This window comes from Oncorhynchus mykiss, chromosome 12, assembly GCF_013265735.2.
Source record: "Oncorhynchus mykiss isolate Arlee chromosome 12, USDA_OmykA_1.1, whole genome shotgun sequence".
Lineage (NCBI taxonomy): Eukaryota > Metazoa > Chordata > Actinopteri > Salmoniformes > Salmonidae > Oncorhynchus > Oncorhynchus mykiss.
This window is the reverse complement of record NC_048576.1, coordinates 30644044-30716132: the sequence shown is the minus strand read 5'-3', so window position 1 is coordinate 30716132 and position 72089 is coordinate 30644044. Positions and strand designations below refer to the sequence as shown.

Below are 72089 nucleotides of genomic sequence, written 5' to 3'. Positions count from 1 at the left end.
ATGGTAAGGGTTATTGGTACAAGAATCATATCTGCATCATATCATTCTATATCTTGAAAACTTGATTGCTGACGTGCAAAACATTTTGGGACTATCAACAGTGGACTAATGAAACAAATACCCCAACATGTCTATACTTTTACAATAAGGGAGGAATTTCATTGCTATGTGGCCTAAACACTAATGGTATATTGTATATACAGTGGGGTGCGAAATTATTGACACCCTTGATAAAGATTTTGATTTTATTTTATTTTATTTCACCTTTATTTAACCAGGTAGGCAAGTTGAGAACAAGTTCTCATTTACAATTGCGACCTGGCCAAGATAAAGCAAAGCAGTTCGACACATACAACGACACAGAGTTACACATGGAGTAAAACAAACATACAGTCAATAATACAGTATAAACAAGTCTATATACGATGTGAGCAAATGAGGTGAGATAAGGGAGGTAAAGGCAAAAAGGCCATGGTGGCAAAGTAGATACAATATAGCAAGTAAAACACTGGAATGGTAGATTTGCAATGGGAGAATGTGCAAAGTAGAAATAAAAATAATGGGGGTGCAAAGGAGCAAAATAAATAAATAAAATTAACAATATTAACAATATGCAGTACCAGTCAAACATTTGGACACACAATTTAATTGGTTTTTACTATTTTCTACATTCTAGAATATTAGTGAAGACATCAATACTATGAAATAAGGCACATGGAATCCTGTAGTAACCAAAAAAGTGTTAAACAAATCCAAATATATTTTATGAGGTTCTTCAAAGTAGCCACTCTTTGCCTTGATGACAGCTTTGCACTCGCTTGGCATTCTCTCAACCAGCTATACCTGGAATGCTTTTCCAACAGTCTTGAAGGAGTTCCCACATATGCTGAGCACTTGTTGGATGCTTTTCCTTCACTCTGCGGTCCAACTCATCCCAAACCATCTCAATTGGGTTGAGGTTGAGTGATTGTGGAGGCCAAGTCATCTGATGCAGCTCTCCATCACTCTCCTTCTTGGTCAAATAGCCAACCAGATTTCAAAATGCCATGATGTTCATGATGCTGTTTAACCTTAACAAGGGCCCCAGGACCAGTGAATTTTCTTTGCCCCATAACATCAAAGATCCACCACCATTCTTACAGTAGGTATGGGGTTGTTTTCTGCTCATGCATTCTCATTTCAACTCTTAAACCACCACTGTTATGGGTAGCCAAAGAGCTCCATTTTCATGTCATCCAACAGATGTTATTGCAAATGGTGTTGCCACTTGGATTGGAACCGGTGTTTTGGTGAGATGACATGAAAATAGAGCTCTTTGGCCACACACACCAGTGGTGGTTTTGGCGTGGAAATGAGAATGCATAAGAGGGGCGGCAGGTAGCCTAATGGTTTAAGAGCATTGGGCCAGTAACTGAAAGGTCACTGGTTTGGATCCCCAAGCCAACTGGGGGGAAATTCTGCCAATTGCCCTTGGGCAAGTTACTTTACCCTCCTGTTAGTCGATCTGTGCCCGGTTTCCCGATAGCGATGGAACTTAAGCTTATGAGTGTTTTAATGATGCATTCTAAAAAATAACTGCCAAAGATGTCAAACCCGTTTCCCAAAACGATACAAGACACTTATACTGCATGTACCGACATTTGTTGTTTCTCTAAAATCTGCGATTGTGACACACGGCGCTGCATGATTTACAACTGCCCCGTTGACGGGACTCCTATCCCTAAGAAGTAGGCTAATTGGTAGGTTTACTGATTGCACATGAAATTTGCTTGTGTTTTCCTTTTTTTTAAGTATCCTTGCTTCGTTTATTTATAACACAGCAAGCTTTTTAGGCTATTAATATTCATCTATTACATTTTCGGTGGTCACAGAGAGACAGCTATTCATCTTCATTCTATGTCTAGCTGAGATTTTCTGGGTTGAAGTGACGCAGGAGGACAAATGGTGATCTACACACAAGTGGCTCGCTTGTGGCTTTGCTGGCAGCATATGCAACATGTTGTGCGTCAAGAATTCAGCATAGCAAGTTTGTATGACGGTCTGGTTATTAAGTGGGTAAATAGTTGATTACAGCTCAGCTTCGCATTCTTAGGAAACTATGCAGTATTTCGTTTTTTTTAATGTATTATTTCTTGCACTGTTACCCCAGATAATTGTAAGTCTTATTACATACAGCCGGGAAGAGCTATTGGATATAAGAGCAACGTCAACTTACCAACATTACGACCAGGCATACGACTTTCCCGAAGCACATCCTCTGTTTGGACCACCACCCAGGACAGTGGATCGGATCCCAGTAGGCGACCCAAAACAACGGCACCGCAGATGTAGCGGTCTTCTGGTCAGGCTCCGTAGACGGGCACATCGCTCACCACTCCCGAGTATACTACTCGCCAATGACCAGTCTCTTGACAACAAGGTAGACGAAATTCAAGCAAGGGTTGCCTTCCAGAGGGACATCAGAGATTGTAACATTCTCTGTTTCACGGAAACATGGCTCACTCGGGATAACTTATCAGAGTCGGTACAGCCACCCGGTTTCTTCACGCATTGCGCCGACAGAAACAAACATCTCTCTGGTAAGAAGAAGGGAGGGAGTGTATGCCTTATGATTAACGAGTCGGGGTGTGATCATAACAACATACAGGAACTCAAGTCCTTTAGTTCACCAGACCTAGAATTCCTTACAATCAAATGCTGACCGCATTATCTACCAAGAGAATTCTCTTCGATTATAATCACAGCAGTGTATATCCCCCGCCCCCAAGCAGATGGCTCTGAAAGAACTTCATTGGACTCTATGTAAATTGGAAACCACATTTCCTGAGGGTGCAGTTATTGTAGCTGGGGAGTTTAACAAGGCTAATCTGAAAACAAGGCTCCCTAAATTTTATCAGCATATCAAATGCGCAACCCGGGCTGGAAGCATTCTGGATCATTGCTACTCTAACTTCCGTGACGCATACAAAGCCCTCCCTCGCCCTCCTTTCGACAAATCTGACCACGACTGCATTTTGTTGATCCCAGCCTATAGACAGAAACTAAAACAGGAAATGCCCTTGCTGAGGTCTGTTCAACGCTGGTCTGACCAATCTGACTCCACGCTTCAAGAATGCTTCGATCACGTGGACTGGGATATGTTCCAGATAGCCTCAGACAACAACATTGATGTATACGCTGATTCGGTGAGTGAGTTTATTAGAAAGTGCATCGGTGATGTTATACCCACGGTGACTATTAAAACCTTCCCCAACCAGAAACTGTGAATTGATGGCAGCATTCGCGCAAAACTGAAAGCGCAAACCACTGCTTTTAATCATGGCAAGGCGACCGGAAACATGATCGAATACAAACAGTGTAGCTATTCCCTCCGCAAGGCAATCAAATAAGCTAAGCGTCAGTATAGAGACAAAGTTGTCGCAATTCAATGGCTCAGACAAGAGACATATGTGACTGGGTCTACAGTCAATCACGGACACCGACATCTTGCTCCCAGACAAACTAAACAACTTCTTTGCTCGCTTTGAGGACAATACAGTGCCACTGACACAGCCCGCTACCAAAACCTTCGGGCTCTCCTTCACCACAGCCAACTTGAGTAAAACATTTAAACGTGTTAACCCTCGCAAGGCTGCCGGCCCAGACGGCATCCCTAGCCGTGTCCTAAGAGTATGCGCAGACCAGCTGGCTGGTGTGTTTACGGACATATTCAATCAATACTTATCCCAATCTGCTGTTCCCACAAACTTCAAGAGGGCCACCTTTGTTCCTGTTCCCAAGAAAGCTAAGGTAAGTGCTTTGAGAGACTCATCAAGGATCATATCACCTCCACCCTACCTGACACCCTAGACCCACTCCAATTTGCTTACACCCCCAATAGGTCCACAGACGCCCCAATCGCAATCACACTGCACACTGACATAACCAATCTGGACAAGGTATACCTATGTAAGAATGCTGTTCATCGATTACAGCTCAGCATTAAACACCATAGTACCCTCCAAACTCATCATTAAGCTCGAGGGTCTCGACACCGCCCTGTGCATCTGACGGGCCACCCCTAGGTGGTGAGGGTAGAAAACAACATCTCCATCTCGCTGATCCTCAACACTGGGGCCCCACAAGGGTGCGTTCTCAGCCCTCTCCTGTACTCCCTGTTCACCCATGACTGCATGGCCATGCACGCCTCCAACTCAATCATCAAGTTTGCAGACGACACTACTTTGGTAGGCTTGATTACCACGACGAGACGACCTACACATCGGCATACACATCACAGACAAACTGAAGTGGTCCACCCACACAGACAGCGTGGTGAAGAAAGCGCAACAGCGCCTCTTCAACCTCAGGAGGCTGAAGAAATTTGGCTTGTCATCAAAAACACTCACAAACATTTACAGATGCACAATCGAGAGCATCCTGTCGGGCTGTATCACCGCCTGGTAGAGCAACTGCTCCGCCCACAACCGTAAGGCTCTCCGGAGGGTAGTGAGGTCTGCACAACACATCACCGGGGGCAAACTACCTGCCCTCCAGGACACCTACACCACCTGATGTCACAGGAAGGCAACAAATGATATTCAAGGACAACAACCACCCGAGCTACTGCCTGTTCACCCCGCTATCATCCAGAAGGCGAGGTCAGTACAGGTGCATCAAAGCTGGGACCGAAAAACAGCTTCTATCTCAAGGCCATCAAACTGTTAAACAGCCATCATTAACATTGAGTGACTGCTGCCAACATACTGACTCAAATCTCTAGCCAATGTAATCATTTAAAATTGGATGTAGAAAATGTACCACAAGTCACTTTAAACAATGCCACTTTATATAATGTTTACATACCCTACATTACTCATATGTATATACTGTACTCTATACCATCTACTGCATCTTGCCTATCCCGTTCGGCCATCACTCATCCATATATTTATATGTACATATTCTTATTCATTAATTCACACTTGTGTGTATAAGGTAGTTGTGAAATTGTTAGATTACTTGTTCGATATTCCTGCACGGTCGGAACTAGAAGCACAAGCATTTCGCTACACTCGCATTAACATCTGCTAACCATGTGTATGTGACCAATAAAATTTGATTTGATTTAGTTTAATCCATTCTCCATTTAATGGATTTATTCACAGGTAAATAGTAATATGCTCTGCTGACAAACTTTTTGCCCTGTTTCCAATTGTCAACAAGTAAATCAAATTTTTTAAAAACATTTTATTATTAGCAAACTAGCTACAGGGCTGGCCTTCTTTTACATACAATATAGCTAGCTAGATAAGTGAATTAAATATCACCAGCTACTGAACTTCATATTAGCTAGCTATCTTGGTGTATTTATCATTGTAAAAAAACAACTCTAAATGTATTTGTAGGTAGCTAGCTAAAAGCCATGGCGGAGGGTGAAAGAATAGCAGCCCCAACTGTCAAAGTGAGAGAATAGGCTATTCTGCATAGGGCAGGTGCTTTTGTGTAGTTCCTCTCCCAGTAAGCATGCTCATAGATAACAGTAACAACAGTAATATAATGATCAGTGCTGTATAATTTGAGTATAATGAAGTCTGATTCTTCTGATGTTTTCTGTCCTCAGATACAGAGAGCTGTGAAAGCCTGTATGCAGATGAAGATGTCCCAATAAAGAACAGTGGTTCTCAGTCCTGGTCCTGAGGACTCAAAGGGGTGCACATTGTTGTTTTTGTCTTACCACTACACAGCTGGGTCAAAAAAATATATATATTTTTTTAATTTTACCTTTATTTAACTAGGCAAGTCAGTTAAGAACAAATTCTTATTTTCAATGACGGCCTTGGAACAGTGGGTTAACTGCCTGTTCAGGGGCAGAACGACAGATTTGTACCTTGTCAGCTCATCATCATGCTTCAAGTGGTATTTATGTATTCATTTGTGATGCTATACTTGAAATTATCCTGCTGTTGTCATGCTACACATGCACATGTGTGTGCACATGCATCTATCCCAATGTTATCATGATTTGTTATAAGATATATTATACTTTAGTAATCCACAATGACATGGTGATATAAACATCTAATAATTACATTATCTTCCATATTCCTACAGACACCTTGCAATTGGAGATTCCTTCAAAACGATTGCCTATAGTTACAAGTTTGGGTGACCAAGGCCATCTGGGACTGTCTCCTGGGAAATTCAGGTGTGTGATGGCTACCTGTGTCCTGTATAACTTCATGAGAATGGACACGGGGACCAGGAGGGGATCTGCAGCTCGCCACCATATGCCAGAGGAGAAGTCTGCTGCTCTGCAGGATGTTTCAAGGATGGGGTCCAACAATGCAGCAAGAGGTCTGCTGCTCTGCAGGATGTTTCAAGGATGGGGTCCAACAATGCAGCAAGAGAGACAATCCGTGAGCGGGAGCTCCTCATCTCCTACTTCTTCGAAGAGGGTTCTGTTCCCTGGCAACACTATAGACTACACTATGCACAACCAAAGGCTCTTTTAGCCTCTTGGGGTTAGGGGGCACTATTTTCATTTTTGGAAAAATAATGTTCCCAAAGTAAACGGGCTATTTCTCAGGACCAGATGCTACAATATGCATATAATTGACAGCTTAGGATAGAAAACACTAAAGTTTCCAAAACTGTAAAAATATTGTCTGTGAGTATAAGAGCCATTCACATTTTAATAACAGTATTCTTCCATTTACTTAGCTATGTTAACTGCAGTTATTCAATTCCCAATTTCTTTCCTTTTGATTTCTACTTCTCAGGTAGAGGGTGTTGTTTAGGTAAGGGGTGATGTCTGTACAAAAACAAAACACTATTTTAAGTCACTCATATTGAAAAACATTTGAACAAATACACGCCCTATAACCCACACTTACACACTCATGTATCAATCTGATCGATGAATTGTGTTGTGCAGTAAGCAGGTTCAGGTGTATAACTGTGGCTCCTTCCACCTTCAAAGAATAGGCAAGAGGGCCTACGCTATAATGCTTGTCCTCGTGTGTCTGTGCATGTTTTTCAGTATAAAGTACTCTGAAGCCACTTAGTGTGGACGCCAGGTGAGGCTACACACACAGATACCTGTTGAACACAGTCTCTTTAACTACCTTATTTTCTCAATAACAGTCTCTCTCCTTCACTTCATCCCTCCCCCGTCTCCCTACATCCTCTAGGTTATATCAGCTATGTCGGTGAACCCTTCCTGCATCTGAACTGGCTACATAGAGGGCACAGCAGGACCAGAGGTGAGAGGTCACTTGGTCGGGTCAACAGGAAGTATTATCAATGACATGCTTTACATTGAAATACAGATAGAGATGTAGTAGTCCCAGAGTTAATGATCCAAGGTCAGTTTTGCATTTCACCTCCTGATGGTTATGATGACTGACAGTGTTAGCAAGTTTAAGCCTTTTTTGTTCTCTCTCTCCATCTGTGTCTCGTCTGCAGGTATGTTTTGATGTGAGAGAGGATGCTAACCCCCAGTCCCATCATCGCCACCTCGCCCGCTCTTAAGATAAACTTTGGGCCAACTGGGGGCCCAACGCTGGTTAGGAGACACCGCTGGAGACACTATTATGTAATTGGGATGAACTGAGAGAATATTAGAGTAGCACTGTGATTCATTAATCATATGCTGTCTTCCTTGCTCCTCTGTTCTTACCTCTTTCCCTTTCTGTTACACTCTCACACCTCTCTCCCCACCTCTTTCTTCCTCTGTTTTATAATGCACACCAGATGTGCATTGAAGTACAGATTGAACTTGTATTTTTAATATTATAATGTTAATAATCCATGTGTTATGTATCTATAACACTTGGATAATGAACTTCTTTCAATAAAGCATTTCACATTCTCTACTGATTGAAATGAAGTCTATCATTTGGTGAAATACTACACCTATCCTGCATCCTCAGATCAGTGCAGATGAAGGAAATTATATATTGATATGAACCCGTTTTTTTGTATTGACATGATGCATAGGAAGTGTAGTTTAGTGTTTTTTAGATTCTGTTTCTGTATAGAGCACCCGCTAAGTTCGAACACATCTATACATTTTTACAATTTTCTACATTGTAAAATAGTAGTGAAGACCAACTATGAAATAACACATATGGAATCATGTAGTAACTAAAAAAGTGTTAATATTTGAAATTCTTCAAATTAGCCACCCTTTTCCTTGATGACAGCTTTGCACACTCTTGGCATTCTCTCATCCGGCTTCATGAGGAATGTTTTTCCAACAGTCTTGAAGGAGTTCCCACATATGCTGAGCACTTGTTGGCTGCTTTTCCTTCACTCTGCGGTCCAACTCATCCCAATTGAGTTGAGGTCGGGTGATTGTGGAGACCAGGTCATCTGATGCAGCACCATCACTCTCCTTCTTGGTCAAATAGTCCTAACACAGCCTGGAGGTGTTTTGGGTCATTGTCCTGTTGAAAAACAAATGATAATCCCACTAAGTGCAAACCAGATGGGATGGCGTTTTGATGCAGAATGCTGTGGTAGCCAAATTCTCAAATTCGGACTCATCAGACCAAATGACAAATTTCCCACCGGTCTAATGTCCATTGCTCGTGTTTCCCGGCCCAAGCAAGTGTCTTCTTCTTATTGGTGTCCTTTAGTAGTTGTTTCTTTGCAGCAATTCGACAATGAAGGCCTGATTCACGCAGTCTCCCCTGAACAGTTGATCTTGAGATGTGTCTGTTACTTGAACTCTGAAGCATTTATTTGGGCTGCAATTTCTGAGGCTCGTAACTCTAAAGGAACTTATACTGTGCAGCAGAGGTAACTCTGGGTCTTCCTTTCCTGTGGCGGTCCTCATGAGAGCCAGTTTCATAGCGCTTGATGGTTTTTGCGACTGCACTTGGAAGACACTTTCAAAGTTCTTGACATTTTCCGAATTGACCTTCATGTCTTAAAGTAAAGATGGACTGTCATTTCTCTTTGCTTATTTGAGCTCTTCTTGCCATAATATTGACTTTGTCTTTTACCAAATAGGGCTATATTCTGTATAACAGAACCTTATAACCTTGTCACAACACAACTGATTGGCTCACGCATTGAGGAAAGAAATTCCACAAATTAACTTTTAAGAAGGCACACCTATTAATTGAAATGTATTCCAGGTGACTACCTCATGAAACTGGTTGAGAGAATGCCAAGAATGCAATCAAGGCTACTTGAAGAATCTCAAATATAACATATTTTGATTTAACACTTTTTTAGTTACTACATGATTCCATATGTGCTATTTCATAGTTTTGATGTCTTCACTATTATTCTACAATATAGAAAATAGTCTAAATAAAGAAAAACCTTTGAATGAATAGGTGTCCAAATGTTTGACTGGTACTGTGTATGAATTACAAATCTGCCTTTAACTAGTCAAATCATGTTTCTAGTCTATTGCATAGTTACAATGTGCAGACATGCAGACACAGGATCATTCAAAGACTGGAATTTGATACTCCTGGTATTAGATAGGACTGAAAAAGAATGTCTCACAGACATTCATACCTGAACTACACCTTTATTTGCTAAGGTAGAGTACATGATCAGTGGATATATTCAATATACAGGCTACAATGTGGGGATCTCATGCATGGTAATAACTACATGTGTATATAACTTGTATGCAGGGCAAAGTTATATTGTTGTATACTCAATCCATAGGCTTCTTTAATTTCATTCAGACCGTTTTGAAGTTGATACAACCGGCTATGATAGCTGAGGTTCATAGCTAGTTTCTGAACTAATATGTATAGCAAACGTTTTAGGGTCCATACACAAATCAGCTACATAGCTAGCTACACATCCATACAGGTAGTTTTATCCTCCACTGCACAATAAGCAAGAAAATAGTAAGCTAGCTATGTTATTTCGGCTGCATTGCATGGCAAATATCAGCAAGTGAAGATTACAACATTTTACATTCATTTTGCAGTAAATGCTTTAGCTAGCTAGACTCTTTACATCCACTGTTTCAAAATACCACAGCCTGGTTTGCTGGTTGTTTCAGGAGTCCCTAAAACATTAAAACAAGCAGAATTATAATTTCATACTCACCCATAAAGCTAGCTGGCTAATGTTAGCTCGTCAGCTAGCTTGCTAAATAGTGATTTTTGTAAATTTACTCTGACCAAAAAATATGTACAATAATTCTCAACATTAACATATTCAACAACTTTATTGCATGATTCATTATGATGTTATATTTACTTCCATCCTAGTATTTTTGTCAGCCATCTTTGCTGAATAAAGTATCCTTCCTTGGATTGCATAGCGTCAAATTCATCATGGGAACCACTTGATATGATTGGTCAACGCCCAGTGGTCACCACCGGTGATTTGCATGACGTTGGGAAATGAACTTTTTCACTGCCTCCCATGCCACTTTTGCGCCGCACAACGATCCTCCACCCTCTCTGCTTTCCTTCCATTGGAAATTAATGGGAAGCTGTGTTTCACCGCGTGCTAGTGTACACTGGGCATTAGCTGATCTACCAGTGGTCTGAGGCAGGCATTACTATTAAAGGCTGATATGTAATTCATATACACAGAAACAATGTAAAAACAGTACACTACACTTCCAATGCATCAGCAAGTGACTGATGTGGTGTATTCCTCAATGTCATCGGAAGAATCCCGGAACATGTTCCAGTCTGTGATAGCAAAGCAGTCCTGTAGTTTAGCATCTGCTTCATCTGACCACTTTTTTATAGACCGAGTCACTGGTGCTTCCTGCTTAAATTTTTGCTTGTAAGCAGGAATCAGGAGGATAGAGTTGTGGTCGGATTTACCAAATGGAAAGCTTTGTACGCGTCTCTGTGTGTGGAGTACAGGTGATCTAGAATTGTTTTCCCTCTGGTTGCACATTTAAGATGTTGATAGAGATTTGGTAGAACTGAATTCAGTTTCCCTGCATTAAAGTCTCCGGCCACTAGGAGCGCCACCTCTGGGTGAGTGGTTTCCTGTTTGCTTATACAGCTGACCGAGTGCGGTCTTAGTGCCAGCATCTGTCTGTGGTGGTAAATAAAACAGACACAAAAATTATAGCTGAGAATTATAGCTTGTTTACAAATATGCACAGACCGCCCCCCCCCCCCCCCCCCCCCCCCTCATCTTCGTCCTCTGCGTCGCTTCCTTTTGTGAATAATTGGGATGTCTGCCCTGTGGGGTGTTCGGAGAATATCGTGTGAGTCCTGCTTGCTGCTGTTGAAGAAATCTTTGTCTAATCCGAGGTGAGTGATCTCTGTCCTGATATCCAGAAGCTCTTTTCTTCCGTAAGATACGGTTGCAGAAACATTATGTACAAAATAATTTACAAATATCGCAAAACCCCCCACATAATAGCACAATTGGTTAGGAAACCGTAAAACGGCGGCCATCTCATCCGGCACCATTTTGCAATGCTCCATCCCCCACGCCACATGTAAATAGTCTAAAACCGGTCAATCTGCACTGATCTGAGGACACAGGATAGGTGTAGTATTTAAATTAGACTTAATTTCAAACCAGAGAATGTGAAACGCTTTATTGAAAGAAGTTCATTATCAAAGTGTTATAAATACATAACACATTAATTATACATATTATTATTGTAATATTATAAATACAATTTCACTCTGTACTACAATGCAAATCTGGTGTCCATAATAAAGATATAGGAAGAAAGGAGGTGGGGAGAGAGGTGTGAGAGTGTAAAAGACAGAAATGGAAAGAGGTAAGAACAGAGGAGCAAGGAAGACAGCATATTAATGAATCACAGCGCTACTAAACTTAAAATTCTCTCAGTTCATCCCAAATACACAAGTGTCTCTAGCAGTGTCTCCTAACCAGCCTTGGGCCCCCAGTTGGCCCAAAGTTTATCTTAAGAGCAGGTGAGGTGGCGATGATGGGACTGGGAGTTGGCATCCTCTCTCACATCAAAACAGACAAGACAGATGGAGAGAGTGATAGCATGATTTAGTGCTTTTTTTATTCTAACACTGTCAGTCATCATAATAATCAGGAGGTGAAATACAAAACTGACCTTGGATCATTAACTCTGGGACTACTACATCTCTCTGTAAAGCATCTCTTTAATAATACTTCCTGTTGACCCAACTAAGTGACCTCTCACCTCTGATAATGCTGTGCCCTCTATGTAGCCAGTTCAGATGCAGGAGGGCTTCACCGACACAGCTGACATAACCTAGAGGATTTAGGGAGAAGAGGGAGGGGGATGAAGTAAAGGAGAGAGACTATTGAGAAAATAAGGTAGTTAAAGAAAGTGTTCAACAAGAATATGTGTGTGTGGCCTCACCTGGTGCCCACATTAAGTGGCTGCAGAGTACTTTATACTGATAAACATGCACATCCACACAAGTACAAATAATATAGCATAGTCATAGAAATAATGACATACTATTCTCTATGGTTGGTCCTCTTGCCTATTCTTTGAAGGTGGAAGGAGCAACAGTAATACACCTGAACCTGCACAACACAATCCATCAATCAGATTGATACACAAGTGTGTAGGTGTGGGTTATAGGGTGTCTAATTGTTTTTTTTTATCTTAAAAAAGAGCCTGTTTTGTTTTTGTACAGACATCCATCCCCCTTACGTAAACAGTATCCTCACCTGAGAAATAGAAAAGGAGAGAAACTGGGAATTCAATAACTGTGGTTGACATAGCTAAGTAAATGGAAAAATACTCTTATTGCAATGTGGATGGCTCTTAAAGAGCCTTTGGTTGTGTATAGAGTAGTCTATGGTGTTGCCAGGGAGCAGCACCCTCTTCAAAGAAGTAGGTGGTGAAGAGCTCCCACACACGGGAAACATCCTGCAGAGCAGCAGACCTCTCCTCTGGCACACGCCGGCAATCTACAGATCCCCTCCTGGTCCTCGTGTATATCCTTATTAAGTTATGCAGGACACAGGTAGCCTTCACATGCCTGAATTCCCCTATGAGGCAGTCCCAGATGGCCCTCATCACCCAACCTCACCAAACATAGTAACTGTAGGCAATCAATTTGAAGGAATCTTCAGTTGCATGGTATCTGTAGGAATAATGGAAGTCATTAGACTTTTACGTCACCAGGTCATTGTGGATTACTGAAGTATAATAACAAATCATGATAACATTGAATAGATGTGTGTGCACGTGTGGCATGTGACAACAGCAAGATCATATCAAGGATAGCATCACAAATGAAATACCACTTGAAGGATGATGAGTTGATCATTTGACCTAGCTGTGTAGCGCTGAGGAAAAAACAAAAGGACCAGGACTGAGGACCACTGCGCTTCATTGGGACCTCTTCATCTGCAGACAGGCTCTCACAGCTCTGTATCTCAGAACAGAAAAGATCACAAGAAACATACTTTATTATACTATAATTAGACAGCACTGAATATTATGTTACTATTATCTCCATCCTCACTTCTAGGGACTGGAACTACACAAAAGACCTGCCCTATGCAGAATAGCCTCTTCTCTCACTTTGACAGTTGGGGCTGCTATTCTTTCACCCTCCTCAATGGCTGTTAGCTAGCTACCTTCAAATGCATTTAGAGTTGTTTTTTTACAATGATAAATACAACAAGATAGCTAATATGAAATTAGGTAGCTGTTGATGTTGGCTAGATAGCTGGTGATGTTGGCTAGATTGCTAGCTAGCTACATTAGCAGCTCATTTGAGTTAGCATGCACTGTAGCTAGTTAGAGTTGTTTTTTAAACTCTTTATAAAGGGTGTAAATAATTTAGGACTCCACTGTATAAAATAAATGTGACGTTAAGTTAGAGGCCACATTCAATAGACGCAAAGATGGCTAAATGTTCTGTAACCACGGATGTAGTCTACTAAATGTCCAATATGAACACACGTTTGTTCCTACTGAGTGCCAACCACCATCTCTGCAGTGCTATTGAAAGGATCACCTAATTTCTTCCTTACCTTCCTTCTCCTCCTTTTCTGCGCCTTCACCCTCCTCAGTGCCCCTTGTGTAGATCACCTGTGCTCTGTGCTTGGACACCAGCTTGATCATACCTGTGGAAAGCAGATAGGAAGAATATGCTGGATAAGAACACACAGCACATTTATGGGAGCACAGAGGCTATTAACAAATTACTTCCAGTGAGCTTCAATCTGCAGATTCATGGAGAAGAACATGTCCAATAGATGGGTCACATGTATGCAACTAATATACTGACAAAGCTACATACTGATTAACCAAATTCATTCTTAACTTGGCAATTTGCTATGTTCCAACTCTCTACCCTTTCCCTCAGAATGTGCAATCATTCACTCCCCCCCAAGTACTTAAAAAAATGTGCAGGAGGGTTTTTTGACCATATTCCTTACACTGGTCAATTCCTTTAAATATTTGATGTTCAGGAGGAAGAAGGGTAGAGAACAGGACTGAAGCCAGTTTGAGGTATACCTTTAGACAGCAGTTCCTGGATGGCTACCCTGGCGAGACAGCCTCTGACCTTTAGCCTTTCAGATACAATAGTTGGGGTGATGAGTTTGTAGTTGGGCACTTCCTTGAGCAGTTGTAGGTGGCTTTGCCAAAGAGGACCAGGTTATTGAGCGTGTCCCTCACTTATCCTTTGGAACACTTCTACTCAGGACAGAGAAAGAAGATATTAACTACTTATTATACAAGGCCAAACGGTGAGTTATTATAGCAACCTATACCAATAGCTACATTTCCAATGATGTTAAAGTTACATCAAATCCAATCAAATTGTCACGTTCGTCACATTGATGAGACCAAGGCGCAGCGTGATAAGCATACATTCTTATTTTAATGAAGGAAAAACACTAAACAAACTAACAAAGAAACAAACGTGAAGCTATATAACACGAGTGCTGCCAGGCATAGACAATAACCCACCAAACCCAAATTGGAAAATGGCAACCTAAATAGGATCCCCACTCAGAGACGACGATAAACAGCTGTCTCTGATTGGGAACCAATTCAGGCCACCATAGACCTACATACAGTGGGGCAAAAAAGTATTTAGTCAGCCACCAATTGTGCAAGTTCTCCCACTTAAAAAGATGAGATAGGCCTGTAATTTTCATCATAGGTACACTTCAAATATGACAGACAAAATGAGAAAAGAAATCCAGAAAATCACATTGTAAGATTTTTTATTAATTTATTTGCAAATTATGGTGGAAAATAAGTATTTGGTCAATAACAAAAGTTTCTCAATACTTTGTTATATACCCTTTGTTGGCAATGACAGAGGTCAAACGTTTTCTGTAAGTCTTCACAAGGTTTTCACACACTGTTGCTGGTATTTTGGCCCATTCCTCCATGCAGATCTCCTCTAGAGCAGTGATGTTTTGGGGCTGTTGCTGGGCAACACGGACTTTCAACTCCCTCCAAAGATTTTCTATGGGGTTGATATCTGGAGACTGGCTAGTCCACTTCAGGATCTTGAAATGCTTCTTACGAAGCCACTCCTTCATTGCCCGGGCGGTGTGTTTGGGATCATTGTCATGCTGAAAGACCCAGCCACGTTTCATCTTCAATGCCCTTGCTGATGGAAGGAGGTTTTCACTCAAAATCTCAAGATACATAGCCCCATTTATTATTTCCTTTACAAGGATCAGTCGTCCTGGTCCCTTTGCAGAAAAACAGCCCCAAAGCATGATGTTTCCACCCCCATGCTTCACAGTAGGTATGGTGTTCTATGGATGCAACTCAGCATTCTTTGGTCCTCCAAACACAACGAGTCGAGTTTTTACCAAAAAGTTATATTTTGTTTTCATCTGACCATATGACATTCTCCCAATCTTCTTCTGGATCATCCAAATGCTCTTTAGCAAACTTCAGACGGGCCTGGACATGTACTGGCTTAAGCAGGGGGACACGTCTGGCACTGCAGGATTTGAGTCCCTGGCGGCGTAGTGTGTTACTGATGGTAGGCTTTGTTACTTTGTTTCCCAGCTCTCTGCAGGTCATTCACCATTCTTGTGATCATTTTGACCCCACGGGGTGAGATCTGCGTGGAGCCCCAGATCGAGGGAGATTATCAGTGGTCTTGTATGTCTTCCATTTCCTAATAATTGCTCCCACAGTTGATTTCTTCAAACCAAGCTGCTTACCTATGGCAGATTCAGTCTGATTCAGTCTTTAAGAGGAGCCTCTTAAAGAAGAAGTTACAGGTCTGTGAGAGCCAAAAATCTTGCTTGTTTGTAGGTGACCAAATACTTATTTTCCACCATAATTTGCAAATAAATTCATAAAAAATCCTACAACGTGATTTTCTTTATTTTTTTTCTCTCATTTTGTCTGTCATAGTTGAAGTGTACCTATGATGAAAATTACAGGCCTCTTATCTTTTTAAGTGGGAGAACTTGCACAATTGGTGGCTGACTAAATACTTTTTGCCCCACTGTATACCTAGACATACCAAAACCCCATAGAATACAAAAAACCCTAGACAAGACAAAAACACACATACCACCCTTGTCACACCCTGACCTAACCAAAATAATAAAGAAAACAAAGATAACTAAGGTCAGGGCGTGACACAAATTGTATTTGTGTCAGGTGTAGACCTTACCGTGAAATGCTTACTTACAAGTCCTTAAGCCCTTAACCAACAATGCAGTTCAGAAAATACAGTTAAGAAAATATTTCCAAAATAACTAAAGTAACAATAAAACCCTACAAAAACTCATTTAATTTCCCCACAGGCCTTGTCAACCAACCATGGCAGAGTTAGTACCTACCCCAGACACCATTACTATTGCTCTCTATTTGTTGTACTTCCGGGAAACCCTGAGCCGCCACCTCCTTCTTCTTCGTGTGGTGTTCCAGCAGACGCCTCTTTGTTGCGTATTGCTCCCTTTCACAATTCGGAAAATGCATTGCACATTTGTTCTCAAAAAAAGGGAAAAGGGGCCACCAATTGCGCCACCATTTAACCCTATATATACACATCCACAACACACCTCACCACCCCTTCCCACTACTTTGGCCCTAACAGATCCTACTTCAGGCTGTTGGCCTGGAACCCCTTTTCTCAAAACCCTCTACAGTTCTTCTGCACTAAAATCTCTGACACCCAAAAACTTCTCTGCTGCTGCTACTACCAATTACATTTTCTGAGATTATCTTTTAATTTGTCCGGTACAATTAATGACCATAGCAATAAACGGCAAGAAGTCAACCTTAGCAAAGCACAAACAGTTCGGGTCACTCTGTACTGACCTACTACTCACATGGATCCTCTCAGGCGCCGTTAAAATTTGCCCTCCATTCTCTACTTTCCACACTGCCTCAGCATATGACACATTCTGCACTACTATCACCCTGGAAACTTGAACCTGTGTCACTCGCACAGGACATTTCTGATCCCCAGCAACATGGCCACCCCCACAATTGAAACACTCCACTTTTTCCACTGAAACTACACTCCTTAGTCCCATGCCCTCCTGCTCATACCTCAGAATAACACTCAGAGCCATTGGGCTTGTACGACATTGCAGGCAGCTTTCCATACCTTAAGGGAACATTTTGACATTCGCCATATGGTTAGTGAGAAAGTCCACATTGCAAATGTACGGTCACTTACTAGAAGTCCGCCAACGTTTCTAAAATTTGCGGATGGCGGCGGGCGTGCAGCAGGGACGGATCTTCCGAGGAGTCATCAAACGAAGTCTCTCGGAGATTCGGTTTCCGTTTTATAAAATGTTCAAATTTTGGTCATTTTTCCACTGTCCCGGTAAATCCCACAAGAGGGCGAATGGAATCATATTGCAAATGTACAAAACATCACCAATCACGACGTGGCCTTATCTCCTAAACGGAAAAGACTTCGAAGACGAAACTTGGTGAGCAGAGGTTTGGCATAATGGGCAGTTGGCCCCGAACAAGATGGCGTCTAGGCCTCAACGTTTTTTGAGTTATGGCCATTTTTCTGGGATTAAAGGTAAAAAATGAAAATAGAAAAATAATTTTACCACTTCACGTCAAAGTAAATGAACCTATGGTGTCAGGAAAAAAAGAACCAGCATTTATCGATCGTAATTTAAGAGAAATCGTACAATGTATAATTGGTGATAAACATTTTTTACATTTTTTTTAAAGTTACAGATCCAGTTGCAGTGTGTTCAGACAAATCTTTTTGAAGTCTGTTTCCGAGCTCTGCGAAGTTTTGTGATTTTCTGAAAAAACACACACTCATTCAACCCTCTGTAAATAAGTCAGTTCTTAACATAAACACTTAAAACTCAATATTCTATAAGTGCCTACCCCAAGGAGGATATGTGTTCACTTTCAGCTTCCTGTGTGAACCGGAAGTGCCTTAAAATGGTGTCATAGGTGCTGTTTTGAAGGGTTAAAAAGGTCAGATCTTTTCAAAACTTCATATGTGTGATTAGGCAACCCTCATGAACTGGAAGTCAGTCATTTCTCCCAACAGTCAAAGAAAAGCTCTCTCTCACACACACACAGCAAGGATGGAGGATGCCGAGTTCAACGAGATGCCCCGCTTGACCGTAGCTCGCTCGGTCTAAGCGCAGCGACCATGAGAAAAAGTAGGCCCAAAATGAAGCCTGGCCCTAAATTTAATTTGCTTTTGGGTGACTGTGGGAGAACCTTTAGGGTGAGAAGCACAATTTGACCTCAGGAACATTCCTGAGGTCCTCCCAATCTGTGCAAGCCTAACCTTGACCGTGTGGCATTAACCCTTAACAGTTAAAAGAAGGTGTTTACATCAAACAGTTTTCAATGACTTCTCTCCCCATAGGAATACATTGCCTGCACCCCTAAATTCAACCTGAAGCCTATGTGGGTTATGAATGCCGTATGAACCTGTCTTCAATGACAATCCATCAGGCCACTATGAGGTCTACCTGTGTTCATTCTAAGCTTCCTGAAGCAACCAGAAGTGATTAAATTCACCCTAAAAGTGTTTTGCCATACTAAACCTGATGTTTGATAGAAATAGTGCATTCAACCCTGTGTAAATCAGTCAGTTCTTAACGTAAAGACTTAAAACTCAGGATTCTGTAAAACCATACCCCAATGAGGATATGTGTTTACTTTTAGCTTCCTGTGCCAACCGGATGTGCCATAATTGGTGTAACAGGGGCTGTTTCGAAGGGTTAAAAAAGTCAGATCTTTCCAAAACTTCATATGTGCGATTAGGCAACCCTAATGAACTGTAAATCAGTCATGTCTCCCATAAAATTTCCAAGAAAAACTCACACACACAGCTTGGACAGAGGGACATAGTGTGGTGCGTAGAGAGACAGAGGCTGCAATAGTTACCTTTGTTCGAACTATTAAAGAACCGTCAGACCTAGAGTTCTGAAACTTTAGAAACCTGTTCTAGAGCTCAGGTCGATAGTGCGTGGTGAGTTATGTGGCTCTAGAAGGTTCTCAGACCGAGAAACAGCCTCGTACATTTGCAATAACTTCAATTCAATTTGACAAAAATATATTCATACAGTTCTTACACGTGTAATTGACAACAACAAAAAATCCATTTTCAAAATGTAACTCTTGGGTCTTGACTTGTGTTACATTTGCAATATGAAAAATTACGGTGGAGCGCACTCGCCATCTGTTGGATTTTTGCAGTCTAACACTTGACATTTACCATGTGGCATTTGCAATCAACTTTGAATGAAACGACGTCCAATTGAGTGGTATTGGACACCGTGTATTTGTTTCGTACGGTGCCAATATGTTCCCATTCATTTTTTGTACATTTCAGGGGGGTGTTCCCTTACATTAGATAGCACAGCCACAAAGTCAAAATTGTCTGTATCATAAAAAATGTATGTAAACAAAAAGGTTAAAAAAAATCACATTTTAAGAAGATAAATTGTAGAAATAGCTGGGGTTTGACTTTGTGGCTGTGGTAACTAGTTTTGACCTTGCAGGTGACTGCTGACTGACTGATCGACAAAGAACCTTGCATCATAAATAACTACTCATTATTATTTGTAGAGTCGGACTCATAATACATTACGATTTGATCCTCTCGAACATGAGGTAACCTAAATAGCTTGCGTTCCTGGGACATTGAGTTTCTCGTTGGTACCTCACATTTTTTTCTTCATATCCAGCCATATCACATTGTAGAGATTTTTTGTTGTTGTATACACTGACCAACATCTACGAAGGTTTTTGTACTATGGGACTAATATATATACTGAAGAAAAATCTAAACGCAACATGTAAAGTGTTGGTCGTATGCTTCATGAGCTGAAATAAAATATCCCAGAAATGTTCCATACCCACAAAAAGCTTATTTCTATCAAATTTGGTGCACAAATGTTCTTGAGCATTTCTCCTTTGCCAATATAATCTATCCACCTGACAGGTGTGGCATATCAAGAAGCTGATTAAATAGCATCATTACACAGGTGCAACAGACGCCTCACAAGTCCTCAACTGGCAGCCTCATTAAATAGTACCCTCAAAACACTAGTCTCAACGTCAACAGTGAAGATGCGACTCCAGAATGCTTGCCTTGCCTTCTATTAGGGCCAAAATTAATTTATTTAAATTGACTGATTTCCTTGTATGAACTGTAACTCAGGAAAAAAAATGAAATTGTTGCATTTATATTTTTGCCCAGTACATATTTTTTTTCATTTAGTCCCATAGTGCAGAACCAACAAATATGTGCAAAATGTGCCCAATTTGGTTACTTCTATTTCTGTGGTAAATGTAACCTACAAGGCACATTGGATTAGAAAACCAGTACGTTTTATGATTAATGGTCTGTCCATAACAGGCTTTAGGGTGAAATAAGAACAGGGTGACAATACATTCATAGCTCTTTATTAGTTTTCCTTAACATTTCAATAATTCCAGTTAGACAAATATGCCTGAGTGGCACAGAATAGTGAGATAAATATTTTTCAGTTAAAAACTGCTTGTGAAAAGGTCCAATGCAGCCATTTTTATCCCAATATCAAAAAATTTCTGGGTACAAGTACCTTTCTGTGATTATTTGTTTACCATTTTAAAACAAACAAAAATAGCTTCTTAGCAATGAGCAATTTCTCAAGTAAGAATTTAGCTAAGACTGTCTGGGAGGGAAAACTGTCAATTTAGCAGTTATTAGCCAAGATGTCTGTAACTCTTTCTTATTGGTCTATTATCTAATTTACCGCCTGGTGATAACACCAGGAAGGCCAAAACTCCATTCCACCAAAACAGGCTGAAATTTCAGGCTGTCTTTTCAAACAGCTCTTACACAAAAAAATGGCATTATTATAATTTCACAGTATTACTATGATTGGCCGAAATACCAATTATTGGTAAAAGATCAGAATAAGGCTGCCTGTGTAAACGCAACCATTGGGCGCAATGCTCAGCCCAGGCGTTGCTGATGCATGCCAGATCTTACAGAGCCTGAATAGGTATTTTAAGTATCAGCTAACCACATCATATGTTATAGCAATCTGTCAGTCAATGACAGTCGATGACGTGGAACGAAACCATTGCTTGATGCATGCAACGTCTGAGCAGGGGAATGTAACCAGTGGATGTGTTGACACAGACAGCCCAATTCTGATTTTTTATTTCACTAATTGGTATTTTGACCAATCAGATCAGCTATTTTGCCAATAATTGGGCAAAAGATCAGAATTAGGCTACCAGTGTATAAACGCAACATTTCATACTTTTGTGAGAATATCAGGATGATGCGAGCCTGGTGTTCCAGTCTGATTAGCCTCTTTGGCTGCATTTCCACAGGCAGCCCATTTCGGATATTTTTCCCCCCCAACTAATTGGTCTTTTGACCAATCAAATCAGCTATAAAACAATATCTGATCTATTTCAGAGACCAATTAGTGAAGAAATAAACATTAGAATTGAGCTGCCGGTGTAAATGCAAACATAGAAGAGTTGGCCACAGCTCATACAGTATGTGACCAGGCTCAGAAATCTAATTCTGATATTTTTTCACAAATCAGATCAGCTCTTCTACCAATAATTGGGGAAAATATCAGAATTGGTATACCTGTGTAAACCCAGGATCTGTGACCACATTGTCTAATAACAAAACATTTAGTGACAAAATAGTATCCTGTGACAAACACTTGGACTGTGTGCATACCTTAATCCTTTCAAGACTTCACATTATTAAAGGGATAGTTCGGGAATCGGGATTTTGGCAATCCGGAAATGTCCCAGGTTAGCCCTCAGAAAGGAAAAAGCTACTCCGAAGTTAAATTGCAGCTGATATTTCAATAAATCAAACGCTCTGGTACAATCAGATTTGCATGTTCAAACGGTGTTTATCCCCGAACCAAACTCGTTTGCTCCCACAGCTTCACCGCAGACCTTTAATGAGAATGTTGTATGTGATACCTAGCCTCTTCCCTCCCGAAGTGGCTAAGTGATATCTGCATTGTAACCACTGCATGAACAACTATGCCCACAGCTAGAAAGTGTTGCATCCGCAACAGCATAGGCTACAGAACTTGGGTGATTCTGAAATTACTATACAGTGGGGCAAAAAAGTATTTAGTCAGCCACCAATTGTGCAAGTATTTGGTCAATAACAAAAGTTTCTCATTACTTTGTTATATACCCTTTGTTGGCAATGACAGAGGTCAAACGTTTTCTGTAAGTCTTCACAAGGTTTTCACACACTGTTGCTGGTATTTTGGCCCATTCCTCCATGCAGATCTCCTTCTAGAGCAGTGATGTTTTGGGGCTGTTGCTGGGCAACACGGACTTTCAACTCCCTCCAAAGATTTTCTATGGGGTTGAGATCTGGAGACTGGCTAGGCCACTCCAGGACCTTGAAATGCTTCTTACGAAGCCACTCCTTCTTTACCCTGGGCGGTGTGTTTGGGATCATTGTCATGCTGAAAGACCCAGCCACATTTAATCTTCAATGCCCTTGCTGATGGAAGGAGGTTTTCACTCAAAATCTCACAACACATGGCCCCATTCATTCTTTCCTTTATACGGATCAGTCGTCCTGGTCCCTTTGCAGAAAAACAGCCCCAAAGCATGATGTTTCCACCCCCATGCTTCACAGTAGGTATGGTGTTCTTTGGATGCAACTCTGCATTCGTTGGTCCTCCAAACACAGTTTTTACCAAAAAGTTATATTTTGTTTTCATCTGACCATATGACATTCTCCCAATCTTCTTCTGGATCATCCAAATGCTCTTTAGCAAACTTCAGACGGGCCTGGACATGTACTGGCTTAAGCAGGGGGACACGTCTGGCACTGCAGGATTTGAGTCCCTGGCGGCGTAGTGTTACACTGATGGTAGGCTTTGTTACTTTGGTCCCAGCTCTCTGCAGGTCATTCACTAGGTCCCCCCATGTGGTTCTGGGATTTTTGCTCACCGTTCTTGTGATAATTTTGACCCCACGGGGGTCAAAATTGCGTGGAGCCCCAGATTGAGGGAGATTATCAGTGGTCTTGTATGTCTTCCATTTCCTAATAATTGCTCCCACAGTTGATTTCTTCAAACCAAGCTGCTTACCTATTGCAGATTCAGTCTTCCCAGCCTGGTGCAGGTCTACAATTGTGTTTCTGTTGTCCTTTGACAGCTCTTTTGTCTTGGCCATAGTGGAGTTTGGAGTGTGACTATTTCAGGTTGTGGACAGGTGTCTTTTATACTGATAACAAGTTCAAACAGGTGCCATTAATACAGGTAACGAGTGGAGGACAGAGGAGCCTCTTAAAGAAGAAGTTACAGGTCTGTGAGAGCCAGAAATCTTGCTTGTTTGTAGATGACCAAATACTTATTTTCCACCATAATTTGCAAATAAATTCGTAAAAGAATCCTACAATGTGATTTTCTGGATTTTTTTTCTGGATTTTGTCTGTCAAAGTTGAAGTGTTCCTATGATGAAAATTACAGACCTCTCATATTTTTAAGTGGGAGAACTTGCACAATTGGTGGCTGACTAAATACTTTTTTGCCCCACTGTATGTTGAAAAATGTGTAGGGGAAATCAATTTCTGTGTAATAATAACAGTATTTGAAACAACAATAGAGAAAAAAAATTATAGTTAGCCTAAATATATTTCACCCCCATAGATTACACACTTTTTCACACAGCTACATCACCTTAAGTTAGCACTTTCCTTCAAACTGCACATAGATACATTAAAATGTTCATCTGACTCTGGGGATCCTGAACTATCCCTTTTAGGTTGATGCATTTAAATATTTTCATAGACAACTAGCTAAGATCTCTAAACTTTAAAAGTCCATTTAGTAAAGCCAGTATGTCATCAAAAATAGATGTCGTGTTTGTCGTAAAGTATCTATTTTCCTGACTGAACATTATTTTATAAATGAAGAATTAGTGAAAGGGAAATACTACTGTGATCGTCAAACATTACCGTTTTGTGCAAATTTCTATACATATATCTTTTTAATACTGGCTCATCAATGAAGCATTCGGGAACTTCAAGACATTTGGCATCCACTGAAGGCAATCAATGCAATGGACAGCAGATTCACTGTGTATCAACAACATGCTTCAAATAATATTAGTTATTATACCGACTAAATAAGTGGTAAGAGAACAGATTATTTGAAATTTAGGACTTAGGCCTACATGATATACTATACTTTTTGAAGTCATTACTGTGAGTGGATGCCGTAGGTGTAGATGCCATAGGTGCTTAGAACTGTACGGCTGGTGAGGAGTTTGATTCTGACGGTGCATTAAATGGCAAACTAAAGTGTAGCAAAGTATCCTTTTAGAAAACATGGTTGCTAACATCTAAAACGTCTCGAGGTGAGATCACTTTGACACAGTGTTGTGTTTCCAAGGATAGGAGGCTAGTACTTTAGGGGCTATGTAATGTGCAGCCAGTCCAACAACCCTTGCTGTAGAATATTCACCCAGTCACACAGCAGGAACCTGTGCATAGCTCAGGAGATGCAGAGATCAATCAATCCATTTTCTGGGGGATGTGGCCCATTTTGGTGCGAATGTTACGGAACAGAAAGAAGATGACTGTCGTCACGGCAATGGTCACTTCAGCTACCCAGAAGGCCATGTCCCAGCTGTAGTACTTAGCGATGGTGCTGAAGGGGAGTCCCGCAAAGAAAGCCCCAACTGCAACCAATAAAAACACAGCTAGCTTACTGATATGAATGTCTCAGAGAATTGCAGAATTCCAGAACCATGCGTTGTCTTTTTGAGAATACAGATAAAAAGGAACCAATATAGGAGACTTACCATTGGCCATGAGAGCTACGATGGCATGGGAGGACCCACAATAGTTTGCTGGAGCACTTTCATTGGCTATCACACCAAACAATGCGATGGGTCCATAAGAGGAGAATCCGAACATAGCACCCAGGGAAAGTATCCAGATCTAGATGAGAGAATATGAAACAGAATATAAAACGTAATGAATGTTTTTTCATATACATCATTTCAAATTGGTCTACAACTCAGATAAATATATACTGAATAAAAATATAAAAAACGCAACATGCAACAATTTCAAAGATTTTACTGAGTTACAGTTCATATAAGGAAGTCAGTCAATTGAAATCAATTCATTAGGCGCTCATCTATGGATTTCACATGACTGGGCTGGGGTGTAGCCATGGGAGCCAGGCCCACCCACTGGGGAGCCAGGGCTAGCCAATCAGTTTATTCCTACAAAAGGGCTTTATCACAGACAGAAATACTCCTCAGTTTCATCAGCTGTCCGTGTTGCTGGTCTAAGACGATCCCGCAGGTAAAGAAGCTGGATGTGGAGGTCCTGGGCTGGCGTGGTTACACGTGGTCTGAAGTTGTGAGGCCGGTTGGATGTACTGCCAAATTCTCTAAAACAACGTTGTAGGTGGCTTATGGTAGATAAATTAACATTACATTATCTGGCAACAGTTCTGGTGGAACTGTCAGCATGCCAATTGCACACTCCCTCAAAACTGTGGCATTGTGTTGTGTGACAAAACTGCACATTTTAGAGTGGCCTTTTATTGCCCCCAACACAAGGTTCACCTGTGTAATTATCAAACTATTAGCTTCTTGATATGCCACACCTGTCAGGTGGATGGATTATCTTGGCAAAGGATAAATGTTCAGTAACAGGGATGTAAACAAATTTGTGCATTTTAGAAAAATAAGAGTTTTGTGCATATGGAACACTTCTGGGATCTTTTATTTCAGCTCATGAAAAATGGGACCAACACTTTACATTTTTCGTTTATATTTTTGTTCAGTATAAATATTCCTGTTCTTGCAACCAATATACATTTTTCAACAGATAGTGTTGCCGATGACTCAGGACGTTATGTGATAGAGTATAAACAAAGTAAGCTACAAACGCATTTGAGTAAATTCGTTATAATGGCTACCTCTTTCTCTGACAGGCCAATAAGGACAGAGAGAGGATGAAGGGCCACTACCCAGACGGGAGCTTCCTGTGGGAACAGTGATGTGACGAGAAAATATAAATGGCACAGATTATAGTTTTACATACATTATTCTTTAAACGAGGAGTAACAACTGAAAACTTGCAAAAACACCACCATGAAATGACTGGGATTTTAATGGGAATGTTGAATTTAATGTACCTTTAGGGCCTCAGCTGTGATAGTGACACGGAACAGGTATAGGGACAAAAACATGCCAGCCATCATGGAGAGGAGGAGGACATGGCGAGGGTTACCATGGGTACCCAAACCTTGCTGTGGGACAATAAGACAATAAAAACAATGCAGAGTGATGTAAACACTTATTTTGATGTGTGATTGGTGTTGTCACTCACCCTTGCAACAGCCCTGTCAGACAGGAAGCCAGCAGCGAGGCTGCCCACCAGACCTCCAACCTCCAAGGCACTCATGTAGGAACTGCCTTTGGATGACATACAGTACCAATCAAAAGTTTGGACACGCCTACTCATTCAAGGGTTTTTCTTTATTTTTACTATTTTCTACATTGTAGAATAATAGTGAAGACATCAAAACTATGAAATAACACATATGGAATCATGTAGTACCCCAAAAAACTGTTAAACAAATCTGAGATTCTTCAAAGTAGTCACCCTTTGTCTTGATGACAGCTTTGCACACTCTTGGCATTATCTCAACCAGATTCATGAGGTGGAATGGAAGTCACCTGGAATGAATTTCAATTAACAGGTGTGCCTTGTTAATATGTGGAATGTCTTTCCTTTTTAATGTGTCTGAGCCAATCAGTTGTGTTGTGACAATGTAGGAGTGGTATACAGAAGATAGCCCTATTTGGTAAAAGACCAAGTCCATATTATGGCAAGAACAGCTCAAATAAACAAAGAGAAACAATAGTCCATCACTACTTTAAGACATGAAGTTCAGTCTGCTACAGAGGATAACTTCATTAGAGTTACAAGCCTCAGAAATTGCAGCCAAAATAAATGCTTCACAAGGACATCAACAATTCAGAGGAGACTGTCTGAATCAGGCCATTGTTGAATTGCTTCAAAGAAAACACTACTAAAGGACACCAATAATAAGAAGAGACTTGCTTGGGCAAATAAACACAAGCAATGGACATTATACTGGTGGAAATCTGTTCTTTGGTCTGATGAGTCCAAATTTGAGACCACCGTGTCTTTGTGAGACGCAGAGTAGCATAGAGGAGGAGGTGTAATGGTGTGTGGGTGCTTCGCTGGTGAAGCGGTCGGTGATTTATTTTGAATTCAAGGCACACTGCAGCAATACGCCATCCCATCTGGTTTGCGCTTAGTGGGATTGTCATTTGTTTTTCAACCGGACAATGACCTAACACACCTCCAGTCTGTATAAGGGCTATTTGACCAAAGATAGTGATGGAGTGCTGCATCAGATGACCTGGCCTCCACAATCACCAGACCTCAACACAAATGAGTTGGACAGCAGAGTGAAGGAAAAGCATCCAACAAGTGCTCAGCATATGTGGGAACTACTTCAAGACTGTTGGAAAAGCATTCCAGGTGAAGCTGGTTGAGGAAATGCCAAGAGTGTGCAAAGCTGTCATCAAGGCAAAGGGTGGCTACTTTGAAGAGTCTCAAAAATATTTGATATGTTTAACACTTTTTTGGTTACAACATGATTCCATATATATTATTTCATAGTTTTGATGTCTTCACTATTATTCTACAATGTAGAAAATTGTAAAAATAAAGAAAAACCCTTGAATGAGTACGTGTGTCCAAACTTTTGACTGGTACGGTACATGATGTTAGGCAAATACCTAGATATACACTTGTAAATTGTGTGTGTGCGTTACCTATGAGGACAGTCTGGCCCTTATCCTGAATGAGATAGAGCTGGCCCCAGTCAGTGCATGCCGTCTTCACCCCGAACACTACCAGGTAGCCTAGGGACAGCACCCACAGGTATGGAGACAGCAGGAACTCACTCAGAGTACTGTCACAGTTGGCTACTGCAGGATAAAACAAAAAGAAAACATGTTTTTAATGATTATGCTCCAAGTCTGTTGGACAGAGTAACCAGAGCAATACATATGGATATAGCCAATCAAAATGTACACATGGATCTTAAAACACACAAAATCAACAAATGCAAAACAGTCCCTCTGTCCTGCGGTAACAGCTTTTTTTCTCCTCACCTCCTTTCTTGGCTGAGGCCTCAATGCTGGGCAGGCCCACGTCTTTGGGTTCGTTCTTTATGAACACCAGGCAGATGACAGAAAAGGATGCACAGATGATGCCTGACATGGACAGGATAGTCCTCCAGTCGTAGTACTGAAGCAATACCATAGCCAGGAGAGGACCCAATCCACCGGCCAGGTTCATGCTGCAGGACAGCACTGCCCACCATGTCCCAAACTGAGACGGCTCAAACCACTGAGAACAGAGAACAGATATGTTGATGGCATGAATATGTAAACTATAGAATGAGAACACTGAGAACAGTAAAATAGATCTGACATCTAGACATGTAGAAAGGCAAGTCAAAACATTTTCACTTTGATACTAAACTCAGACCACTGTGGATACTTATTTTATGGTTTTATCTGTCAATACTGTAACCAGTGTCATCAGTTAACCTCTGAAGCTGTGCCGAGTTGTCTAAAGTGATGTAATGTAGCTCAAGCCATAACGCCACTGAAATGGTGACCGCAGCAATTAACAGTAACATAACAATCAATTTGCCGGCTGACCACTTAATCCTGCCTGCAGGTTGCTTTAATACCATATTGATCCAGAGTGCTAAGCACAGAACCAGCAGTCCACCACTACCCCCTGCACTGTTCAAACAGTCCGGCTGAGGTGCTATCTGCATTGTTCTTATTCCATTTTTACAAATTCCCCCCACGTCCCTTCTACACTGGAGGGGAGCCTGCCACCTATTGGTCACCACACACCTCATTCAATGTAATTATTCAGATCACCACCACCTAAAAGGGGTGGAACTAGCCCTTTAAATGCCCCACCACGAGCTGTGTGCTCTCGTTCTCTGTGGCCGACGTTAGTAAGTCATTTAAGCGGGTTAACCCTTGCAAGGCTTCCGGCCCAGAAGGCATCCCAATCCACGTCCTCAGTGCATGTGCAGACCAACTGGATGTTTACGAACATATTCAATATCTCCATATCCCAGTCTGTTGTACCCACTCGCTTCAGGATGTTCCTGTACCCAAGAAAGCAAAGGTAACAACTAAATATTGGTTGCCCACGTAGCACTCACTTCTGTCATCATGAAGTGCTTTGAGAGGCTAAGTTAAAGATCATATCACCACCTTACCCGACACCCTAGACCCACTACAATTCGCATACCGCCTCAACAGATCAATGGACGACGCAATCGCCATTGAACTGCACACTGCCCTATCCCACTTGGACAAGATAAATGAGAATGCTGTTCCTGTGAAGGGCTTGTAAGTAAGAGTTTCGCTATAAGGTCTACACTTGTTGTATTCGGCGCATGTGACAAACTTCGATTTGATCTACTACAGCTCAGCTTCCAACACCATAGTGGCCTCCAAGCTCATTACTAAGCTTAGAGCCGTGGGTCTGAGACCCTCCCTGTGCAACTGGGTCCTGGACTTCCTGAAGTGGGCCTACCCCAAGTAGGCAACAACTCCGCCATGCTGACCCTCAATACCGGACCCTACAGGGGTGCGTGCGCAGTCCTCTGCTGTACTCCCTGTTCACCAACGGTCTCCAACTCAATCATCAAGTTTGCTGATGACAACAGTGGTAGGCTTGATTACCAACAATGACGAGGCAGCCTACAGGGAGGAGGGGAGAGCCCTGGTGGAGCGGTGCCAGAAAAATAACCTCTCCCTCAATATCAACAAAACGAAGGAGCCGAGTGTGGATTACAGGCGACAGCAGGGAGAACACGCCCCTATCCACATCGATGGGGCTGCAGTGGAGAGGGTCAATTCAAAAGCATCAAGTTCCTCGGCTTGCACATCACTGACAACCTGACATGGTCCCTTCACACAAACAGTGTTGTGAAGGAGGCTGAAGAAATTTGGCTTGACCCCTAAGACTCTTATTAACTTTTACAGAAACACCATTGAGAGTATCCTGTTGGGCTGTATCACTGCCTGGTACGGCAATTGCGTCGTCCGCAACCGAAGGACTCTCCAGAAGGTGTTGCGGTCAGCCCAACTCATCACTGGGGGTACACTGACAAGTCCAGGACTTCTACAGCACCTGGTGTCACAGGAAGGCCAAGAAGATCATCAAGGACATCAGCCAACCGAGCCACGGCCTGTTCACCATTTACCATTTAGGAGGCGAGGACAGTAAAGGTGCCTCAGAGCTGGGACCGAGAGAATGATAAACAGCTTCAATCTCCAGGGCATCAGAATGTTAAACAGTCACCACTAGCCGGGCTCCGCCCAGTACCCTGCCTTGAACCTTAGTCAATGTTACTAGCAGGCTACCACCTTGTACTCTACCATGCACCTTTGACACTCCTGCCCTATGTACATAGTCATTGATCACTGGTCACCTTATTAATAATGTTTACAAACTGTTTTACCCACTTTATATGTATATACTGTATTCTGGTCATGGCTCATTCTATATAACTACTACTGTAAACATTTCTATTTATACACACACCATTATTTTTTACACACACTACCAGTCAAAAGTTTTAGAGCACCCACTCATTCAAGGGTTTCTCTCTTTTTACAATAATATTGAAGACATCAAAACTATGAAATAACACATATGTAATCATGTAGGAACCCAAAAAGTTAAACAAATAAAAAAATATTTTATATTTGAGATTCTTCAAAGTAGCCACCGTTTGCCTTGATGACAGCTTTGCACACTCTTGGCATTCTTTCAACCAGCTTCATGAGGTAGTCACTTCGAATGCATTTCAATTAACAGGTGTGCCTTGTTAAAAGTTAATTTGTGGAATTTCTTTCCTTCTTAATGCTTTTGAGCCAATCAGTTGTGTTATGACAAGGTAGGGGTGGTATACAGAAGATAGCCCTATTTGGTGAAAGACCAAGTCCATATTATGGCAAGAAGAGCTCAAATAAGCAAAGAGAAATGGCAGTCCATCATTACTTTAAGACATGAAAGTCAGTCAATGCGGAACATTTCAAGAACTTTTAAAGTTTCTTCAAGTGCAGTCGCAAAAACCATCAAGCGCTAAGATGAAACTGGCTCTCATGAGGACCGCCACAGGAAAGGAAGACCCAGAGTTACCTCTGCAGAGGATAAGTTCATTAGAGTTATGAGCCTCAGAAATTGAAGCCCAAATAAATGCTTTACAGAGCTCAAGTAACAGACATCTCTACATCAACTGTTCAGACGAGACTGCGTGAATGGTCAAATTGCTACAAAGAAACCACAACTAAAGGACACCAATAATAAGAAGAGACTTGCTTGGGCCAAGAAACAAGAGCAATGGACATTAGACAGGTGGAAATCTGTCCTTTGGTCTGATGAGTCCAAATTTGAGATTTTTGGTTCTAACCGCCGTGTCTTTGTGAGACGCGGTGTGGGTGAACAGATGATCTCTGTATGTGTATTTCCTACCGAAAAGCATGGAGGAGGTGTTATGGTGGAGGGGTGCTTTGCTGGTGACACTGTCTGTGATTTATTTAAAATTCAAGGCACACTTAATCAGCATGGCTACCACAGCATTCAGCAGCGATATGCCATCCCATCTGGTTTGTGCCTAGTGGGACTATCAGTTGTTTTTCAACAGGACAATGTGTAAGAGCTATTTGACCAAGAAGGAGAGTGATGGTGCTGCATCAGATGACCTGGACTCCACAATCACCCGACCTAAACCCAATTGAGATGGTTTGGGATGAGTTGGACAGCAGTGTGAAGGAAAAGCAGCCAACAAGTGTACAGCATATGTGGGAACTCCTTCAAGACTGTTGGAAAAGCATTCAAGAATGCTGTGGTAGCCATGCTGGTAAAGTGTGCCTTTAATTCTAAATAAATCCCAGACAAGTTCACCAGCAAAGCACCCCCACAGCATCACATCTCCTCCTCCATGCTTCACGGTGGGAACCACACATGCAGAGATCATCCATTCACCTACTCTGCGTCTCACCAAGACATGCCGGTTGGAACCAAAAATCTAAAATTTGGACTCATCAGACTAAAGGACAGATTTTCACCAGTCTAATGACCATTGTCCATGTTTCTTGGCATAAGCAGGTCTCTTCTTATTAGTGTCCTTTAGTAGTGGTTTCTTTGCAGCAGTCTCATCTGAACAGTTGATGTTGAGATGCGTCTGTTACTTGAACTCTGAAATATTTATTTGGGCTGCAATTTCTGAGGCTGGTAACTCTAATGAATTTATCCTCTGCAGCAGAGGTGACTCTGGGTCTTCCTTTCATGAGAGCCAGTCTTTTACCAAATATGTCTATCTTCTGTATACCACCCCTACCTCGTCACAACACAACTGATTGGCTCAAATGCAATAATAAGGAAAGAAATTCGAAAAATGTACTTTTAACAAGGCACACCTGTTCATTTAAATGCATTCCAGGTGACTACATCATGAAGCTGGTTGAGAGAATGCCAAGTGTGCAGCCTGTCATCAAGGTAATGGATGGCTACTATGAAGAATCTCAACTATAAAATAACACTTTTTAGGTTACAACATGATTCCATGTGTTATTTCATAGTTTTGATGTATTCACTATTATTCTACAATGTAAAAATAAAGAAAAACCCTTGAATGAGTATGTGTACAAACTTTTGACTGGTACTGTATATAAATCAAATATGTAAGTGCCTTTGAACAGGGTTTGGTAGTAGGTGCCAGGCGCACCAGTTTGAGTGTGTCAAGAATTGCAACACTGCTGGGTTTTTCACATTCATCAGTTTTCTGAGTATCAAAAATGGTCCACCACCCAAAGGACATACAGCCAACTTGACAACTGTGGGAAGCATTGTTGTCAACATGGGCCAGCATCCCTGTGGAACGCTTGAGACACTTTGTAGAGTCCATACCCAGACGAATTGAGGCTGTTCTGAGGGCAAAACGGGGGTGCAACTCAATATTAGGACCGTGCTCTTATTGTTTTGTGCAGACTGTCAGCTTTAATTTGAGGGTATTTTCCTCCATTTGGTATGTTTGGTATTTGGTCCCATATTCTAAAATGACACAATACATTATTTACCATTACTTTCTATTGGGCACAAAATAATCTGAAACAACCAAAACAAACAGCAAATGCATCCAAAAAGTATGTAGAGTCACAATATATAATCAATCATTGCGTGCTAGGAATATAGACCAAATACTAAACTTTGACTACTTTAATACACATAAGTAAATTTGTCCCAATACTTTTGGATCCCTCTAAAATGGGTGGACTATGTACAAAAAGTACTGTAATTTCTAAACAGTTCACCCGATTTGGATGGAAATACCCTCAAATTAAGGCTGACGGTCTGCACTTCAACCTCAGTCAATGCGTCATTTAAAATCCAAATTGCTGGAGTACAGAGCCAAAACAAAAAAGTGTCACTGTCCCAATACTTTAGGAGCTCACTGGATTATAATGTATTTACCTGCCTCATTGGGAGCTAATTTGATTGAGCCTGTGTTTATTTCCCAGAGTGCTAATATTGTATATAGATGCTAATGTATAGCTTTAAGTTCTTTCAGTTTGATGTAAGTATGTTGTTTGCAGTTTATTGTCCATGTTAATGGCATATTGTATTAACAATATATTCTTTCTGTATCATCCTAGTGTAACCATCTATATCACCATTTGTATCATCTTACTTGAAGCCTACAAAAGCCAACAAACCTGTTTTTGTAAAAAAAAAGCTACACTCTCCTTGTGTTCTGATAGACACACCCATTGTTAACTCCCACCCATCCCGTGTCTCCTAGAGATTAACGTTATTTTATTCCCCAATCATTGACAGCAGCTTCTTAGGACTCCTGTTGTCTGTTGTTTTTACCCCCTTTTTTCTCCCCAATTTCATGGTATCCAATTGTTAGTAGCTACTATCTTGTCTCATCGCTACAAATCCTGTACGGGCTCGGGAGAGACGAAGGTTGAAGGTCATGAGTCTTCCGATACACAACCCAACCAAGCCGCACTGCTTCTTAACACAGCGCGCATCCAACCCAGAAGCCAGCCGCACCAATGTGTCGGAGGAAACACTGTGCACCTGGCAACCTTGGTTAGCGTGCACTGTGCCCGGCCCGCCACAGGAGTCGCTGGAGCGCGATGAGACAAGGATATCCCTACCGGCCAATCCCTCCCTAACCCGGACGACGCTATGCCAATTGTGTGTCGCCCCACAGACCTCCCGGTCGCGGCCAGTTACGACAGAGCCTGGGCGCAAACCCAGTCTCTGGTGGCCCTTAACCACTGCGCCACCCGGGAGGCCCCCTGTTGTCTTAACTCATTGTGAATTTAATTGTATCAGGAAATAAAGGATTGACATGAATGGTTGAGGGTAAGGAATGGGGGAAAACACCAATACATTACATTTATATAAGCGGTATATTATTTTTATTTCTCTCACATGTTGAATTCATATAGCACTCAAATCTACTTCAGATATTGTACAAATAGACAACAGTATAATCTACACTGTAGTTCATTCAAATACATATGACAGAAAACAAGTGTGAAATGTAATAGGAAGGCAGTAGTATATGCTGATTGAGAACAGTATTGCTCAATCTCCATGAAATAGTAATTTCCTTGTGGCCCCTAACTCATGGACATGGCACCATGAGCACTCAATGTTCCAAGATTACAGTTGGCATAAGCTGTTGTGACTTCATGCCAGAAATCACCATCTCTAGCCCAAAAGGTCACTGCTATGTCATGGCAAGGGTTCGAATTCCTGACCACACTTGGGGGAGGTGAGTGACAGGTACACTCTAAAGGCAAAGGGTGAAGCACATTCTCGTCACTATTCTTTTCGAAGGGATCTGTTTTTTGGGTGGGGTGTAAATATCTTCCCAAAATAATAGTGTGCATATTGTAAAGCCAAGTGTTAAAACACAGATGGCTGACGGCGCAAGCCTTCAGGTGAGAGTTTCCTTACTTCAGGGATTTCCTGAATGGTTTTCATTATGTATTGATTGTGAATTCACCTCAGTCTGTTACAGGAGCCTCTCCCTATAGGAGCAAGTCTTACCTTGCGCAGCACCTTCCCACATGGTGGCCAGCCTAAGCCCTGGCCCAGACCGTTGACAAACCACAGAGCAGAAAACACAGTCACAGTGGAAGACCATGAGAAGATCACGTTGATGCCCCCCACCACCAAGAGGCCAATGGAGAAGAGCCAGCGAGCGCTGATCTGGTCGGACAATACACCACTGATGAACTTACTGATGGCATAGGCCATGGTCTGACTACTGGTGATCAGGCCTAAGAGGACAGGAGAGGAAAACACATTCTTAACAGGACATCAATCACAAGGGATATAGATCTTAACATGGTTCTAAACCTTAGATAGAAGGCCCAAACTGATTTTCTTATGTGATTTTCTTATGTGGGTCAGTGAATTGACTAAATATAAATACAATGTCATCTCTATACAGAGTGTGCTTAATAAAAGTTGCTTCCAGTGACTGCTGCACATTCTCTCACATAATATTGAATGAATTGACACAGCATTTCATAGGATGCATGTCACAATAAAGATGAACTACAGTTGAAGTCCGAAGTTTACATACTTAGGTTGGTGTCATTAAAACTTGTTTTTCAACCACTCCACAAATTACTTGTTAACAAACTATAGTTTTGGCAAGTCGGTTAGGACATCTACTTTGTGCATGACACAAGTAATTTTTCCAACAATTGTTGACAGATTATTTCACTTATAACTCACTGTACAATATTTCCAGTGGGTCAGAAGTTTACATACACTAAGTTGACTGTGCCGTTAAACAGCTTGGAAAATTCCAGAAAATCATGTCATGGCTTTAGAAGCTTCTGATAGGCTAATTGACATAATTTGAGTCAATTGGAGGTGTACCTGTGGATGTATTTCAAGGCCTACTTTCAAACTCAGTGCCTCTTTGCTTGACATCATGAGAAAAACAAAATAAATCAGCCAAGACCTCAGAAAAAAAATTGAAGACCACAAGTCTGGTTCATCCTTGGGAGCAATTTCCAAATGCCTGAAGGTACCACGTTCATCTGTACAAACAATAGTATGCAAGTATAAACACCATGGGACCACGCAGCCGTCATACCGCTCAGGAAGGAGACGCATTCTGAATCCTAGAGATGAACGTACCTGCGAAAAGTGCAAATCAATCCCAGAACAACAGCAAAGGACCTTGTGAAGATGCTGGAGGAAACAGTAAAAATGAGTCCTATACTGACATAACCTGAAAGGCCGCTCAGCAAGGAAGAAACCACTGCTCCAAAACCACCATAAGAAAGCCAGACTACGGTTTGCAACTACACATGGGGACAAAGATTGCACTTTTTGGAGAAATGTCCTCTGGTCTGATGAAATAAAAATAGAACCGTTTGGCCATAAATGACCATTGATATGTTTGGAGGAAAAAGGGGGAGGCTTGCAAGCCGAAGAACACCCATCCCAACCGTGAAGCACGGGGGTGGCAGCATCACGTTGTGGGGGTCATTGCTGCAGGAGGGACAGGTGCACTTCACAAAATAGATGGCATCATGAGGAAGAAAATGATGTGGCTATATTGAAGCAACATCTCAAGACATCAGTCAGGAAGTTAAAGCTTGGTCGCAAATGGATCTTCCAAATGGACAATGACCTCAAGCATACTTCCAAAGTTGTGGCAAAATGGCTTAAGGACAACAAAGTCAAGGTATTGGAGTGGCCATCACAAAGCCCTGACCTCAATCCTATAGAAAATAAATGGGCAGAACTGAAAAAGTGTGTGCGAGCCAGGAGGCCTACCAGCCTAATTCAGTTACACCAGCTCTGTCAGGTGGAATGGGCCAAAATTCACCCAACTTATTGTGGGAAGCTTGTGGAAGGCTACCCGAAACATTTGACCCAAGTTAAACAATCTAAAGGCAATGCTACAAAACACTAATTGAGTCTATGTAAACTTCTGACCCACTGGGAATGTGATGAAAGAAATAAAAGCTTAAATAAATCACTAGTATTATTCTGACATTTCACATTCTTAAAATAAAGTGGTGATCCTAACTGACAGGGAATTTTTACTAGGATTAAATGTCAGGAATTGTGAAAAACTGAGGTGGCTGTAAACTTCCGACTTCAACCGTATATAGCATAAGACTGCTCTTACCCAAGTCATCCTTGTCCAGTTTAATCTCCTCCATCACAGAGGGCATGACAAAAGAGAAGGTCTTCCTGTTGAAGTAGTACAGGGAGTAGCCAGTAAACATGGAGAAGAAGATAACCATACGATAGTATCCATAACCAGTGGCCCCCATGACTCCAGAGGTAATCAGTCCAATCTCTTGGAGCAAAAATCTAAAGGTTGTAAACTGTTAATTTCCAAGGTAAAAAAATAAATACAAATAATTTAGATTTGCTCTCTCCAAATGATGCAAACCACCGTTTTAGTGAATGCTGGCTCTGAAATTATTTAGCGTTTGTAACAAAACCAATCACATTGCATGATGCCGTTTCCAGTGTATGGGGTTACTGGCCGACTTTCCTTTGGGTAGAGATACCACGCTCATGTTTACTGAGCAACAATTGAGACGTGGTACTGAGTTGATAACACTGATTCAATCTTGCCCAGGTGGATGGACATTACAGAAAAGCAGCTATCACCCTGTTAATCTCTGACATAGATGGTGTTTCTACTGTACTACACATTCAGGACTGTCCCTTCTCTTCCAGTCCACCTCTATGAACTTCCAGGCTATTATTTCTCCTGTATGTGGACGTTGCTGTCTGTTCTCTGTCCCAGCTGTCGTTCTTTCTGAGGGATGGGAATTCCACAGCAGGCCCGGGCTCTGTGGAGGTCCAGGTAGCATCAGAAGAAGGGACCCTCACACACAATGCCTAGAAACACAAACCAATACTTCAGAATACACATAGATCAATAATCAACAATTGATTAATCAATGAACAATTAACATTTTTGTTTCCACAATACAAAATCAGGCCAGCCAATGCATGATTCATAATGAAATTATGAACAAAAACAATGGCAGGAATAAAGCCAGTTTTCAAGACCCTCTCTGGTCAGCTAATCCCCAGTAGGCTACTGTATAATGTTGGGTGATTTAAAGTCTGGGGTGCCTCTTTAATCTCGTATCGGACAAACTCTTGAACTTTGACATTGATCACCACCACACATTGCCAAAGCATTTCATTGAATCACTCCAGCAATACAATCTAACTTAGATTTTGCGGTTGAGACCCAGTGATAGACTATTTAATGCTTTAAAACTCAATAAATTATCAAAGGCAGTGGAGGCTGCTGCAAGGATGCCTCATAATAATGGCTGGAATGGAGTAAATGGAATGGCATCAAACACATGGAAACCATTGTTTAATGCATTTGATACCATTCCACCCCCTGATCCAACCCTTACCATGAGCCTGTCTGCCCCAATTAAGGTGCAACCAACTTCCTGCGGTCAAAGGAAAAATCATATTTGAAAAGATAATTATTCTGGATAGTTTGCATGCAAAGAATAGTCGATTCTAAAATACTGAAGCAAACTCTATTTTCTGTTATTAATACACCAGGGTCAAGTTTGATATATTGTAGTAGCTAGGAAATAAACATAGAAAATAACTGAATACCAAAACAACACATCCTCAATCATAGTCTTGGAAAAGTGACTAGAGAGCACAGAAATTAACGTATCCACTCTCTCTAGCAAACGCCAACTTCAATGTAGGCCTACATGAGTTCTGACGTTATACTTCATTGAAACACTTTTGCATGACCTCCGTGGACAACATCTTGATAGTTACATTTTATCTACATAACAATTAAGGACATGTTTGGTACCTTATTTCGACAGGATCCCTCTCGCTGCTTAGGCAAACATACCCACTGAAACAGGAACTGCTGTCTTGCTCTGTGCTCTCATTGGGCAATTGAGCTGACATTCATGGAAGGAGGCGTTCCTACCGGATAGTTTTCTTCTGTACGTAGGTTCAAGGTTGAAGAAACGAACCGACTGCAAAATATAATCCATTGAGTTTGCACTGTCTGTCAGCACGCAGGGGCTGAGAAAAGGTTTACATTATATCCAAAAGAGCTACTACCAAAAACTCACATTTTATTAAACATTTTTTTCAGTTTATTAAACATGTCATGATGACATTCTGGAAGATGTATATTCTATAGTATTCCATGATATTTTATCGTATTCTGTTTTATTTCAATCATAAAATGAAACAACCATATTTTTAACATTATGCTTTACTCACAAAGGTTGGTGCATTTCAGCCAATCAATATACATTTGAATCATGATCTGAATATGACTGAGGACATCTAGTGGTCAAAGGACAACACCTTGAAAGACGCGCTCCTGCTAATGTTGAATTTATCTTGTTGAAAAACAATATCCCACGTATAATAAATACAGTAATGTAGGCTTACACAAACTTAAGGTTAAAAATACATGTTCTTAGCAAAATAGTGTATTTTTAGACATAACTGCAAAGTTCAAGGAGTAGGCCATTCAAGGAGGTGGTATGATGGTGCCCTCTGATGTCATCGGCCTCCACACTCACTTGTGGGAACAAAAGAGAAGCAGGTGTGTTATGTTATTCAGGAACGTGTCAAGACCTGACCCTCAGAGCCTTCCTTCTATTGACCCTGTTGACTCATCAGTTTATTTTATTTATTTATTTCACCTTTATTTAACCAGGTAGGCAAGTTGAGAACAAGTTCTCATTTACAATTGCGACCTGGCCAAGATAAAGCAAAGCAGTTCGACACATACAACGACACAGAGTTACACATGGAGTAAAACAAACATACAGTCAATAATACAGTATAAACAAGTCTATATACGATGTGAGCAAATGAGGTGAGATAAGGGAGGTAAAGGCAAAAAGGCCATGGTGGCAAAGTAAATACAATATAGCAAGTAAAACACTGGAATGGTAGATTTGCAATGGGAGAATGTGCAAAGTAGAAATAAAAATAATGGGGTGCAAAGGAGCAAAATAAATAAATAAATAAATACAGTAGGGAAAGAGGTAGTTGTTTGGGCTAAATCATAGGTGGGCTATGTACAGGTGCAGTAATCTGTGAGCTGCTCTGACAATTGGTGCTTAAAGCTAGTGAGGGAGATAAGTGTTTCCAGTTTCAGAGATTTTTGTAGTTCGTTCCAGTCATTGGCAGCAGAGAACTGGAAGGAGAGGCGGCCAAAGAAAGAATTGGTTTTGGGGGTGACTAGAGAGATATACCTGCTGGAGCGTGTGCTACAGGTGGGAGATGCAATGGTGACCAGCGAGCTGAGATAAGGGGGGACTTTACCTAGCAGGGTCTTGTAGATGACATGGAGCCAGTGGGTTTGGCGACGAGTATGAAGCGAGGGCCAGCCAACGAGAGCGTACAGGTCGCAATGGTGGGTAGTGTATGGGGCTTTGGTGACAAAACGGATTGCACTGTGATAGACTGCATCCAATTTGTTGAGTAGGGTATTGGAGGCTATTTTGTAAATGACATCGCCAAAGTCGAGGATTGGTAGGATGGTCAGTTTTACAAGGGTATGTTTGGCAGCATGAGTGAAGGATGCTTTGTTGCGAAATAGGAAGCCAATTCTAGATTTAACTTTGGATTGGAGATGTTTGATATGGGTCTGGAAGGAGAGTTTACAGTCTAACCAGACACCTAAGTATTTGTAGTTGTCCACGTATTCTAAGTCAGAGCCGTCCAGAGTAGTAATGTTGGACAGGCGGGTAGGTACAGGTAGCGATCGGTTGAAGAGCATGCATTTAGTTTTACTTGTATCAGTAAGAAAGATTTGTTTCTCTTTTGGTCCATTCAACAACAGAGCGATACAAACCTTGTTTCAGCAGGATGTCGTATCTATTATACCTTATGTCATGCCTTATTGGAATGGATTTATTGATAATATCTGTTGGGGAAAAAGTTTGGATGTTGCTACACACATACCTACTTGTTAACAAAATTAAGGAAGTTTCCGTTAAAATTATTCATAAATATTATCCTGCCAACCACTATATGAAGAAGTTTAAGGAAAACATCAACTCAAATTGCTCCTTTTGTAATGACCACCCAGAAACAGTGTTGCATCTTTTTTGGCAGTGTATGCATGTAAGCAAACTGTGGCAAGACATCAGTAGGTTTATAATTGAACACATTTATGAAGATTTTACACTATTGTGGAGAGATGCACTGTTTGGATTATTTACATACAATAGAAATAAGCTGAAACATTTTTATGTAATTAATTTCATTATTCTTTTGGCCAAATTTCATATACACAAATGTACATTTACAAACAGAAAACCACATTTTCGTACCCTACAAAAAGAAATTGAACTGTATTTTAAGACGGTTAAATGCTCTACTGACAAAAAAAAAGCTGTTCGAATTGTAAGTATATGTATGTCCCTTAAGGTCCTTGTGTAATTGTAATGTGATATTGTACCCCCTAGCTCGATTGTCCATTGTTTGTAATCTATGTATGCTTGTGTTCCCTCATGTGCTTTATGTATCGATTTGTTGTTAATAAAAAATAAAAAAGGAACAAAAGAGAAGCAGTAGAGACGCCATGTCATCATGAGGATACCTGGACCACCTATTGAGATGTGCTTTTTGTAAATCAGGTGATAAATGGTAAACAACAGGTGTAGACTAACAGTGAAATGCTTACTTACAGGCACTTCCCAACAATGCAGAGAGAAAGAAAATAACAATGCAGAGATAAAGAAAATAGAGTAATAATAGAAAAGTAATAACACGTAACAATAAAAGTAATAATAAATAAACTATAATAACTAACAATAACATGGCTACAGGGTACCAGTCCTGAGTCAATGTGCAGGGGTATGAGGTAATTGAGTTAGATATGTACATATAACTAGGAATACAGTGACTAGGCAACAGGATAGATGATAAACAGTAGCAACAGTGTAAGTGATGAGTTAAAACAAAGTTAGTGCAAAAAGGGTCAAGACAGATAGTCCAGGTAGCTATTTGGTTAACTATTTAACTAACTATTTAGCAGTCTTATGGCTTGGGGGTAGAAGCTGTTCAGGGTCCTGTCGGTATTGCTTGCCGTGCAGTGTGCGGTAGCAGAGAGAACAGTCTATGACTTGTGTAGCTGGAAAATGTTTAGGACCTTCCTCTTACACCGCCTGGTATAGAAGTCCTGGATGGCAGGGAGCTCCTCCCCAGTGATGTACTGATCCGCAGGCACTATCCGCTATAGCGCCATGCGGTCGGATGCTTAAGACTCCAGCCATCCAAGTTATAGACGGTTCTCTCTGTTACCGCACGGCCAGCAGTACCGAAATGGGATTCCATGGCCGAGCAGCCACACATAAGCCTAAGATATCACCATGCACAATGCCAAGTGTTGGCTGGAGTGGTGTAAAGCTTGTCACCATTGGACTCTGGAGCAGTGGAAATACGTTCTCTGGAGTGATGAATCACGCTTCACCATCTGGCAGTCCGACGGACAAATCTTAGTTTGGCGGATACCAGGAGAACACTACCTGCCCGAATGGATAGTGCCAACTGTAACGTTTGGTGGAGAAGGAATAATGGGCTGGGGTTGTTTTTAATGGTTAGGGTTAGGGCTCTTAGTTCCAGTGAAGGGAAATCTTAACGCTACACCATACAATGACATACTAGACAAGTCTGCGCTTCCAACTTTGTGGAAACAGTTTGGAGAAGGCCCTTTCCTGTTTCAGCATGACAATGCACCTGTGCACAAAGCGAGGTCCATCCATAAATGTTTTGTTGAGATCGGTGTGAAAAAACTTGACTGGCATGCACAGAGCCCTGACCTAAACCACATCGAACTCCTTTGGAATGAATTGAAATGCTGACTGTGAGCCTAATCGCCCACAGTCTGACCTCACTAATGCCCTTGTGGCTGAATGCAAGCAAATCCCTGCAGCAATGTTCCAACATCTAGTAGAAAGCATTCCCAGAAGAGTTGAGGCTGTTATAGCAGTAAAGGGGGGACAAACTCCATATTAATGCTCATGATTTTGGAATTAAATGTTCGACTGGCAGGTGTCCACATACTCTTGGTCATATAGTGTACATCAAGTGCCTTCGGAAAGTATTCATACCCCTGACTTATTACACATGTTATGTTACAACCTGAATTCAAAATTGATTAAATAGATTTGTTTTCTCAGCCATATACACATAATATCCCATAATGACAAAGTGAAAACATGTGTTTTTAGAAATGTTTGCAAATGTATTGGAAGTGAAGAAATATCAGAAATATCTCATTTACATCAGTATTTACACACGAGCCAATACATGTTAGAATCACCTTTGGCAACGATTACATCTGTGAGTCTTTCTGGGTTAGTCTCTAAGAGCTTTGCACACCTAGATTGTACAATATTTGCCCATTATTATTTTCAAAATTATTCAAGTCTAGGACCGATAAAACGTTGGTGCGCGTCGACATATTCCGAATTTAGCCGCTGTGCGTCGTGACGCATTTTGGCCTCGTTACCGCAGTTTCCCTCCTCGTTGTGCAACGAAAAGCCGCAGTTTCGGAAAAAGAACATTACAATCTATTCCAGTTTAGAGACGTCGACCCAATTTACACCCATATTGTGACTGGATCACAAGACACGTATTGTATTGAACATAATCTTATTTACGGTGAGTTTTAACATTGTCCTTCCTTCCCTTTTTCAACTGGGTTACAAATCAAGCTAGTTAGCACAACATCACAACTAGCTAGCAATGAGTTCTTTAACAGCTAACGTTAGCTAGCAACTTTGGTCGGTTAAAGTTGTCAATATATCTAACTATATTGTTGACTTGAACAACCTAGATACATTTGTTGGATATCAAAGATTGTTATCATGTCAGAGTTGGCTAACAGGAGCTAGCTAATTAGTGAGCTAGCTAACTGTTAGCCACCGTCAACAGATTTGCGGTTCTGACTCACCAGCGACATTTGCGGATGTTTATAACTAACGTTAGCTAGCAGGTTAAACTGGTCATATCTGGTTTTATCTTGTGCGACGTTGGTGTGATCATTTTCTTAATGTTTTGAGGTGGGCAATTAACTGGATAAAGACCGTTTTAATATCAGTCTGTAAGTAGTGCGCTAGCAGCTAGTTAACTAACGACGTCTGCCAGGCCTTGGTTTAGCGTGATGAGAACACATTCTGGCGCCTATCTGGCTTTCTTTACTTAACAAGCCAACGGAGCGGTGAGCACTTTTTGTTAGCGAAATCTAGCTAAAGTAGTTAAACTGTTTCTACATGGACTCTTGGCCTTTGCTCTAAAAAAATATATATCAATGAACTGAGGGACTGGCAGGTAGTGAATGTGCGGACGGTGGTTAATTAACTAACGTTACAGTAGCTGAGTAAGCTAGCTCGCTAACTAGGTTCTCATGACAGGAATTATATTGGAACTAACGTTAGTCCTGTCTTCTGGAACTTCGCACCGCCAGAACTAATTAACTATACACTGCTTCTCTCAACTCCATTTCTCAACTAACTTTAATTCGTTTTTGTGTTACTATGTGTGTTATTATAACTGCCATATAGGCCAGGTTATGCTAAAACACAGCTTAACATCTAACAAAACATTTTACAGGCCAATCGGCTGTCTCATAGAAAACCTTAGCTTCTAATGGAAATCCCTTTGTAACGTCAACGTCATTCACGCACTGATATACATCTGGTACTGTGTTCAGCCAGAGCCATCTACTGCTCTCTCCTTGGCTACGGGAGTACCCATGCCCAAAAATCATACATAGCCAGCTGTATCGAGCTAGATCTGGTAACTTAGAACATTTATGTGATTACTATAATTGTATTCAGTTACTGTCAGGTATGTTTGTCAGTTATTTTTGTCTGCTGATATAAGCTGAAGTTTGTCATTTTGTGAAATTCTGAGCAGACGTATGCAGTCCTGCTAGCAGGAGAAGATGTTCAACAAGTCATTTGGTGCTCCTTTCGGGGGAGGGACCGGAGGATTTGGAACTTCATCCACGTTTGGACAACAAAGTAAGTAACAACAGTGTGCGCAAGTGTAATTTTAATATATCCCTGACAAGTTGAGTACCTTTATGGTTTCCTGCTTGTCTCATCAATGTCTTCGCCTCAGCATTCACTCTCAAGTAAAGTTAAATTGTTCCGGATCATAAAAGGGGTGGTGTTGACCCTGTGTTTGCAGACACTGGCTTTGGTGCGACGACAGGTGGCTTCGGGGCCTCAGCATTTGGGGCGACCAACAACACTGGAGGACTCTTTGGTGCGACGCAGAATAAACCAGGTTTGCCACATCTCCCTGATCCTGACTATAACACATGTTAATAACTCAGTACCTGCCTAATCCTGTCAAATATCTGTTCTTCTAATTAACGTCCTGTAGTGCAGGGGCCATAGCTGCTTTCCTGAATACTTTTTTCACTATAATCTGCTGAGGCCCTATAGCAGTATGGTTTCTGCAACTATCTTCTGAGTTTAGGACCAGGCCAGTTCACCATTGCAGTGGTTTAGGGGTTAACTCTGCTGACGGTTCAGGACGACCATGTTCTCCATTTGAATGAATAGCCACATAAGAAAGGTGTCTGTGGCATACGGTCTTTTGTATAACTTTTGCATAACCTACAGATTACATTATGAAATTTCCCACTGGCATTTTAACCACAAAGCTTCAGGGGGATTTCCATGTGTCAATATGATAGCACTGATAAAGTATGACGTTGAACATGTTTAAGACTAGCTTTTGTACTGTGACGTATGCCTGAACAGTGAACCTGCATGATCACACTGCCACTCGCAGTAGACAGAGAGCTGACTAGGTGCTCTATACATTTATCTATTATTCAATATACAATGGTGAGTGTTTTTTGTGCCCACCGTGATGCTGCTACTGACATGTGGTGGTTGAATGTGTGTCTAACCCCACCCTGTAATGCTTTACTCTCTCAAAAGTGGTGACAGCCAATCCTCAACAAATCCACACTGGTGCAGGTAGAGGAGGTAAGCATGGGTTGACGCGCGCGCACACACACGGCCCGCTGTTAAACAGGCGGATGTGCACACACAAAAAGGCTGCGCACCCACAGTCCCTGTTATACTCTTGAAAGGATTTTCCGTACATACAAAGTATATACAATATGTAGTATTTGGTTTGGAGCAAAGCCACAGTCTGCATTCTGCTCTTAAAGGGAGTGTGATCATGTAGACAGGTGGCACTGTGTATGGCCCTATTGTCTGTAATATATGTGAGAGTTCGTGGGTTATTTGTGCTGAGTGAGAGGAAAGAAAAGGTCGGACAAGGGGGATGAAGGCTGCAAGTTATTTGAGACAACCTCTCTTGTGATGAGTGAAATGATTAGGGGCTCCCATAAACTAGTTCAGATGGACCTAAAGGCCCATCTGGCTGGCTTAGTCAGATCATGGATGCACAACTCCAGTTCTAGAGGATCCTCAGTGAACATGAAACCAAACCATTAGCCAGGGTCCTACAAGAATTTGAGTTGAGCATTCCTACAGCTGGCCATAGGGACCTGTGTGTGAGCTGGTTTGAGGTGGTGTGTGTCCCTCCCCAGGTGGCCTGTTTGGTTCCAGTACGTTCAGCCAGCCCGTAACGTCGTCCACCGGTAGCGGCTTTGGGTTTGGCACGGCCAGCGGCACGTCCACTAGCCTGTTCGGCAGCACCAACACGGGCGGCGGTGGAGGACTCTTCTCCCAGCAGAGCAATGCTTTCGGAGCCGCCAAACCAGCCTCCTTTGGCAGTCAGTGTCTATTTTTACTGTCTAGCATTGAGGTTGTTCAAACAGGTTTACCATAGAATTAGTTGTACTATAATGCATTCCCATTCAAAAGAATGTTCCGTGACCAGTGGGACAGTGGTCATATTGGGTGTACTATGTAGTCCCAGTCGGTATTCACGTATTAATAAGGAATTCTCCTCGACCACACCCACAAATTGGGGGAAACCAACTTTCTTTCCTATTGAGCCTCATTGTAAAAAAACATTTGGTTTGTTATACAGAAATATCAAATGAGGAAAAGCTGCTGTCAGTGGTGGAAAAAGTACTCAATTGTCATACTTGAGTAAAAGTAAAGATAACTTTTTTTAAAGAAAATTACTCAGGTAAAAGTGAGTCACTTAGTAAAATACTACTTGAGTAAAAGTATTGGGTTTTAAATATACTTAAGTATCAAAAGTAAATGGAATTGCTAAAATGTACTTTATCAAAAGTAAAAGTATAAACCATTTAAAAATATTTCCTTATATTTTGCAAACCAGGCTGCACAATTTTCTTATTGCGGATAGCCAGGGGCATATTCCATCACTCAGACATAATTGACAAATGAAGCATTTGTGTTTAGGGAATCTGCCAGATTAGAGGCAGTAGGGATGACCAGGGATGTTCTCTTGATAAGTATGTGAATTGGGCCATTTTCCTGTCAAAATGTAAAGAGTACTTATGGGTGTCAGGGTAAATGTATGGAGTAAAAAGTACATTTTCTTTAGGAATGTAGTGAAGTAAAAGTTGGCAAAAATATAAAGTCAGAACCCCCAAAAATGACTTTAGTACTTTAAAGTATTTTTTACTTAACCTTAACCTGGAACCCTGTTCTGCTAGCGGAACCCCTCGCCAACAGCCAATGACATTGCAGGGCGCCAAATACAAATCAACAGAAATCTCATAAATCAAACTTCTCAAACGTACAAGTATTAGGCACCATTTTAAAGATAAATTCTTCTTAATCCAGCCACAGTGTCTGATTTCAAAAATGCTTTACAGCGAAAGCTCCACAAATTATTGTTAGGTCACCGCCAACTCACAGAAAAACCCAGACATTTTTCCAGCCAAAGAGAGGAGTCACAAAAAGCACAAATGGAGAGAAAATTAATCACTAACCTTTGATGTTCTTAATCAGATGACACTAATAGAACTTCATGTTACACCATGTTTTGTTCGGTAAAGTTAATATTTATATCCAAAAATCTTATTTTACATTGGCGTGTTGCAACCGCTGTGTCAGATTATTATTTTTTTTATACGGAAAAAGCATAATCTGAGAACGGCGCTCAGAGCCCAAACAGCCAGAGAAATATCTGCCATGTTGGGTAGTCAACATTATTCATAAATAGCAGTATAAATATTCACTTCCCTTTGATCTTTATCAGAATGCACTCCGAGGAATCGCAGTTTTTCAATAAGTGCTTGTTTTGTTCGATAATGTCCATTTATGTCCAATAGCTTCTTTTGTTAGGGCGTTTGGTAAACAAATCCAAAAGCGCGATCTGGTCCAGTCGGACGAAACGTTCAAAAAGTTATATTACAGGTCGAAGAAACTTGTCAAACTAAGTATAGAATCAATCTTTAGGATGTTTTTATCATAACATTTCAATAATGTTCCAACCGGAGAATTCCATTGTCTGTAGAAAAGCAATGGAACGAGAGCTACCTCAAGTGAAAGAACGAGGCTGTAGGCAGACCCCTTAGTCAAACAGCTCCCATCCGGCCCCTCACATGAGCAGCCTGAAACAACATTCTGAAGACGGTTGACATCTAGTGGCAGCCTTAGCAAGTACAAAATAACCCATATCCCACTGTGTATCGATAGGGGTGAGTTCAAAAACGACAAACCTCAGATGTCCCACTTCCTGTTTGGATTTCTTCTCAGGGTTTTGCCTGCCATATGAGTTCTGTTATACTCACATACATCATTCAGACAGTTTTAGAAACTTCAGAGTGTTTTCTATCCAATACTGATATTAATATGCATATATTAGCATCTGGGACTAAGTTGGAGGCAGTTCACTCTGGGCACGCTATTCATCCAAAAGTGAAAATGCTGCCCCCTATCCCAAACAAGTTACGCACTTTACACCACTGGCTATTGTGTTGTTCAATGTAGCCAGGCCAAAAATCCAGACCTGTAGTTCGCAATGCTCCCACATAGGGAAATGGAGCCTGCAAGAAGAGCCCTGTGGCTTCAGGCTATAGTGTGGGAGAGTGGAAAATGCGGGGACGCTGTGTTCAAGTAGGCTACACGTATTTCACCTTTATTTAACCAGGTAGTCTAGTTGAGAACAAGTTCTCATTTGCAACTACGACCAGGCCAAGATGAAGCATAGCAATTCGACACATACAACAACAGTTACACATGGAATAAACAAATTACAATCAATAAGACAGTAGAACAAAATAAAAAGTCTATGTGCAGTGATCTGTGAGCTGCTCGGACAGCTGGTGCTTAAAGCTAGTGAGGGAGATGTGTCTCCAGCTTCAGAGATGTTTGCAGTTCGGGGGTGACCAGTGAGATATACCTGCTGGAGCGCGTGCTACGGGTGGATGCCGCTATGGTGACCAGTGAGCTGAGATAAGGCGTAGCTATTTGTGGAAAATATTACATCACATGTAAGATATTTAACTTGTTTAGTACAGTTCGATTTAACTCCACTCACTACTTGTAGCTGTATAGGCCGTTTGTTGTTGGTTGGGGCAGGCTTCATGTTCCGGTCGGTAGCGAGCTAGCGCTCAATTGGCTGCTAGCATCGTAATGAAAAGGGGCATGAGTGAAGCCTCACTATTGGTTTTTTTAACACTAGGGACCAAGCACTTTTGAAAAGTAATTTACTAAAACAAGCAGACACAATAAAATTGCATTTGAAAAAGGGCACGTTTTTGCTGTGAGTCCATGGGGTAACCGCAGGTTGTTTTCCCCGCTGGTGGGCAGGGTCGCGACGTTCTATCTAATACCGACTGGGTCTATGGAGTGTAAGCTTAGAATTCTGTGCCTTTCTCAGAGTTCCATACATGCAACAATGGCAAATAGAACTGGTTTAGAAAATTGATTATTTTGTGGTGGCACTCCTATGGCCACTCCAGTGCCTTCTATTTAGCCTGTAAAATTGTAGTAGATAGAGGGTTCTGGTCCGTTGTAGTAATTGTGTGACAGCTGGTGTTCAATGAAATACAATGAGATCATGATGTGTAATACCTTACATTTATTTTCTTTGAATATTTGTTTATCTTTTGATTAGATGCATTTGATGTTGTATATTGCTCATATTTCAGACAATTTTTAGATCACTCATGAGGGGCAGGAGTTATCTTGGTCAGGTCACATGGTCCTACATCATTATCGATGTCTGGCTAGATCGTTAAGATGTTTTTTTTGTCTAGCGTTTGGCACGAGCACGGCCAACACCGGGGGGCTGTTTGGGGCGACCAACTCCAACCCCTTCGGAGGGGCGTCTGCCTCCCTGTTCGGAGCTTCAGGGTTCACCCAGCAAGCCGCTCAGCCAGGCACCACTGTCAAGTTCAACGTGAGTTTGGCCTGACCTAGGCTAGCCCATTACACCTCGACCAAACTACTGTACTAGAACTCTGTCTAGTGTCGTGTCGTCATTTTATCTAGAAAGGTCTACTTACTGCTGTATGTCATGCAACTCTTTACTGTAATCCTCAAGAAAATCATAGGTCAGCTTTCTCTGCAATGTGAACGAGTAATCAGTTTATCCTGCTACAATACAGTAAAGGAGTTTGTATTCCAATGAATGTCCTCTTCTGTCCTCCTCAGCCTGCAACAGGAAGTGACACCATGGTGAAAGGGGGTGTGACCACGAGCATTAACACCAAGCACCAGTGCATCACGGCCATGAAGGAGTATGAGAACAAGTCACTGGAGGTGGGTCATTATTATGCAGGTACTTTCAGGTGCCCTCTGTCTTTTATAATAGTTTAAATGAAAGGGAAAGAGACGAGGAGAGGAATCCACTTTAAAGTATTGAATCAAAATCAAGTTGAATTTGTCACATGCGCAGAATACAACAGGTGTAGATTTTACTATGAAATGCTTGCTTACAAGCCCTTCCCAACAATGCAGTTTTAAAAAATATATATATATATGTGTATGTATGTGTATGTATGTGTGTAACGAGGAATAAAATAAACAAGAATTAAGCTAAGCTATGTACAGGGAGTACCGGTACCAGATCACTGTGCAGGGGTACGAGGTATTTTGGGTAGATATGAACATTAATGCAGGGTAATCGATGAGTCAAATATAGAACAGAGTAGCCGCAGCATATGAGTGTAAAAGTGTGTTTTTGTTGTCTGTATGCGTATGTGGTAATTTTTGTTTTGTTTTTGTGAGTGTCAGTGTAGGGTGTGTTTGGAGCCAGTGCAAGATGGGATCAGTGCAGCCCAGGCCTCACTCACCCTCTCTCCTGTGTGGTGTTTACTATGTGTAGGAGCTGAGGTTGGAGGACTACCAGGCAGGAAGGAAGGGGCCCACTAACCCCATGGCTGCACCAACGGGGGGTCTCTTTGGGACTGCGGCCGCAGCCACCCCCAGTACGGGGGCTGCAGGGCTGTTTGGCTCCTCGGCCACCAACACAGGCTTCTCCTTCGGCCAGGCCAAAACCAACTTCGGCACCAGTAAGTCACATAGGCCCATAGACAGAGCTCAATAGAAAATATAAATACAAATGTATTATATATTAGTTTTAACTCTCTGTCCCCAGGTACTGGTGGGTTTGGTACAGCCACAGGCAGTCTGTTTGGCCAGCAGCAACAGCCCCAGCAGGCCCAGCAGGCAGCCAGCCTGTTCAAGCCCTTCGGTCAGGCCACAACCACACCCAACACAGGATTCTCCTTCGGCAACACCAGCACCATGGGCCAGCCCCAACAAACCAGCACCATGGTGAGAGCTCACACGTACATGTTAATACACTTACACACCTAACATTAGCTCTGTCTGTGTTGTTGTACCGTTCCACTAGAGTAACTCTCTCTCCATCCCAGGGGGGTCTGTTTGGGAGCACCGCGGCGTCCCAGGCAGGGGGGTTGTTTGGAAACACAGCTCAGACCACACCAGCCACAGGCTTTGGGACAGGCACCGGTCTCTTCGGACAAACCAACACCGCCTTCGGGAACGTCGGCACACAGGTATTAATCGACTCGACTGCGCGGGCTTTTACACAGTTGTTAGGTGCAGGCATGGTGGGATGGGTGTGTATTAATCCGCTCTCTATCCCTAGCAGAGCTTGTTTGGTAATAAGACGGCAGGGTTTGGCGCCACCACCACCAGCGCCTCGTCGTTTGGCACAGGCACCGGCCTCTTTGGTAACAAATCCGCCCTCAACCTCGGAACAGGCACCAACCCATCTAACTTTGGTGAGTTGATCATCTGCTCTTATTGGAGTGCACCTGTGTGATAAAGGCTAGTACTTGCAAATAAATCGTCTATCGATAATCTGTGTTGTGTGAAGGTTTTGGACCCACTGCTGCTGGCGGAAGCCTCTTTGGGAACAAGACGGCAGCAGGAGGACTGGGGACCGGACTGGGAGCCGGCTTTGGAGCAGGTATGAACAGGAAGAGCGCCATAGGTCTGGGATACAATAATAAAGAAAATACATGAAATATCGATCGTGTAAATAAAAGCAAAAACAAACACCTGCCCGTTTGGGTGTTTTACCGGAGTCTGTATTGTCAGTCATTAGTAGTCCCCTGTGGATGTTTCTCTAAGTGTGTTCTGTGTTTGTTAGCGGTGGGCACTGGGCAGATGTCTCTGTTTGGGAATAACAAGACACTGGGTTCCACTCTGGGAACAATAGGAGCGTTTGGACCGCAGGGATTCAGCACAGGAACCAGCACTCTGGGCTTCGGAGCACAACAACAGCCTGTTGGTAAATACCACTTCCATCTACCACCTTTATCTCCTCTGCCCAGTCTCAAGCTGATTGTGAAAGCACGTTCTCTAGCACTTTCCTTTAGTACCTAGTTGTATTACTCTTTCAGTGTACTGAAGAAACTGGCTGGATAACATTACACTGTGGTGGAAACTTCCAGTAGCCCTTGAAGGCTAGGTGAAGCTATAATTGTCTCTCTCTCCTCCCAGCGCTGACGGACCCTAACGCGGCGGCGGCCCAGCAGGCAGTGCTGCAGCAGCAGATCAATGCTCTGGCCTACTCCCCCTTTGGTGACTCCCCCCTCTTCAGAAACCCCCTCTCTGACCCCAAAAAGAAGGAGGAGCGTCTAAAGCCCACCAATCCGGCAGCCCAGAAGGCGTTGACCACGCCCACTCACTACAAGCTGACGCCGCGGCCTGCGACACGTGTGCGGCCCAAAGCTCTGACATCTTCGGGCTCCTCCAAGTCTCAGCTGTTTGACGGGCTGGATGATGATGAGCCTTCTCTCACCAATGGAGCCTTCATGCCCAGGTAGGTGGCTGTCTGTGGAAATTTGCTTGTAGCTAGTTGACATGTTTCTGTTTCAACTGATTTACCGATTTTTGTTTTTTTTATTTTGTTTTTTAAATATTTTTCTGTTGTGTTTTTCTTAGTGAATACTACAACTTGGTTTTCGGTAGCTTTTTTGCTATTTGCTTCTGTCTGTATTCTGACAGTGATGTTGGTGTATGGTGTCTGATCTGTGTGTTTCTCTGTGGTGTTGTAAACCAGGAAGAGCATCAAGAAGCTGGTGCTGAAGAACCTGAATGGCAGCAGCCTGTACAGCAGCCCAATCAACAGAGACACAGATGACCTGGCATCTCCACCGGAGTACCCCCTCAACGGACTCAGGTCAGTCACGCACCCACACACACCGTCAGTGATATTGATCTGTGTGATGTTTGTTGCTGAATCATGTCTCCCCCACTCCCCCTACAGTGCCAGTGTGGACGAGGATGATTATGTGAGGGAGGTGGTGGAGGGAGGGGCCGAGGATGACCTGGAGATCAACAAGTTCTACACCAAGCCCAGCCTGCAGGACACCATCTCAGAGCTCAATGCCCATAGGGTGGGGGCCAGGGGCAGGAATGGCCTGGAGGTGAGCTGATAGAACAGAGTAGACAGATGATGAATATGGTCGTCTCAAGTGACACCCTATTCCCATTAAGGGCTCTTCTTTTGGCCATGCTTCTCATATAGTGCTCTACTTTTGAGGTTTGACATGAGTGTTCTGATTCCAGGTGAGCAGCGAGGACATATCGCTGGGAGAGGACTCCATACAGGAGGAGCGAGAGGAGGAGGTGCAGGAGGTTCCCCCACACCCTGCAGGTATCGTTCTGTGCCGTGTGGGCTACTATACCATCCCTGCCATGGATGAGCTGGCCAAGATGGTGGACGAGAACGGCGTGTGTGTGGTGGAGAACTTCACCGTGGGCAGAAAAGGTCAACTATTTTCTTGATTGGTCGGGTGGAAACAGCTCTGGGGAAATAATTGGTCCGTAGCTCACTGCTCTGCTCTTTGATTGGCTCTCAGGTTACGGCTCAGTGTTTTTCCATGGCGAGGTGAATGCGACTGGGCTGAACCTGGATGAGATTGTTCACTTCAGACGCAAAGAGGTTATCGTCTACCCCGACGACAAGAACAAGCCTGCTGAGGGGGAGGGGCTCAACAGGTCAGTGACAGGGAAACTTACTACCCTTCACACTGGGGAAAATGTCGTTATCAGTTTCCTTGTAATTTCATCACAGAAGTCATAAACTGATTCAACATATTCTGATAGTGATCACAGCTGAGACGTAACTCAAATTGATATTCTCTTTCTCATCCTTTACCTCTCACCTCTTTACTACACTATGTTATTTTATACCTCTTTCTCCCTCCCCACCTTTCCCTCACTCCTCTCCTCTGCCAGGCGAGCGGAGGTGACTCTGGATGGGGTGTGGCCTAATGACAAGACCACTTGTACTCAGATAAAGAACCCTGAGCGTCTGTCTGAGATGAACTACGAGGGCCGTCTGGAGAATGCCTCACGCAAACAGGGCGCCCGCTTCCTTGAGTACCGCCCCGAGACCGGCTCCTGGGTGTTTGAAGTAAGCATGCCTAGACACATATGAAAGGTGTGTCTCCATATCTCCCTTCCAATGTCTGTAACTCATCTCTCTCTGTCTCTGCAGGTGGCCCACTTCTCTAAGTATGGCCTGCAGGACTCTGATGAGGATGAGGAAGTGCCTCTCAAAGTGGACCCCAAGAAGCTGAAGACGGCCACAACACTTCCCCCGGGGCTGCAGCAGCTTCCTCCCTCCCAGCAGCAGGTGGCGCCACAGGCTCAGGTAGACGGAGCAGCACAGCGCGCCCACCCACACTGACAGTCACACCCACTGCTCTCTACATCACCTGGAAGGCCTTAGTCAATATACAACCTAAATATACATGATCTGAATTGAAGCCATTTCCTTTCCACTACCATTACAGCCACATGCAGTGTGTGGGGTTCTCTGCCTAGATCTCAGCTGTTTCACCACTTCTATAATGGGTTGTATTCAATGGGTTTATATGGAAAGGTTTTAAGTTTGGTAGCCCTTGATGCAGATGGTCTTGGTGATCTCTGCACCCCAAATAAGGCTGCTAAACATTGATCTGACATCAGTTGGATGGGCTGTTGAGTATAGTGACTGATCAGATGGGACACCCCACATTATCTGTTTATCAGTGGAGGTGTGGGGAAGGCTGGGTTCTCCTCTCCCAGGTTCAGCTGTACCTGAGGTGGTGGAGGCCACAACCCACCCACAGACAGGTGGGCAGGGTAGTCTGTCAGTCCTGGTTAGTGGTTACGTTCTGCCCCTCACAACTGATTCAGGAACATCAACTTCACCTGTGCTCTAAATATAAACGGTCCTTAGCTAAACATCACCCTGAATCAATAGCTATGGCATGAAGTCATCCGTGGATTGAAAATAAGGTGTTTTAAAGGGATACTTCTGGAATTTTTGTCTGCATGCAAAGACATACAAGTTGTATCCACTAGTTCACCTGAATTTGGAGAAGTAGATTAAGGGCCTCATTGCCAAAATCCTGAAGTATCCCTTTAAAGGCGGTGTTAAATCATTTTTTAAATCAGAGAATCTAACTGGCAATCTGCAGTTCGAACAATAACAAAGCGCTACCCCGCCACTGATTTGGTAAACAGCTGATGGGGCGGGAAAAATGTAACCACTCCCAAACACATGGGCAGTGCTATGGATACAGGGACTGACCATCCATGATATTGAAATTGTAGTTTTAACCATGTTTTTGAGGCTATACAGTTTGTTTAAATTTACATTGTAAAATTTACATTGTTCAAACAAAGGAGTAACACAAGCTTATATTTTGGGTGGTGATGGTGTATGACAACTATGCTCATGAGGCATCTGTTATATTTTTCAAGAATCAATGTTTATATCATTACTTTCCAAGTCTAAAAATGGATGTACCAACTGCAGATTTCCCCTTTTTAAGGAAATGTTTGAAGTGAAGTCTTAACTCAGAAATAGTTTGTAAAGTTTTAAGATTTCTTAAAATAAATCTGTATTTTATTGTAAAATGTTTGTATTATGCCAACTGTTCCTTCCATTGTTATGTTTTAAAATCCAATATAATTTGCCCATGTGTAGTACTGATTATGGTCACTTCAGAAAACCTCACATTATCATGGTTGTATCTCGTAAAAATCTACACAATGTATTTTTGATTATTTGTTATGAATATTAGTTTATCTCTTTGAAACGAGCTTTGAGATGATGACCAAAGATAATGAGTGTGTGATAAGCTGCCAGTCCTGCAGAATATATTCAAGGTTAGGTCTTTTTTCTGGTTGAGGGTTTAAGAAGCTACAACATCTACTCTTGGGGTAATATTGAGTCAAGCTATTAATTATTTTATTATGTAAAACATGCTCCTATATACATCTGTGATATCTTGTATTTGATCTGATAAAGCTAAGAAATAAACGGATTAAAGATCACACTTTGCTGGTCTGTCTGACTTGTGCTGACCATTTTCATTTATTTACACTAAACTGATTTTGTCTGTGTGTGTCTCTCTTCTTGGTGTGTGTCACCTTACTATGTGTGTTTGGTTGCACTTTCCCTGCTGTGTGTGTGTCCTGTGTCCATTCGCTCTGTATCCAGTCCACGGCTGTGCTGGAGCTGCTGAGCCGCATGTCTGAGGTTGACAGTGACATGGCCGACATTACCCAGGATGCCCCAGGGGAGAGCATGTTGGAGGAGGTTGGGGAGAGCGGCATGGGGGAGGATAAGGGCAGTCGGCTGGGTACTGTGACCCCCACAGAACACAACCCTGTCTCTGCATCCAGTCAGATTGCCTCCTCGATGGGAATCAACCCTCACACTCTCCAGGTAAAATACTACTGTACACCCTCACATTCTACCTTTTTGTTGAGGCTAATGGAGCCCTCAATCACATCATGAAGACAATGTGTTTGTGATGTGCGTTTCTCTGCTCTCAGATCATGAAGGCATCTCTGTTTGCTGAGGATGATGATGGTGACATGTTCCTTGAGCAGGGAGGGATGAAGAGCTCTCTAGACAGGGCCTCCCCGCGCATCCTCCTGCCTGGCACTCAGGGCAGGCCCTCCAGTAAGTGTGTCACACACAGCCCTAACATTGATTTCTACCCTCACACACAGTCACCCATCCTTCACTCAGAGACCCTAAATGCTATTATAAACTGGCTGGTTCGAGCCCTGAATGTTGATTGGCTGACAGCCGTGGTATATCAGACCGTATACCACGGGTATGATAAAACATTTAATGCGTCATGCCTAAGACCAGCCCTTAGCCGTGGTATATTAGCCATATACCACAAACCCCCGAGGTACCTTATTGCTATTATAAATGCTCATTGATCTCTCTTGCTCTCTTTCTCTCTCCAGTCGGTGGTCTCTTGCAGACTCGTTTCAGCGGGGCAGGTCTCTTCCCTCAGCTCCCTGACGTGCCCTTTGGAGGGGGCCTTCCCGGGAGGCTGTCCATGTCTCGGCCGTCCGCGGTGGTTCCTGAGCCCTCGCGGCTCTCCCCCTGGCCCTCGCTGGGGCCCTCTTTCCTGCTGCCGGCCCCAGCGGCAGAGGCCACTGTACGGACGGTGGGGGCTCGACGCCTGGGGGGCCCTGTGGCCCCAGAGAACTCAGTCACACTGGGGAAGGTAATGATAACTATACTACTAGTATTTAATTAGTATTTTTCAGGTGTCTTTCTAGACACTTCATCCTACATCATGATACATTTATGATAGTTAAGAGTTTAAATATGTGACAGTACAGTAGACTGAACACACAGGGATACATGAGGTACATGGAGAGAACATGGACATTTGTTGGATAATTTCAATTAATCCATTGTGGTTTTCGTATGTGTGAACATAGCTGTACAGTACGGGCAGTTTTAAATCATCTAGACAACGTAATCAACACATTCCCTCCACCCAGGGCCGTCTGCTGATGGATGCAGCTCTGTTCACGGGCCGGTCGTTCCGGGTTGGCTGGGGTCCAGGCTGGACTCTGGTCCACTGTGGAGACCGGCTGAGTGGGGCTGGGGACAAGGAGCAGGACCAGGGAGACGCAGGAGCTGGAGGTTTTGGATTTTTGCCTAAACATGCCAAGAGCAAACTGTGAGTAACAAACAAACACCAGACCACTCATTTACACAATTCTGTAGGAGTGTCAGAATGGGATCCAGACTTACTGTATCAGAGCAGTGGTTATGGGTGGTAGAAACTGAACCCTAAACTCCCCTCTTTCCCCTCCCTATACAGACTCTCAGACAGTCCGTTCAAGGTGGTGATCGAGCAGGTGGTTGGTCTGGAGCCGCGGGACAGTGAGGCGAGCCAGGCGGTGTACCAGCGGCCCCTGGAGATTGGGCTGAAGCACAGCACCATCAGTACAGAGGGTGCCTGCCCCTTCATCCAGCCCCAGAGTGGGGTGGCCGCCTTGCACGAGTACGTGGAGTGGATCACTGACCTCAACCAGGAGGCTGGTGCCGGAGACGGTAAGCGATGCAACACTCTCATACACACACACACAATGGTAGATGGCTCGCACTTTATTGGTCCAATTCCAAAACTTTCCTATGATTCTAACATCACCCCTGCTACCTGTTTTAATTATCTTGCTGTCTCAATGAGTTCAGATATAACTTTATGCTATCCTATCTCTCTCTCCCTGTAGGGGTCCTGGCTCACTGGACTCTGGTGTGGACTCTGTGTGAGGCCCTGTGGGGTCGGCTGGGTACGACAGAGCCAGAGCCTGGTACCAGCGGCTACCTGCAGCAGCTGGAGAGGAGGAGGAGCTTCTCAGCCTGGCTGTCCCACAGCGCCACCCAGAGGATCGAGCAGGAGGTGGGCCTGAGCCATGGGGGAGGACACGTGGAGGCCATCTTCAGCTACCTCACTGGACACCGCATCAGTGACGCCTGCAGGCTGGCTCAGAAGAGTGGTGAGGAGAGGGGGGATTGGAGGGGTGAGAGGTGGGGGAGATCGGAGTTTGAGGGGATTGGTAAGAGAGGAAGGGGAACAGAGATCAGGAAGAAAGGGGATGGATGGATGAGGGGTGGGAAGGTAAAGCCTGCTGCAGACCTGGGGCCTCATTTAGAAATGTTGGAAATTATAGGCAATTAGCAAGACACTTCCAATAAAGGAGTGGTTCTGCAGGTGGTGACCACAGACCACTTCTCAGTTCCTATGCTTCCTGGCTGATGTTTTGGTCACTTTTGAATGCTGGCGGTGCTTTCACTCTAGTGGTAGCATGAGACGGAGTCTACAACCCACACAAGTGGCTCAGGTAGTGCAGCTTATCCAGAATGGCACATCAATGCGATCTGTGGCAAGAAGGTTTGCTGTGTCTGTCAGAGTAGTGTCCAGAGCATGGAGGCGCTACCAGGAGACAGGCCAGTACATCAGGAGACGTGGAGGAGGCCGTAGGAGGGCAACAACCCAGCAGCAGGACCGCTACCTCCGCCTTTGTGCAAGGAGGAGCACTGCCAGAGCCCTGCAAAATGACCTCCAGCAGGCCACAAATGTGCATGTGTCTGCTCAAACGGTCAGAAACAGACTCCATGAGGGTGGTATGAGTGCCCGACGTCCACAGGTGGGGGTTGTGCTTACAGCCCAACACCGTGCAGGACGTTTGGCATTTGCTAGAGAACACCAAGATTGGCAAATTCGCCACTGGCGCCCTGTGCTCTTCACAGATGAAAGCAGTTTCACACTGAGCACATGTGACAGTCTGGAGTCTGGAGACGCCGTGGAGAACGTTCTGCTGCCTGCAACATCCTCCAGCATGACCGGTTTGGCGGTGGGTCAGTCATGGTGTGGGGTGGCATTTCTTTGGGGGGCCACCATGTGCTCGCCAGAGGTAGCCTGACTGCCATTAGGTACCGAGATGAGATCCTCAGACCCCTTGTGAGACCATATGCTGGTGCGGTTGGCCCTGGGTTCCTCCTAATGCAAGACAATGCTAGACTTCATGTGGCTGGAGTGTGTCAGCAGTTCCTGCAAGAGGAAGGCATTGATGCTATGGACTGGCCCGCCCGTTTCCCAGACCTGAATCCAATTGAGCACATCTGGGACATCATGTCTCGCTCCACCCACCAACGCCACGTTGCACCACAGACTGTCCAGGAGTTGGCGGATGCTTTAGCCGAGGTCTGGGAGGAGATCCCTCAGGAGACCATCCGCCACCTCATCAGGAGCATGCCCAGGCGTTGTAGGGAGGTCATACAGGCACGTGGAGGCCACACACACTACTGAGCCTTATTTTGACTTGTTTTAAGGACATTACATCAAAGTTGGATCTGCCTGTAGTGTGGTTTTCCACTATAATTTTGAGTGTGACTCCAAATCTAGACCTCCATGGGTTGATACATTTGATTTCCATTGATAATTTTGGTGATTTTTGTTGTCGGCACATTCAACTATCTAAAGAAAAAAGTATTTAATAAGAATATTTCATTCATTCAGATCTAGGATGTGTTATTTTAGTGTTTATTTTTTTGAGCAGTGTATATTTACTGTTTTTGACCTAATTCCAGTACTTCCAAAGTATACAGCAAAATATGGGTGTTGTCTTTACCATAAAAGGTGAATGATGGGCAATATTCAAGCGCAGTTATAATGCTCGTTCAAACATGCACCGTTTTAAAACTGATCTGATTTATAACTGGAAACATGCGTATGGATGACGTGCTCTGACTTCAGAAATCAATTATTTTTTGTGAGTGTGCATTCTCTTTTCAGAAATGGCACACGCAGATATTTAGTGTGAAATTTACGCAGCGGCTATAATAAATAAGGCCCCAGGGGCATCTCACAAGTGAGTTGGGCCAGGCTGTAGGATCTCATTAAGATGTCTTTAACCTGTGTGTGTAGGGGACCACCGCCTCTCCCTGCTGCTGTCCCAGGCGGTGGGCTCTCAGTACGGCCGGGAGCTGCTGGCGCTGCAGCTTGGCGATTGGAACAGAATGCAGACAGACTCATTTCTGCAGGAGGAGAGGCTACGCATCTTCGCCCTGCTCGCCGGGAAACCTGTAAGTAACCGCGTGTGCGCATGCAGCTGTTGCCGTTGTGTTCAGACCACCATTAACTGGGTTATCCTTTGCTATGTTTATGTGTGTAGGTTTTGCAATCCACATATTTGTTGTAATATACAGTACCAGTCAAAGGTTTGGACACACCTACTCATTCAAGGGTTTTTCTTTATTTCTACTATTTTCTACATTGTATAATAATAGTGAAGACATCACAACTATGAAAAAACACATATGGAATCATGTAGTAACCAAAAAAGTGTTAAATAAATAAAAATATATTTGAGATTCTTAGCCACCCTTTTCCTTGATGACAGCTTTGCACACTCTTGGCATTTTCTCTACCATCTTCACCTGGAATTATTTTCTAACAGTCTTGAAGGAGTTCCCACATATGTTGAGCACTTGCTGGCTGCTTTTCCTTCACTCTGCGGTCTAACTCATCCCACACCATCTCAATTTGGTTGAGGTCGGGTGATTGTGGAGGCCAGGTCATCTGATGCAGCACTCCATCACTCTCCTTCTTGGTCAAATAGCCCTTACACAGCCTGGAGGTGTGTTGGGTCATTGTCCTGTTGAAAAACAAATGACAATCCCACTAAGCGCAAACCAGATGGGATGGTGAATCGCTGCAGAATGCTCTGGTAGCCATGCTGGTTAAGTGTGCCTTGAATTTTAAATAAATCAGTGTCACCAGCGATGCATCCCCCTCACCATCACACCACCTCCATGCTTCACGGTGGGAACCACACATGCAGAGATCCTCCGTTCACCTACTCTGCGTCTCAAAGACACGGCGGTTGGAGCCAAAGATCTCAAATTTGAACTCATCAGACCAAATGACAGCTTTCCACCAGTCTAATGTCCATTGCTCGTGTTTCTTGGCCCGAGCAAGTTTCTTCTTATTGATGTCCTTTAGTAGTGGTTTCTTTGCAGCAATTCGACCATGAAGGCCTGATTCACACGTCTCCTCTGAACACTGAAGCATTTATTTGGGCTGCAATCTGAGGTGCAGTTAACTAATGAATTTATCCTCTGTAGCAGAGTTAACTCTGGGACTTCCTTTCCTGTGACATTCCTCATGAGAGCCAGTTTCATCTTAGTGCTGGATGGTTTTTGAGACTGCACTTGAAGAAACTTCTTGAAGTTCTTGAAATGTTCTGGATTGGTGTCTTAGTAATGATGGACTGTCGTTTCTCTTTGGTTATTTGAGCAATTCTGCAAATATATTTTTAACAAGGCACACCTGTTAATTGAAATGCATTCCAGGTGACTACCTCATGAAGCTGGTTGAGAGAATGGCAGGAGTGTGCAAAGGGTGGCTACTTAGAATCTCAAATATAAAATATATATTTGGTTACTACATGATTCCATATGTATTATTTCATAGTTTTGATATCTTCGCTATTAATTTACAATGTAGATAATAGTAAAATAAAAACCCTTAAGTGATTAGGTGTCTAAACGTTTGACTAGTACTGTACATTAGAACTAAATGTTTTCTGAGCTGTATGTACTTGTCTCTCTAGGTGTGGCAGTCTACAGACTGTGTGGTGAATGTGTGTTCAGAGCTGGACTGGAAGCGTTGCGTGGCGGTTCACCTGTGGTACATGCTTCCTCCCACCGCCTCCATCGCTGACGCCCTGGCCAAGTACGAAGCCGCCTTCCAAGGCTCTGCAGAGGGTCAGAAGTACGCCTGCGCCCCCCTGCCCCCCTACCTTGACCAATCAGTCCCGCTGGACATGGAGGAAGAAGAGTCTAAACGGCCACTCTACGACATCTGTTTCCACCTGCTCAAACTATACAGCGACAGGTACTACATTTCCCACAACACACTGCATAGGTTTCTCAAAATAGATTAGAATTAATCCTACATTTCCATTCTCAAGGAGATTTAACAGAATAAAAGTGAAGTACCGCTAGAGTGGGGTTTAAATGATAAGTGACGCCTCTCCCTCCCAGACACTACAGCCTGCAGGAGTTGTTGGACCCGCTGACGGTGACGTGGGAGCGTCTGGACTACCGTCTGAGCTGGCACCTGTGGTCGGTCCTGCAGGCGCTGCACTACACACACCTGAGCCCCGCCCGACAGGGCCTCATACACACCAGCTACGCTGCCCAGCTGGAGAGCGCTGGCCTCTGGGACATGGCCATCTATGTACTGCTGCACATATCTGAGGACATGTACGTACTGCAACACACACCTTACAACATACACACAGGAAGAGACTTCACACTCAACTTTAACATGAATCATGACGAAGTTTAAATTGATTAGTCACAGGAGGATTTTAGGGTCAGTGCCCTCAGCAGATGCCCAGGATGGACCGATAGGCTGAACACGGTTTATCATAATCTCACACAAGTGCTACTGTGACCAGCTGGGTTCCAATTCCAACTGTGAATTGTCTGTAATGTGTTATCTCTCTGTGCTCGGTGAGCTAACGGATGTAATAATCTCAGGCAAGCTTACACATTACGTGAGCAAGCCCTGTTGGGATACTTATAACATGGAAAGTTGTATTAAGTTAAACCTGCTAACATGTCCTCTCCAGGCTCCGTGAGCGTGCGGTGAGGGAGATGCTCCAGCTGCACTGCCCTTTGCTGGAGACGGAGGAGTCTGCCCAGAAAGAGCGCTTCCTCACAGAAAGACTGCTGATCCCAGAACAGTGGCTCCACCTGGCCAAAGCTACTAGAGCCAGAAGAGAGACAGACAGACACAGAGAGGCCCTGCACCTGTACAGAGCAGGCCACTGGAACCTCTGCCACAGGCTGGTCATACAACACCTAGCCTCAGGTGTGTATACGCATGCACACACACACACACATGCACGCACACACACACACACACACCTCTAACCCTATTCAACCTGTATGTGTTTCCCCTGTAGATTGTATCATCAATGATAACCATGAGTACCTGTTGGAGTTCTTGGAGGGGCTGGCTGTTCCAGAGCGCTGTGCTGTGATCCAGGACTGGGACACGGCAGGCAGAGTCTACCTGGACTACATCAGAGTCATACAGACCTTACACGCCATACAACAGGTACATCTGTCTGGCGTTATGTTGACTCCATTACAGTTGATTATGTTAGCCAATTAGCTATGCTGCTGATCTGCTGATCTTCTGATTATCTATCTGTCAGTCTTAGCCACCATTGTCCATCGGTATATGACTATGATCTGGAACACATTGAGGCTGTATGGGTTTTTTAAATGGAAGGATGTGTGTTTGTGGGTGGGAGGGTGCGTGTGTTGGTGCTGCATGGATAGAAAGTGCTAGAATGCTTCATATTGATGTTTGTATGTAATGGGTCTCTGTCGTTCTCGGTCTCACTCTCTCTCCGTGTGTGTTCAGATGGACAGTGCTGGTTATAAGCTGGAACGTCTACACACCGAGGTGACATCACTCTGCAGCAGGATAGAGCTCCTCCCCTGCTCCACCGCCAAGGACCGCCTCGCCCAATCAGGTGAGATGGAGCCGTCTGCTCCAATCAGAGGGTAGCTGATCTTTCCTAGGACAGATCTATAAACGTAACGTTAATTGTAATGTTCTGCGTTGTCCTGTCTGCCCTAGCCCAGTTTCTAGACCTGAATGGAACTCTGATTTTATAACATATACCTTACGAGTTATTTGTCGGCCTGCACCTGTTTGTTGTCACTTTTCCCACGTCCAAGCCTATAACTGCTATCAGTAGACAGTTCTGATTAGGAAGTAATTGTTTGCGGTTCCCAAGAATTAATTAAATACAAATCAAAACCAAACATGGATTCCATGTTGTGTTCTAGCTTTGTGTACACACCTGTCTGTTTTACACCTGTTTGTCCTAGCTAATCAGCTTTGTAATATGGGCACCATGCTGCCACAGACAGGAAGTAAAATGGAGCGTGTGGGCGCAGACATTGACATCGACATTCTTTACAGGGCACCGCTCAGCGGCGCAAACAACACATTATTTAACCGAGCAGTCCACCAATCACGGATATACCCTCTAATGGGAAAAGTGTCGGTAATTAAGTTGTATGTGGGCTACTGCTAGACTGAGATACAATCTCGGTCTAGAGAAGCTGGACTATAGGTGTGTTCCGAGACCTACCTAAACTTCTCCTCTCTCCTGTCTCCAGAGATGGCCAAGCGTGTGGCTAACATCCTGCGTGTGGTGTTGAGTCTGCAGCAGGGTGGTGAGGGTGGCGAGATCCCCTTGTCCCAGCTAGCGCCCCACATCGGCCGTCTGCCCATGCCTGAGGACTATGCCCTCGAGGAGCTCCGCAGCCTCACCCAATCATACCTGAGACAGCTCATTGTCAGCTAATGATCTTCCCCCGAACCTTCAGCCCCCCGCCCAATAGGAACTGAGGTAGTTTGTTGGGAAACAATGAGAACAGTGGGGGTAGGAGGGGACTATCTGGCACTGTTTAGTGGGACTGCTGGGGTTGATTGAGATAGGAGGGGAAGTTTGGTTGAGAAGGCAGCGATGGACTTGCGGTGTATCCCATGCTCCTTTGGGGCTTTGGTTTCTCCTGAAGAAAATGGCACAAGATAATTGGATGAAGCATTCCTCCGTGTGTGTGTGTGTGTGTGTTTGGAAATGAATGACTTGCAAGTTGTTTTCTTTCATTATGTTTTTGTATAGCTTTTTGTACTTAGGAGGCCTGAGATGTGTGTTTGTGTATGATGTGCATTTAAATATTAAACTGCTGAACCATCCTGATAAGAGCTCTCTTCTCCCAACCTTTGACCCTGTTTAAAGGGGCACTCACTCACTGGCTGGTGTTAACGCTGTCATCCTGCAATTGATATTTCCAGTATAAATACTATATGCAAACTACGTGTTTGACTCCTACATCCCCATGGAAACGGAAAGTTTAATTTAGTAAAGATTGTTTACCAGGATTTTGTTAGTGAGCGGAATCGCACTCGCCTGATGAACTCTCAATATGTGTATACATAGGGAAGATCTATCTCGCTTAAAATGGAGACTCATTTTAGTGATGTAATCTTGTACATACAGCCTGCTTGAAGTGAACAACTTGTTTTTGCATACCAAAAGAGAATGTAAAATGAGATTGGATAAACTTCTATTTTTGTATTTTATTTTTTGGGGCTGAAAACCAGAGTGTGAGTCTATTGGAATGGAGATGGTTAGATTCCATTCTCTATCTCAAATATATGGTTTCATATTTCGATTGTATGGGGGACTACCAGAGCTATGTTTGTTCCTTGGTGTTGCAAGGTTTTTTATTTTTCTTGTAATCAGCCAGTTGGGACAGTTTCTCTGTGGTCCTTGCAAGGAGTTTGATTAAAAATATCATATTTCAAATATAATTTACAATTCCTTGGGGTCCTTGGTCTCACCTTCACTCACACACCCTCCATTTTCTCAACCTCCATTCCCCCTTACCCCCGGTTTTTCTGTTTTTTGATGTTTAAAGTGAAACTGATGTATGTAGTTATTGTTTGGTGTGTGCTGCCGCAGTATGTTTGGCGGGAGACCGCTCCCCGCGCGCACAGTGCCTTTCACGAGGAGGGTCTCCGGACTTCTGTTACCGCCGTTACTGTGCATGATTGTGATGACGGTGATAACGTTTTTATTAAAGTCTGAATAAAATGTTTGTCCTGAATTAATGCATCTGTTCTCCTTTAGGCTATAGTACAGGATGTCATGTCTTATTCTGCATACGGCAGCATCAGCGTTTTACTTTTGTTTTTAAAGAGGTTTAATGCATTTTTCTAATGCTTGATTTAATAAATGTTCCTTGCATACGTTATAACAATGAGCCAGGTTTCTGAGTGGAACCATGCGTGTTAATAGACTGAATCGGGTGTGTTAATTTGGCTACTTGCTGCGTGTCCACAGTACAAGCAGCTTTTGGCTACCATTACTTTGAAATCTGACAAGTGGCCCATCTTCAGTTCAATTATTCACATCACCTGCCCTTCATCACTGATGCATTTAAATAAAAAAAAATGTGTTAACATTTGCCAACTCCTCAGGGTAGGCTAAGCACCATCACCTTGCTCTTCAGAGTTGCTTCAAATGAATGGAGGTCAATTGGGCAATGGCCACTTTCCTTGATGGCACTCTTATGTTACAGGAGTCACGGAGTCAGTGCCATTCAGATATGATGAATCAATTAAATGTATTTATTAAGCACTTTTTTACATCAGCTGATGTCACAAAGTGCTTATACAGAAACCCAGTCTAAAGCCCCTAAGAGCAAGCAATGCAGATGTAGAAGCACGGTGGCTAGGGAAAACTCCCTAGAAAGGCAGGAACCTAGATAGGAACCAGGCTCTCAGGGGTGGCCAGTCCTCTTCCGACTGTCAATGGAGATTAAGAGTAGCCTGCATGGCCATTAAGGCTAGATCGTTCTCCCAAGATGTTGAAACGTCCATAGATAACCAGCAGGGTCATGTAATAATCAGTGATTATAAAGGGTTAACAGTCAGCACCTCAAGAGGTTTCAAACCTATTTAAAGTATCGCATGTACCTTTAAGTGTGCACATTATATACAAGCACGTGTTATGTTGCAAAATGTTTGTCGCTCACCACAGCGCGGGAGGGAAAAAAAACGATGCTACTGGACACAGCAGCAGTCCATCCATAATCAGTTATGTGTGCGCAGCTGTCTCTTCGCGGCGCGTTTCAGTAGTGCGCTAAAATCGATAGATACGGCAAATAATCTTTCAATCGCTTTAGAACGGTATCTCAGACGTCGGTGACTATTTTGCTCCTCTTCTGCCTGCTGGATCAAGCAAAAAGCGGCACATTGTGCCAGTTCAAAGCCATGCATCTATGGAGCTTATTTCCTATGTTGCTGTTCTTCATCGGTGTAAGTTTTCTTCCAGGTACGTGCTCTTTGTTGCTTAACAAACTGACAACATGAATTGCATTACAGAGATGGTTCTGATTGCTTATCCATGGCTTAAATCAGTTTCAAATATGGAATAGACTTTGAGGGCAAATTTCCTCACTTTAGTCAGTCAGTAGACTAATTTACAGTAAGTAGGCTATTTCATGTTTTCCCAGTGTTATAAAATGCCACCTACAGTATAGTGACCTAACTGACCTCAAGTTGAAAATGTGGCAGACGAGCTATGGTCACATTGGATGATGAATTCATGTATAAACTATCCCTCACAGATTTATTTACAGGCAAAGGTGGACAGGATATAATGGCATGCATGGACTACACACTCTGGGTTGGTGATTTCAGGATGAGAATTTAGTGTTTTATCCCACTGGAATGGAAATATGGAGTTAACCTGATATTACTTGATGGGCTACCATGTCATAGTGCCTGACTCTTTTGGTGTTATTGCAGGTTTCATTCTTCACAAAGCTGTGGAGATTATGGTGTGTTTCTTAATTAATACCTGATTGCTGTACTTGTGGCAAGCTGTTCCTCATCATTTATTTATCTATCACTCTCTCTTTTCCATATCACCCCCTGTTAATCTTAACCATCTGGTGCTTAAACCTGCAGTGAGAGTGTGTTCTGACGTGACCACTGGGCTGAAAGAGAAGACACACACACACACACACACACACACACACACACACACACACACACAAAGAGATCGGATCAGATGAGAGAATTACACTGTTGTCCGGACACGTGATATGTGCCACTATCAACAGGTTAATGCTATCATCCCAGTGACCTCTGACCCAGACTCATGCCTGGTCATGCACATACTGACAGGAGACAAGAGACGATATGAATGAAGGGGAAAAAAGAGAGGAAGAGGAGAACCGAGAAGATGACAGGGTCTGGACTCTATGGTCAAAGACTTCCGTATCAATACATTGCCCATAAGAAATTAAAAAAAATAGTCTCAAGGACTTTGATAGTTGCTCTTCCTGTTTTTTAAAATGTTTTTTTGTTTGTTTAATTGGTAGCCTCAATTTGTAAGAATCAATATCACTAATGTTTCTTTCCAGGAAAGAAGAGGGAGTGGACATAGGGAGGTAAAGCGAAAGGAGAGGAGAGATTGAGGGGACAAGGAGTGGTAAAGGGAGAGGAGAGATTGAGGGGACAAGGAGTGGTAAAGGGAGAGGAGAGATTGAGGGGACAAGGAGTGGTAAAGGGAGAGCAGAGATTGAGGGGACAAGGAGTGGTAAAGGGAGAGGAGGGAGAGGGAGGGAGAGAGGGAGGGGACAAGGAGTGGTAAAAGGAGAGTAGAGATTGAGGGGACAAGGAGTGGTAAAGGGAGAGAAGAGGGAGGGAGAGGGGACAAGGAGTGGGAGAGGAGCGGGAGAGAGGAAGGGGACAAGGAGTGGGAGAGGGAGAGAGGAAGGGGACAAGGAGTGGTAAAGGAGAGGGAGGGAGAGAGGGGACAAGGAGTGGGGGAGGAGAGGGAGAGAGGAAGGGTACAAGGAGTGGTAAAGGGAGAGGAGAGGGAGAGAGAGAGGGGACAAGGAGTGGGAGAGGAGAGGGAGAGAGGAAGGGGACAAGGAGAGGGAGAGAGGAAGGGGACAAGGAGTGGTAAAGGGAAAGGAGAGGGAGGGAGAGAGGGGACAAGGAGTGGGAGAGGAGAGGGAGAGAGGAAGAGGACAAGGAGTGGGAGAGGGAGAGAGGAAGGGGACAAGGAGTGGTAAAGGGAAAGGAGAGGGAGCGAGTCGATGATGTAGAGGGGGAGAGGAGAGGGAGAGAAAAATAGTGTTGTGTTTACGTGAGAGACCTTTCCTCTGACCTTCTTGTGTGTAAATAATGAGTGTTTACTATTCCCTACAGCGTACACCCAGAGAGAGGCTACAGGGACACCCTTGTTCATTAATAATGAATCATCAGGATGTCCTTGGGCTCACGCGCGCACTGACACACCCACAGTATGGATCCTAAATAGTTGGCATCTTGTTCTGATTATGTTGTGCATTTTCAATCACTTCACACAGTCAGAGGATAGAATAGAGATATTAGGGTCGGGGTCAAATTCAGTAAAAAGTTTAAAAAAATAAAATGTAAAAATTGGCAGTATCACTTTAATGATAAGATGTATGTGACCTAGGGTTAATGTTAGGTTTAAAATTAGGGTTAGTGATTTAAAAAATGATTTGTGGTTAGAAATCCTTTAAATTCCATGACCAGATGGTGATGACCCAGAGTTAGTGTAGATGAGGTCCGGGCTTCTGAAACTACCGTTAGAGTTGATGTCAGAGTGCTCCCTGCCTTCAAGGAGTGGCTGGTGTGTGTGTGTATCCAGATGCTAGAGGAGAGAGGGTACAGTGAAGGACATGAGTGGGATTATAGCAAATAATCCCACAATGCCTCTGGCAGGGTAGGAGTACAGGCTTTGATGCTTCACTGCCTCATGGCATGATGGGACAGATAATACAACCCGGCCCTGTCAGTCTGACAATACACATTCAGACAGTTCTTCTTATTCCAGGACTAGTCTTAATCTATATCTGGGAAACCAGCCAATACAGTGTAATGTCTACTCTTATGTATGTTTTGTTAGGCTCTACAGTAGGCCTACATGTGTTTGTGCATGTGTGTGCTAGTTAGTACATGCATCTGGGTTTCTCCATGTGTACAGTGCCTTGCGAAAGTATTCGGCCCCCTTGAACTTTGCGACCTTTTGCCACATTTCAGGCTTCAAACATAAAGATATAAAACTGTATTTTTTTGTGAAGAATCAACAACAAGTGGGACACAATCATGAAGTGGAATGACATTTATTGGATATTTCATACTTTTTTAACAAATCAAAAACTGAAAAATTGGACGTGCAAAATTATTCAGCCCCCTTAAGTTAATACTTTGTAGCGCCACCTTTTGCTGCAATTACAGCTGTAAGTCGCTTGGGTTATGTCTCTATCAGTTTTGCACATCGAGAGACTGAATTTTTTTTCCCATTCCTCCTTGCAAAACAGCTCGAGCTCAGTGAGGTTGGATGGAGAGCATTTGTGAACAGCAGTTTTCAGTTCTTTCCACAGATTCTCGATTGGATTCAGGTCTGGACTTTGACTTGGCCATTCTAACACCTGGATATGTTTATTTTTGAACCATTCCATTGTAGATTTTGCTTTATGTTTTGGATCATTGTCTTGTTGGAAGACTAATCTCCGTCCCAGTCTCAGGTCTTTTGCAGACTCCATCGGCTTTTCTTCCGGAATGGTCCTGTATTTGGCTCCATCCATCTTCCCATCAATTTTAACCATCTTCCCTGTCCCTGCTAAAGAAAAGCAGGCCCAAACCATGATGCTGCCACCACCATGTTTGACAGTGGGGATGGTGTGTTCAGT

The 72089-nt window shown here is 43.0% G+C and overlaps 2 protein-coding genes across 9 annotated transcripts; one reads left to right on the top strand and one right to left on the bottom strand.

The window, feature by feature from the left end:
• Nucleotides 1–23814: 23814 nt before the first annotated feature.
• On the bottom strand, nt 23815–39515 carry LOC110537427 (glucose-6-phosphate exchanger SLC37A4). The gene is made up of 10 exons (XM_021623464.2): nt 39364–39515; nt 37675–38402; nt 35565–35797; nt 28565–28802; nt 28223–28378; nt 26742–26827; nt 26548–26661; nt 26329–26394; nt 25196–25334; nt 23815–25072 (listed from the first exon to the last, which is right to left on the bottom strand). Exons 2-10 carry the CDS (start codon nt 37820–37822, stop codon nt 24906–24908), a joined length of 1347 nt encoding a protein of 448 aa, XP_021479139.2. The 5' UTR covers nt 37823–38402; nt 39364–39515; the 3' UTR covers nt 23815–24905.
• Nucleotides 39516–44007: 4492 nt separating this feature from the next.
• On the top strand, nt 44008–67457 carry LOC110537426 (nuclear pore complex protein Nup98-Nup96). Of its 8 annotated transcripts, none has more exons than XM_021623459.2 (33): nt 44008–44195; nt 45453–45559; nt 45729–45827; nt 46493–46540; nt 47113–47298; nt 50710–50852; nt 51107–51214; nt 51780–51966; nt 52053–52231; nt 52333–52476; nt 52572–52704; nt 52800–52892; nt 53076–53216; nt 53429–53750; nt 53991–54110; nt 54198–54357; nt 54500–54701; nt 54793–54931; nt 55172–55349; nt 55434–55589; nt 57429–57656; nt 57767–57896; nt 58193–58458; nt 58742–58923; nt 59068–59300; nt 59480–59746; nt 61678–61835; nt 63365–63648; nt 63798–64019; nt 64391–64632; nt 64727–64881; nt 65194–65305; nt 65961–67457. In XM_021623459.2, exons 2-33 carry the CDS (start codon nt 45481–45483, stop codon nt 66146–66148), a joined length of 5484 nt encoding a protein of 1827 aa, XP_021479134.2. In that variant the 5' UTR covers nt 44008–44195; nt 45453–45480; the 3' UTR covers nt 66149–67457. The 8 variants fall into 8 exon arrangements, with proteins under 8 accessions (XP_021479134.2, XP_036793282.1, XP_021479132.2 ...); XM_036937387.1 differs by having other exon boundaries at nt 52569–52704; nt 53145–53216; XM_021623457.2 differs by having other exon boundaries at nt 52569–52704.
• The last annotated feature ends 4632 nt before the right edge of the window (nt 67458–72089 follow it).

Coding starts and splice junctions, on each gene's coding strand:
- LOC110537427 (XM_021623464.2), bottom strand. CDS start 37,822: ATGGGGGCCACTGGTTATGGATACTATCGTATGGTTATCTTCTTCTCC. Junction 35,798..37,674: donor ACTGGACAAGGATGACTTGG/GTAAGAGCAGTC, acceptor CTGTCCTCTTAG/GCCTGATCACCAGTAGTCAG. Junction 25,073..25,195: donor CGTAGCTCTCATGGCCAATG/GTAAGTCTCCTA, acceptor TATTGGTTGCAG/TTGGGGCTTTCTTTGCGGGA.
- LOC110537426 (XM_021623457.2), top strand. CDS start 45,481: ATGTTCAACAAGTCATTTGGTGCTCCTTTCGGGGGAGGGACCGGAGGA. Junction 52,232..52,332: donor CCCAACAAACCAGCACCATG/GTGAGAGCTCAC, acceptor TCTCCATCCCAG/GGGGGTCTGTTTGGGAGCAC. Junction 57,897..58,192: donor CACTCAGGGCAGGCCCTCCA/GTAAGTGTGTCA, acceptor TTCTCTCTCCAG/TCGGTGGTCTCTTGCAGACT.